The 70,445-nt window shown below is 48.3% G+C and overlaps 2 protein-coding genes across 10 annotated transcripts; both read right to left on the bottom strand.

The window, feature by feature from the left end:
• Positions 1 to 13,833: 13,833 nt before the first annotated feature.
• Slc35b1 (solute carrier family 35, member B1) lies at positions 13,834 to 20,754 on the bottom strand. Of its 4 annotated transcripts, none has more exons than NM_016752.3 (9): positions 20,497 to 20,754; positions 19,706 to 19,809; positions 18,994 to 19,124; positions 18,369 to 18,399; positions 17,683 to 17,840; positions 16,404 to 16,530; positions 15,226 to 15,332; positions 14,932 to 15,085; positions 13,834 to 14,122 (listed from the first exon to the last, which is right to left on the bottom strand). In NM_016752.3, the coding sequence occupies exons 1-9, from the start codon at positions 20,598 to 20,600 to the stop codon at positions 14,070 to 14,072; spliced, it is 969 nt and encodes a 322-aa protein (NP_058032.3). In that variant the 5' UTR covers positions 20,601 to 20,754; the 3' UTR covers positions 13,834 to 14,069. The 4 variants fall into 4 exon arrangements, with proteins under 4 accessions (NP_058032.3, NP_001344726.1, XP_006532049.1 ...); NM_001357797.1 differs by having other exon boundaries at positions 18,994 to 19,099; XM_006531986.3 differs by having other exon boundaries at positions 18,981 to 19,124; positions 20,497 to 20,740.
• Positions 20,755 to 23,737: 2,983 nt separating this feature from the next.
• Fam117a (family with sequence similarity 117, member A) lies at positions 23,738 to 68,592 on the bottom strand. 6 transcript variants are annotated; one of them, XM_006532837.3, is made up of 10 exons: positions 65,537 to 68,319; positions 55,762 to 55,800; positions 54,439 to 54,617; positions 41,442 to 41,611; positions 34,077 to 34,172; positions 30,518 to 30,628; positions 29,847 to 29,981; positions 27,929 to 28,127; positions 26,641 to 26,791; positions 23,738 to 24,948 (listed from the first exon to the last, which is right to left on the bottom strand). In XM_006532837.3, the coding sequence occupies exons 5-10, from the start codon at positions 34,122 to 34,124 to the stop codon at positions 24,651 to 24,653; spliced, it is 942 nt and encodes a 313-aa protein (XP_006532900.1). In that variant the 5' UTR covers positions 34,125 to 34,172; positions 41,442 to 41,611; positions 54,439 to 54,617; positions 55,762 to 55,800; positions 65,537 to 68,319; the 3' UTR covers positions 23,738 to 24,650. The 6 variants fall into 6 exon arrangements, with proteins under 6 accessions (XP_006532900.1, XP_006532897.3, XP_006532896.1 ...); XM_006532834.3 differs by lacking the exon at positions 65,537 to 68,319 and adding an exon at positions 54,110 to 54,292 and having other exon boundaries at positions 54,950 to 55,795; XM_006532833.4 differs by lacking the exon at positions 65,537 to 68,319 and adding an exon at positions 51,055 to 51,155 and having other exon boundaries at positions 54,950 to 55,771.
• Between the last annotated feature and the right edge of the window lie 1,853 nt (positions 68,593 to 70,445).

Raw genomic sequence — 70,445 nt, 5'->3', positions numbered from 1 at the left:
AATTCCAGCACTCGGGAGGCAGAGGCAGGTGGATTTCTGAGTTCGAGGCCAGCCTGGTCTACCAAGTAAGTTCCAGGACAGCCAGGGCTATACAGAGAAACCCTGTCTCAAAAACCAATTGAGTAAGCCATGAAGACAAGCAAGCCTGCTGCTCCATGCTCCATGGGCTACACTTCAGTTCCTGCCTCCAGGTTCTGCTGGCCTTGAGTTCCTGCCCTGAGTACCTCCCATCATGAAGAGATGTAAGTTATAAGTTGAAATAAATAAACCCTTCCCTTCCCACGTTGCTTTTGGTTATGGTGGTGTTTTGTCTTGTCTTGTCTTGTCTTGTTTTGTTTTGTTTTGTTTTGTTTTATGAGACAGGGCTTTTCTATGTAGCCCTGGCTATCCTGGAACTTGCTCTGTGATCCAAGCTGGCCTCAAACTCATAGAGACCCACCTACCTGCCTCTGCCTCCCAAGTACTGAGATTAAAGGTATGAGCCATCACGGCCCAGCATCTTGGTGTTTTATCACAGCCAAAGAGACCTAAGACAAAAATCACTATCCGGATTGTGGGATATTTCTGTGACAGACCTGACCATGTTGTATGCAGGGGGATTGTGGAAGGTCTTTAATGAACTGCAAGCTAGAATATGAAATAAAACCTTTCCCTCCTGAGCTGCTTTCGGTCAGTGTTTTATTACAGAGCTAGAAAGCGAACTAGGACAGAGACCTAAGTGGAAAACTGATAAGCAAGGGGGTAATAGAGAAGACAAATAAGGAGGGCAAGTCTAGAGATAGAGGCCAGTGCGCTCACGCACGTGCGTGTGTACGTGTGTGTGTGTGTGTGTGTGTGTGTGTGTGTGTGTGTGTGTGCACGTGTACACACAGCCATGAATGAAGGGCACAGACCAAGTGGGAGGGCAGTATGAGATGGGGTTGAGGTATTGGACAGACCCAGGCCTTGGGAGACAAACCACAGGCATTGGGACAGGGTGGTCTGAAGCTAAAGGAAACTTTTTTTTTTAAGATTTATTTACTGCATGTATGTGAATACACTGTCACTGTCTTCAGACAGCACCAGATCTCCATTGCAGATGGTTGTGAGCGACCATGTGGTTGCTGGGAATTGAACTCAGGACTTCTGGAAGAGCAGTCAGTGCTCTTAACCACGGAGGCATCTCTCCAGCCCCTAAAGGGGACTTTCAAAAGAGAAGTTAGAGATTGTTACTGGAGAGAGAGGAAGGCCATCTTGAAGACCCCTATTCCTGCCTCCCCTCTGGCTCCGACTACTCCTTCTGACACAGCGGACTCTTTTCCATCGCTATCTCTGAACGCTGGCTCCCCTTGGATCTGTTCACTTCCTCTTGTCACCGGTGTCCTTACCTGCCTGGAGCCGGTTCATTCTCTCTTGACTCCACTGCCACCCATCTGCTAAAGAATAGTCCCAGACTGCCTCGAGCCGGGCCTTTCTCTCCCACTGGAGAGGTACCCAAATACCTCCTTGGTGACCTACGGACACCTGACAACAGCAGATCTGGAACCTGCAGTGTGAGCCTAGGAACTGGGATGCAGGCTCAGCTCCCCCAGGCCACGTGCCTTGCATCACCCTTTACTCATCCCTCAGTCCCTCCCACTTCCTTCCATCCCTGCTGACACATCCCCAGTTATTCCAGGGATGGGGAAGGCCACCTCCCAGGCCTCCTAGTCTTTCATTCTCCCCTCTGCAGCCAGAGCAAACCCTCTAAAATACCAGTCTCATCTGATCACTTGTTTGCATAAAACCCTTCAACGGCGCCACTCTACCCTCAGGGAAATAAAGTGCAGACTCTTTCATAAAGAAGAAAGACTCTTTGCCTGCCAGATGACCTGTGCCCTCGTGACCTGTGCCTTTGTCTCCAGGCTCCTCCTTCCCTTAGTAATGGGGTTTTCCAGCCATACACGGACCTGCTTCCATTGCTGGGGTAGAACAAGTTCTACCTTTCTGTACACATTACCCTCCCAGGACACCTTTCTGGGCCCTCACTCACCCACTGCTGCCCATCTTAATGTTCTTCTGATGGGCCAGCAAGACGGGTCAGTGGGTAGAAGTGCTTGCTGCCAAGCCTGATGGCCGGGGTTCAACTCCTGGGTCCCACGTGATGGAAGGAACAAACCAACAACCCAACCCACAAGTGATTTTCTGACCTCTATATGCATGCTGTGGCATGCTCCCTTACACACACACACACACACACACACACAGGGAGAGAGAGAGAGAGAGAGAGAGAGAGAGAGAGAGAGAGATTAATATAATAAAAACATTTAATTTAATTTTCTGGTGATTGTTGAGGCCCTTTACCCAGTGTGCCTTCAAGACACTGTCTGTCTGGTGTTCATATTCCTTCTTTCTGCCACTTCTTTCTGCCTCTGTCTCCTGCTCTGCACTCTCGTTTTGCGTTCCAGTTGTGTGGTTCCTCCCTCATGTTACTGCCAAACTGTTACTCCTAAAGGTGGGGGTTTCCTTTTTTTTTTTTTCTCCCTCCCTCCCTCCCTCCCTCTCCTCTCTTCTGTGACTCTGCAATGCAGCAGCATTCCTAGCACATAGCAGGTCCTCGGATAAATGGCATGTGGGCTGAATATACAAATGTAGGAGTGACATCACATCAACATTCGTTTCAAGAGCGTGACTCCTGGTCTTTGGGGCCCAGACGCTCCCATTAGCTTCCTCTTCCTGCATCCATTGTTTAGCCGGTTCTGGGAACAGGACCATTCTACCCAAAGGCTCCTTGACTCAGACCCTCTGCTGGAAGCCAAGCTTCCCTTAAAAGGCCACCTTATCGGAAAGTGCCCGTGATGGCATTTATGAGACCTATTTTTATCTGTGCTGGAAAGCCTCAAAGCTAATTCCCAAGCCAAGGACATTAAACTCAGGAACGTGGATGAGCAAGGATTCCTTTGAGTCAGAGCTCTGTTGGTTTTTTTTTTTTTTTTTTTTTTTTTTTTTTTTTGGAAGAGCCTCGAGTCCTCCCGTCACCAGCCCTTGTTTTTTGAGGCCCGCCTGACTCTAAAAAGCATTTGATCTTACTCTCCTTAAAACTAGATCCGGTGGCCCTTAATGACCCCGCCTGTGGTGTCACCTTCCCTGAGATTCTCTCTGCTCTGCTGGAGTCTCAGGGCCAGGGCCAAACACAGAGTAGCTCGCCTAACAGCCACAGGGTTGGTTTTTTTCCCCTCAAATTGGTTTCCACAGCCCCACCTCCAAATGGAAATTAATCATTGGATGTTAGAAGGAGGCAGGATGGCCAGAGGGAAGGGCTCCCAAGCAGCCTGGCCAGAGGGATAATTGGACAGAAGGTGCAGAAACAAGGAGAGGAACCCAGCAGGGCAGTCGAGGGCCTGTGCCAAGGAAAGGATTTGGTATGGCCACTGCAGAGCTGGAGAAGGAGCACACAGGAGGAGTGGGAGAGGGGGAGCTATTGGGAAAGGGGTTGGAAGCACCAGGCAAGGAGGGGAAGAGGGGGCAGCAGAGATGGAAGGGGGTCGAGGGACAGGAAAGAGAGGATGCAGGGAACCCCCTTCAATCCAAGTGGTGTGGAATGGCGGAAAGCAGGTTAGACTCACGTGGTAACCCCAGAGAGATGGTCAGTCCTGTCCCGAGTTGTGACTAGTACACAACTTAGTGGTACATGCCTGTAATCTTAGCATTTAGAAGGCTGAGGCAGGAGGATTGGGAATTTCAGATCAGATTAAACTATATAGTGAGACTCTGTCTACTGTCCTGAAAGAAGGGGGCAGAGGCAGCACGAGGGGTGGAAGAGAGGAGAGGAAGATTGTGGATGTAGGTTAATTAGCAGAGTACTGTCCGGCATACACAAGACCCTGGCTTTCATCCCCAGCACCCAAGAAATCGGGCATGCTAGCACCCACCTGCGATTCCAGGATTCAGAAGGCAAAGGCAGGAGGATCAGAAGTTCAAGGCCATCCTTGGATTCATGGCAATATTGGGGCCAGCCTGGGCTATACGAGACTCTGACTCAAGAAAGACAAGAGGGAGAAAAGTAAGGAGAAAGAAGGGAAGGAAAAATGAAGGGGGAGGAAGACAGAAACACTAACAAAAGTCTGGGCAATATTACAGTGACTGTTTTTACTCTGTGATTCAAGACCAAGACTTCATAAAGGAGTGTCTTGGTATACTCTTATAATCTTGCCACATGAGGGGCTGAGACAGGAGGATTATGAGTTTGAGTCCAGCTTGGATTACATAACAAAATAACACATCCAATAAATATATAGGGCGCTGTAGAGATGGCTTAGTGATTACCAGCACTTACAGTGTTTGCAGAGGACCCAGGTCCGGTTCCTTACACCCACATGGTTGCTCACAACCACCCATAACTCCAGTTTCATGCGCTCCAGTGTTTCTTCTGACCTCCTCAGGTACTACATGCATGTAGTAACACATACAAACACTCAGGCACAAACTCTTACACATAAATAAATGGTCAAATAAACAGATAAAAGTTAGGGAGATGATTTAGTAGCTAAAGTGTTTGTCTTGCAAGCATGAGGACCTGAGTTCGATCCCCAACACCCACATAAAAAAAAGCCAGGCCTGATGGTATGCAATTGTAAACTCACTGCTGGGGCGGCAGGCACAGGCAGATTCCTCAGGCTCGTGGGCCAGTCAGCCCATTTGGTGAGTCATTAGTGAATGAGGCACCCTGTCACCAAGAAAATGTATATGGAGCCTGAGAGATGGTACCCAAGGTTGCCCTCCGGTCTTTAACACACACACATATGTCTACCCCCCCGCCCCCCCTACAAACAAACAAATAAAACCAGATCCTGCTTTTGCCACCATCTGTCTCTGGGAGTTTAGAAAAGATATACATTGTTAAAAGATGCTGCAAACTGGAAGACCAGACCTCTTTGATCTCCTTTCTCCTCTCCAGCAAAAGCATCCCTGGTTCAAGATCTTTGTATCATTATCCCGTTCTCCTCCCCCCATCCTCTTCCTCTTCCCTGGACCACAGTTCTCCGAGCACCCCTGCCTAATTTGCCACTCTGAAACAAGGATCAGACCAAGAGTTTAGAGCCTGGGCAAGTCAGAGCAACCTGCCAGAGGGATTGCTTCCTGGAAAGTCTTGCTTGCTAGCTACAATGTTTCCCTCCTGCTATGCGCTGGATGGCTGAGTCTGGCAGCAGGTAGTTTTTACCTTTCTAAGTTCCTCTCATCAGAGAGAACAGCATGGGGCAGATGCTTCCAAAGTCCAGCCTAGAGAGTGACTCCAGTCAGCTGCGACTGCCCCAGTCCCCTCTGCTTTACCCCATTCAGAAAGACTCCAGAGGCATTTCAGGGCCAAGATGGAGAGTCTCTACTTCTTGAATGATCCAGTTACATCGAAGATAAAATAGACTTTGGAAGCCTCAGATATCTAGTTTTTCAAAGATATGCCCTTATTCGCTGGGGCAATGAGAATGCATATGGATTGCTCTGTGTGGGCAGGAGGCAGCGTCCTCTCTAGATGAAAAGCACGGCCTTCCAGAAAAGCAGCAGATGATGGCAGGGTCAAGTGACTGCTCTGCTTCTGGGGGCCACAAGGAAGAGTGTGAGCCACCCCCGCCTTCTCTGTCACTTGGAAGTTTTGATCACTCATACATCTTACATCTTCACCACCACCCCGCGCCCCCTTCTCCCCCAACGCAGGGGAAGGGATCATTTTGATGATCTCATTTTTGGACAAGTGAGGAGAAGAAGCTTTTAAGCTCTGACCCGCTCGACTGCTTGCTATGCAGTGGGCACTCCGGTGTGTAGGCAGTGGGTGGCAGCAGCTGCCAGACACCTTCCCCTGAGGATGTATCAGTTGGTACCAAAAGCCTACATAGACTCTTTCTCATCTCTATGCAGGCGGCTGCAGGTCCTGGAGGAAAGCCAGGACGTCCACCGTGAGCCCCTGCCTTCTTCCCCAGCCCCCATCCTCCCAGAATAAGAAGGGCTTAGCCGGAGAGCCCGCTGGAGAATGGAACTGATGGTTCTTAGACATATTTTCCAGCTGTCACACCTGCTAACATGAGAACTCACACGTGTATGCACACACGCACACTCAGCAATAAATTCAGTGTCAGGCTATTGTGTCCCATCTGTTCCATGCCCAAAGCAAAGGCAGTAAGAACTTCTATCAGCAAACTGTTACTCCTTGTCTCCTGCCTTTTTACCCCCTCCCTTCTTGCTTCCTTTCTCTTTCATAAGCATCCTTCCTTCTTACTCTTTCACAAGCGTTTGTTGAACACTTACAGTGAGCTGGTCAGTCTTGCAGTTAAAACCCATAGAAGCTCTACATTGATAGTAGGCTCTGATGGAACTGCTATAGGAAAGGTGATGCCCGACTGGCAGCCTAGGGCATACCTGACCAAAAGGCATGTCTACTTTAAGCCAGCAAAGAATCAAACAAAAACCTGGGAAAGTTCTTGAAAACAGGGACCATTTCTATTCTCTTCTTCTCCTTGTCCACCTCCTCCTCCACCCCTCTCTTTCCTTTCCTTTCTTTAAGGTAGGGCCTCATGTAGTTTCATGCTGACCTTGAACTCACGATATAACTGAGAATGAGCTCGAATTTAGGGTCTTCTTCTATCTTCCAAGTGCTGGGATTACTGGCATGTACCCCCACGCCTGGTGTTTGGAAATGCTGGGGTTCGAACCCAGGGCTTCACCCATGTTAGGCAAGCAGCTTATCAACTGAACTACATCCACTGCCTTCCATCTTCTCTTGAAATGGCAAACGTCATTGAATGGAGGAGGTGAAGAGCTACCGAATCCTCTAGGTGGTACCCGCATTTCAGTCTGTCACAGACAATTTCATCCCGACCCCCCAGCACCCCCAAAACTGATTTAAACCTGTTACTTCATCTCATGTGTATTCTCCGCAGTGACTGGGCAGGTGTGTCAGGATTCAGGACCCTTAACATGAAAGCCATCAGAAAATCTGAGAGGGAACAGTTTGAGGAAGACAGATCCATCAACCCTTGAACGGAGTCCAAATATTTTGTTATATATTTACTTGTCTCATCCCTCCTCCCGTGGGAATCATAGGGGAAGGGTTCCAGGCAGCCTTCTGCTCCACATAGCACATTTCCACGGTCTGTCTCAGTACATACCACTGCAGTGTGCTGAGTGAGCAGAGTGGCTAAACGAACCAAATGGAAAAAGGGATTGGAACGCTGGGCACAAAGGCATGACAGTAAATATCATACAGGGGAAGCTACAAATAGTCCCTGGTGAATGGGAGAGCTGGGAGTGTGAGGTGGGTGGGATGGAGCAGGCTGGAAGTAGCAGGAGTTGACGGAGGCAAAATAGACACCAATGGGATCCTGAAGGGCTTTTTAAGCTGCGTCGAGAAGGTAACTCTGGAACCTTGGAAGTGATTTCAGAGCCAAGTGACAGGATCAGGTTCTTAATCCACAGAAATAGCTCTGGCAGGGTGTTGGGGTGAGACGTGAGCTCCAGGAGGAGGACTGAAGCAACAAATAGAGCCTTCAATTCGATGTCCCCACCTTTCCTTTCCTGAAGCCCCCAGCAACTCCTCTGAAGAATCTCATCTAGGAGAGTGGTGCCCCCTGCTGATAAGGTCTGGTACTGCACTTCCCCAGGCCACCAGGGAAACAACAAATCTGGCCCGGAACAAAACATACCTTGAGCACAGAACTGAGATTTGAATGAAAATGAGAATGCCTCCTTGGGAGGAGAGGGGCCCATAAGAACATTTTGGATAATGTCCAATGCCAGATAAAATATAGAATGCTAGCTAAATTGGAATACAGAGACATATACCAAAAATGTGTTGTTTATCTGAGACTCAACGTGAGATAAGCAGCCTGTATTTTTATTCATTAAACCTGGCAGCCCTGGAGAGTATATGGAGAGTCCAGGAGGAAAGTGGGAATCCAACCGGATGGGCTGCTGTGATTGGTATCCATGCCCTCAACCTCATTGTCCATCTATACAGCCTCTGGAAACAATTACCATATCACACAGTGCTGCCTAGTTAGTTATACTGCTCTGCTTGGGAAACCACTGTGTGTGTGTGTGTGTGTGTGTGTGTGTGTGTGTGTGTGTGTGTGTGTGTGTCTGTGTGTCTGTGTGTGTCTGTGTGTGTGTGTGTGTGTCTGTGTCTGTCTGTGTCTGTGTGTCTGTGTCTGTGTGTGTGTGTTTTGAGACAAAGTCTCTCTCTATATAGCCTGGGCTGGCCTCGAACTCACAAAGATCTGCCTGCTTCGGCCTCCCGAGTGCTGGGATTAAAGGCGTGCAGCACCGTGCCTGGCTAGGAAGTCCCTTTGAATTAACAGGTTATGTGATTATGATGGATCTTGTGTATGGAGCCCCCAGTGAATCTGAAGGGAGCATGGACCCTTTCCCATAACTTGCTCGCTCTCGCTCTCTCGCTCTCTCGCTCTCTCTACCTCTACCTCTATCTCTATCTCCCACATCGAGTTCCCAGCCTTCAATTACAGAATGCCTGCAGGCCTGTGGTCACATTGTGGCAATTCTAGGATTCTAGGTAGAAAGCAAGACATCTAGTCAGACATAAGTTACAACGTGGCACCTTTGCTAGCTCTGAATGTCCAGATGCCGCAATCAAAACTGAGAGTGGGCCGAAGCACACATGTCCTTTGCGTTGGCGTATGGCTTGAAGCATTTCCCTTTTTTACCTTTCCCAGAAATCACAGGGAGTCTGCCCATTTTTGGATGAAAAAGGCGAGCTTCAGGGGCAGCAGAAGCAGTGACCTGCACTTGAGAGCTTGTGTCTCTGTGGACAGGAGCCAACTGAACTGCTATCAGCTTCTCATGCCTCTGAGGCTCCTGGTGGCCCTTCACACCAACAGAACCACTCAAGGTTTCAAGTTCCTCTGGGTCCCCTCCCCACCTTCCCTGCCAGTGGCAGACTTTGGCACATGCTATAGGCCTGAGGATCATGCCTGTCAGATGGCTTAAACAAGGCAGTGGCTTCTCTCCAGAATATTCTGGATGACACAAGGGAGCCCTGTGACTGAAGCCAGTCCAAACATATTGGAGGGAGGTCTCAGGAAGAACCAGAGGAGGTTCCTTGCAGCCCTTCTTGAAAAGCTCCCGCAGCCCCCACAGCCTACCCTCCAGCTGGCCGCCTAGAGGGGCTGAGGCCAGGGGAGGTGATTCAAGGCCCCCAGATTGCTCTGAGTTATGGACACTTTCATCTCAGGTCGCTTTCTTGTTTTCTTTTCTTTTCTTAAATTTTTTTTCAGCCCACTTGACCTTGAGTCCCTGCTGGGTTGAGTGCCCTGTGGAACATGGCCCCTAAATTGTAAGGGATTTTGGTTTTCCAGCTCTTTGACTTGAACTGAGGGCTTCACCAATGCTAGCTAGGTAAGTGCTCTGTCACTGAGCTCCACTCCGGCCTTTTCTAACGTTTGCTCTGAGACAGGGTCTTGGGAAGTTGCCTAGGCTGGCCTTGGACTTGCAATCTTCTTACCTCTGTCCCACTCAGTAGCTAGGATTACCAGGAGTGAGCCACTGTACTAGCTCAAACTGGGAATTACACCACATGAAGACTCCTAGTAAGATACCCTGCAATATCTAATCAGAGACTATGTTTATTTATACAGTACTGGGGATTGAACCTGAGGCTCTGCCACTGAGCTATATCCCCAGTGTCCCTGCTACCCTTTGTCCTTGTCCTGTGAGACAGGATCTCATGTAGCCAAGGTTGACCTCAAACCTGCTGTTTAGTTAAGATGACCTTGAATTTCTGGTCCTCCTACCTTCATCTCCTACAGAATGCTGGGGATACAGGCATGTTCTGCCATGTCTGGTTTTGTTCTATGCTGGCAATCTCATGGACTTCATGCACGCTCAGGTGAGAAATCTCCTGAGCGAAACTACATCCCCAGCGTCATTCATGAGTTCAGTAAAAATTTTGAGAGTCTCATGTAGCCCAGGCTAATCTTGAACTCTGCTAGCCCAGGCTAATCTTGAACTCTGCTAGCCCAGGCTAATCTTGAACTCTTTGAGGAGCCAAGGATAATCTTGAATTCCTGATCCTCTTGTCTCCAACTCTCAAATGCTAGGATTCCAGGCAAGGTAACTATGCCCTGTACTCTCTCCTTCCCCATTTTTTTTTTTTTTTTTTTTTTGAGCCAGGCTCTCATTAACTTGCCCAGGAGAATCTTGATTTTGCAACCCACCATAGCCTCACTAGTAGCTGAAATTAGAGGCATATGCCACCAGACCTCTCTACAGAGGATAACATTTTGTCCAATGGCTTCTACAACTGAAAACTGGATTTATCATCAAAATCCTGGGATGATTATATTCTCTTGGGAAGGGATTGGCTAGGCTTTCCCTAAAATGTTCTCTTCTAAACTGTAATGGTGTTGGGTGTGGTATTACACACGGTGTAATCATAGCCCTTGAGAGGTAAAGACAGGAGTCTGTGTGTGTTTCTTAATTATATGATGTGTCTGTGCTGGGGTGTGTGCATGTGAGTATGGGTGCCCTCAGAAGCCAGAGGTAGTGGATCCTCTGAAGCTGGAGTCACAGGTGGCTATGAAGCACCACCAGGAGTATTGAGAACCCAAAGTCAATCTTCTACAAGAGAAGCCAAGTACCCTTAACCCCTAAGCCACCTCTCCATCACCTAGACAGGAAGAGTTCGTGTTTAGTCCCAACTACGTATTGACTTTTGAGTTTTAAGTCACCCTGGGCCAGATGAGATCTGGTCTCAAAAAATAAAACAAAACAAAGTAACCCATATATATATATATATCCAATTGTAGTTATATATATTATATATCCTACATATCCTATTATAGTATTATATATTATATATATAGTATTATATATTACCATAAATATTTTTTATATAGTATTTGTTGTCAGTTCCCAAATGTTTTGGAAGTTATACTTGGAATTACCAGAAAATCTGCACAGCTGCAGTCCACCAGCTTAGCCTGCTGAGGGTTAAAGCAGTCCCTGACCCAACATAACCTAACATAGGGAAACAAAACAGGCTATTTTTGCTGCACCCCACCCCCACCCTTCCCTGCCCCCCCCCCAGCCCCCCAGCTAAGCTGTGTTCAGTCTTCAGCTGAATTTATTTTCGGGATTGGTGAATTTCAGGCTTCCTACTTCAGATGTGGGAGGCTGCTTCTGGCCCCAGCTCTCCCCAGGAGTGTCTTAAGGATGAAATGGCACAGCCTAAAGAGCCCTGGCAAAGCAGGAGAGTTATAAACATGTGAGCTCACTGTTCCTGAAGACAGCTGCTCTGTTGTCAATGGGAAGGACTGAATGATCCCACAGAGACCCGGGGGGCAATTTCTCTGCCAGGGCATCTGGGGGAAATGACCAGTTCTGCTTGTAAACCATACAAACTGTTCCCTGACAAGTGGAACCAGCTATTGAAGGCAACGGGCCTCCCGAGGGGCTGCACATCCCTCCTTTGGCGGGCCGAGGTCCAGGAGACAACCACTGGAAGACACACCAGAAACCTACAGCTGATCACCTTACCTTTCAGCTCGCAGGTTCTCCTATCTCTAAAAAAACACAGACTTTTATTCAACGTTCCTTGCAAGTGTGTTACAGGGGAGCGAGGGTACGAAATCTGTTCCTTCTGCATGATCGACAGCAATACCTAATACCTGCCCTTCTACATCCTTTTAAAAGCAATATAATTTTTTTTATTTCTGTTCAATTCCAGAAGAGCAATCCCTAAGATTACACCCCAAATAGCACTTGTGGGTCACCATTCCTTGTTGTAGGCCAAAGTGGAAAATCAGTTTGTCAGGAGCCTGAGCACAGAGATCCAAACAGAGAAAGGGACCAAAACAGAGTTAAGTACAATGCAGCCCTGGTGAAAACACGGGGCTTAGGGATGTCTGCAGGCTGGGTTCCTCCTTCAGCACATAGCTGAGAATTAACTGCAGGAGGTCCTTTGATCTTTCGAAACCTGAGGCATCAGGTTGCCCAGGGTTAGCAGATCAACATCGCCTGTTTGAACTTGCCTGGTATTTCAGTATCTGGCCTGTTAGAGACAATAGGACTGATTCTGTCAATGCTGGCTTTCCGTTCCCATGCTCCAGCAGGTGAGCATGGCAGGCTGAACGAGCTGGCAGCATAGCTTTTAGGTCTCTTTGAGTAGAATGCTGCCCTGCTTGAAAACCACAGTCCTGCCACATGCTCTCACTGAAGTTAACTGAACACAGCAAACCAGGCAAGAGCTCGGGGCAGCTGAAAGGCACTTCTCCCGCTTGGCAGCAAGGCCAACGCTCATCCGCCCAGACTTTCATCTTCCTACACAATAGTCAAGCCTCACCTTGCCTGGACACCTTCCTGTTTTTTGAGATGTAGTGTTTTGTTTTCCAGCCTGTTATTGGACCGTGAGCCTCCCAGGGGCAAGCACCAGTCTAAGCTACCACTGAAGTGCCTGCATGTTCAAGGAAGGTGGCACCAAAAGGGTCAGATGAGCAGCCAGGAATGCCCAAGAACTGGACTCCCAAGCAGGCAGCTGGAAGGACAAGTTGAGTCCATGAGCCTTTTAATCTCAAGCTGCTGAAAGCAGTCTTGTCTCGGTGACCAGCGTAGGACACTTTCAAGACAGCTAAAGGGCATGGAGAAAGTGGTGGAAAGGGCAAGTTTGGTGGCCGGGAAACTGATTTTTCTTGTTAGAACAGTAGACACAGATGTTGGCCACCTGTGGGGGCCCTGGCCTTGCCAACAGGATCTAACCACCATCTGACCCACAGAAGAACACCCAGGAAGGCTCCGTGAGTGCCAACCACTTTCCGCATGATGAAAAAAAAAACGAAACAAAAACAAAAACCAACAGGGAGAGGGGTAGAGGAAAAAGTCAATTCCACTAAATGGATTTAAAACTCTCCCTAAAAGAAAGGAGTTCAAAAGAAGAGGAGCTTAGAGATGGGACTTTGTGATATCCAGCCCCTAGAAGCTTGAGAAGGGAAGGGTTTAGGAGGCTGTGCAGAGGGTGCAGTCGAGGCAGCACACAGGAAGGAGGCCAGGCTCCCATCTGGAGAGCCAAGGGGGGGTGGGGGCTACAACAGATGGAAAGAAAGTTGCAGCTGGTGGCAATGCACTTTCATGTGTAAAGTTTGGTCCTTGGAGGATTGTGATCCAGCTCTGAAGGCAGCAGTGGGCAGGTGGCTCTGCTCCATGCTCCTCCTTCTCCCCCCAACCCCCTTACCACCCAGAGCACTTGACAGCTGCTCTGAGCCAGGACTCAGCCACCCTGCCTTCCGCCAGCGTCCTTTTCAACAGGCAGAAGCTGGCATGGTGACACCTTGGCACGCTAGAACGGCAGAGAACTGAGATTCTTCTGCCGAAGGGGGTAGGGGAATAGAGGAATGAATCCAGGCTCCCCGGAGGGCCTGGTGGACAGGGGAGGGGGAGGGAGAAGTCGGGGAAAGCATGCTCAGGAGCCTTGGAAACATGTTCATGATTCACGCACAGGTTCTGGGTTAAGTTCTGGCTGAGGGGTGGCAGTGGGGAACAAGACAAAAGCCAGCAGATTCTAAGGCCCTGGGCCCACTTCAACCTCAAGGTGTTCCTTGAGAACACACCTTTCGGGTTTTTTTTTTTTTTTGGCAACTCATTTTGCCTCCGTGCTTTGAAGTGATTTTACATCCCCTGGCTCTCAGGGCCAGCCACCTGTCTCAGCATATTTAGAGCTCGCCTGTGGGAACAGAGGCTGCTGGCTCAATCCTGCCAACTCCCAGAGCTCCCCCTGCTCACACACACTTCTGTGCACTCCAGGGGGGGGAGTCTCACCACCCAGTCTCACCCAGCCCAGCCCAGCCCAGCCCAGCGAGCAGCAGCAGGGTCTCGCACTTCCAGCTTGCCTTTCTTCTCTTTATTTGTGCAAAATCAGAAATTAGCAACACATCTTGTTAAACCCTAAGCACTTTGTTTAGAATATTCCATCTTGCTTCCTTTGATTTTTTTTTTTTTTTTTATAAAAAGATTGGAACCCAATCCCTTATCATGACCCGAGTCCATTTTCCCAAGATGCCACTGTTCGAGATAATAATTTAAGTGTTTCTGGAGTAGAGGAAGCCTCTTTCTTCCTAGTGGGAGGTCTTCTTTGTTCCTTTCCCAAACTTGGCATCAAGACCGAGACCTATGGAAAGGAGAAAAGCTACTTAAATTCCACAGGAGGACGTGAAGCCTGCCAATGGCCTAAGGAAGTCAGCTTAGCTTCCCTAAGGTGTGGCTTTAGATGCAGCCAACTTTGTTTTGTTTTTGTTTGTTTTGAGACAAGGTCTCGCTACATAGATTTAGCTTCCTGGAACTCACTCTGTAAATAGAGACCTTTCTGTCTGCTTCTGCTTCCCAAGTTTTGGGATTAAAGGTGGGCATCACTGTGCCCAGTTTTGGGCATAACACACTTTGGATGACTAGTTGTATATAGCTTCCTCAAAGACAAGAGAATGCCAACAAATGACAAGTCACCAAGACACTGGGAACACACACAGACACACACACATATACATAGACACACATATACAGACACATAGACACATACAAACACACACACACACAGACACATATACATACATACACACACACACACACACACACACACACACACACACACCAACACCAAAAGAAAAATCAGAATCAAAATTCGCCAGCTGTTTATAGCTTGCCTATAAACACAGACAGACAGACAGACACACAGACACAGACACACAGACACAGACACACACACGTTAGCAGGGGAGTAAATACCATACTTTGTCCCACTCAGGATCCTGAATGCCCATGACATTAAAGGGCATCACTAAGATGGAATGCACAGGAGGGAGGCCGCATCACAAAGAATGCTTCCTTTTCTCCTTTAGGAAAGTTTCCTCTAAAATAACAAGGTAAGTCTCTGCTGCTTTCCCTCTGTGGCCCCTACAGGCATTTGCTCTGGGTAGAACTCACCCAGGAAAACCAGCACGGTGCCCACCCACTGCATGGAGCTGATGGGGTTGGCAAAGAGGATCACAGAAGCCAAGATGGTGAAGAACTTCCGGGTTGTGGTGATGATGGAGCAGGTCAGGGGACCGAAGTACACGACTGTCATGAAGATAAAGCTCTAAAAAGAGAAGCAGAGTGAGACTGAGCACAGCCCTGAGGTCGCCACCCATACCAGGGCTAACTGCTCCCCTCTGCTCCCAGCCATTCTTTCTGAACCACATAGGAGGGAAGCCAAGCTGCCTCCTCCAAGGACCTCACCTGACCCAAGGCACTGGTCAGGCCAAAGAGCAGGATGTTATAGATGATGGTCGGGTACCTCTCGGCGAAGCTCAAGAACTCCCAGAGCTCCCCAGTAAACAGGATCCCTAAAAAGAGAAGAGGTGACCTGCGTGTCTTATGCTTACCCGCACACTGCACGCAGCCCTGCTTAAACACCCTGAGGGCAGCTGGGGGGAGGAACCATGTGTGGAGTTTATTCTGGCCTGGTATGCATCTTTCTCAAACTTTTATCTAGTTACAGAAACCAACTTGATTTTCCAAGAAAGGCTTCGAAGTTAATGGTTTTCTTCTGCCAAAGTGACTGATGGTGGGTATATTTGGCTTGGGTCTATAATCTCAGAGTCTGGGAAGCTGAGACTGTACGGATTGTGAGTTTTAGGTTAGCCTGAACTAGAGTGAGAAAATGCCTCAGAAAAACGAAAGTAAAATCGAAAGCCAGTGGGCTGGAGAGATGGCTCAGTGGTTAAGAGCACTGGCTGCTTTTCCAGAGGCTCTGAGTTCAAATCCCAGCAACCACATGGTGGCTCACAACCATCTGTCATGGGATCCAATGCCCTCTTCTTCTGTGTCTGAAGACAGTGTACATAAAAGAAATAAATCTTTAAAAACAAAACCAAACCAGCAATTTAAATAGTGATCAAACGCAGGCATCCTTAGATGTTGCAGACAGTGACCCACAGGTCTGCAGCTCAAGGAAGCTCCGGGAATCGGTCACCTCTAGCACCAACAGTCTTCTCCGTTATCCCAGTGTGTTACATGAAAAATACTTTCTACGTGTGCTCAGACGTCTCCAAAGCAAAGGCCGTCATCTGTAACCTCCATTCAGTGCCCTCGTAAGTCGGCGAGCACTATACTCATGTCTTGTCTACCTCATGAGAAAGACTGTTCCTAATTATCTCTGTGTGTTTCACCGTGTGCTTCTCGACTGCTGGAACATGTCTACCCCTACAGTGTTAGTAATAGGGAGAGGAGAGATACTGCCAGCACTGGTCTTTCCAGGAAGGTCTCTCAGGCATTAGACAGTAGGACATTTTGGAATTAAGTGGGGCTCTTGGCCTGCAAGGAAGTTAACAACTGGAAGCCAAGCTAGGGATAACTGGATGAGAGGAGTCTGCCCTCTGGTGATCTGTGCACAGAACAGCACAATGGCTCCTTACCAGCACCAAGCAAGAACGTGGACCAAAGGTTGATGTTCAACATCATGTGGTTGGAACCTGTTTGGTAATGAGCCCGCATATGGTCCTGGGAAACACCTGTCAGTCCATCCAGGGTCAGAGACATGAGCTGGGAAAGGAAGAAGAGCAGCCGGCAGTGAGCTGGCCAGCAGGGTGCCTCCACAGCCCTGGACAGAGTCCTCAGAATTACCCTGCCTACGGTCAGGTGCAGGGGTAGAAAGACTGTGCCAGCCGGGCGTGGTGGTGCACGCCTTTAATCCCAGCACCCAGGAGGCAGAGGCAGGCAGATTTCTGAGTTCGAGGCCAGCCTGGTCTACAGAGTGAGTTCCAGGACAGCCAGGACTAAACAGAGAAACCCTGTCACGAAAAACAAAAAAATAAAACAAAAAAAAGACTGTGCCAGCCTCTTTCGTGGCAGGCACCAGACTGGTCACAATGGGGCTGTCATCAGAGTAGAGCAGGAAGCCCACCAGTTCTCAGTGTCAAAGCCTACAAGCTGGTGCACAGGGACTGAACCAGGGAGTTGGGCAAGGGCTGCTTCATCCGCAGGCTAGCTTTCTGGCTCAGTAAGGACTGTGTTCCAGCACGGTAGTAGTAGCGCACGCCTTTAATCCCAGCACTCGGGAAGCAGAGACAGGCGGATCTTTAAAATTTGAGGCCAGCCAGGCCTATACACAGAAATTCTGTCTCAAAAGGTGGTTGGGGGGGGAGGGGGATGGCGAGAACTATACTCCAGAGCCTAGGTTCTGTGATCAGACTGCCTGGCCTGGAACCCTGCCACTTAAGTGATCAAGTGAGTGATCAAGTGAGTTAGCCTCCCCTCAGTTTCTTCACTTATAAAATGGAGGTAACACTGTGTTAGAATACTGTTGTAAATCAGCGACGATGTGAAGCACTTGGGACAGGGCCTAACACTAAATGACAACTGTCGTTCATTCAAGTCTGGCTTCTGTGTTGCCTGGAAACCCAGGGACGCACACTGCATCCTTTCCTCCTCAGCTCTCGGGTATCTCTGAGCTCACACAGGGATCTAGACACAGACCTCAGAGAGCTCTTCTCCAGGAGAGCTTCCTTAGCTATGGCTAAATATTTCAGGCTCCTTGTTGTGGCCATAGCAGAGCCAGGGACCTTTCAACAAAGACCAGCAACAGGAAGGAGTCAAGGGACAACACGCCCTCCCTTGGCTTTCTGCCTGCCTTGTTAAGGGCTGTCCTTGGTAGAATCTGCTAGAAAAGGCTGCCTTCAAAATAGGACTGCATACCAGAAGAAGCTCTCCAAAGCCAACAGTGTGCTCTTCTATTCCAACCACCTTCTTGGGCTTATACATGAAAAGAGCCACGCCAGCCACAATTAGCAATACACACAGGTACTTGGCCAGCGGGTACTTCTTCTTCAAGAGCGTCACTCCCAGGAGCATAACTACAGAGAGACAAGCAAACAAGACAGTGAAACTCAAGTCCCACTGGTCTCAGTGACCCCAGCACCCTCTTCCTGAGAGCCATGTCAAGACTGAGGGAGAAACGTCTGAGAAAGAAGCCCTACCGAGGGTGAGGTGGGAGGGGTGTCAGGCTGGCACCCAGATAAAGATGGTTGAGCAACAGGGTGTGAGTAGTGCACAGGTGGGGAAGGGAGGGGACAAAAGTCAAAGGTCCAGGAAGGACCTGGGAAGGGCGGAGGACAAGGGAGGGGACACCAGACACTGAAAGGAAGAGGTAGCTGGCCCGCACGGGATTCTGGGTGTGTGATGATAATGAAAACACGGGGGACACTACAGTAACTGAGGACACAAGGCAGGCAAGGTCAGCCTCTCGCTCCCACTTGGCCTGTGCACACCACAGGAAGCAACACCGGCGACAGGAAAGACACTAGGGAGACCTCCGACGGGATGGTGCCACCCAGAGTCACTTGGGGAGAAAGAGGAAGCCCGAGTTCACCATCTCGGCTTACCTGGGATTGGCTTGCAGGATTTACCGAGAACCTGAAATAAAAGTGAGCAAATAACTTCTGAGCATCTGTGGGGTCCCAGGAAGGATGTCGCTGCTACATTCAGAGGCGACAACATTGGCCCTCAACCCCACAGCTTGGTCTCAGGAGGCAGCCCTATCATGGCCAAACCCAACCTGTACCCAACTCTAGGTCCTAAACTCTTTCTCAAGCATACTCTGCTTTGAGTGTTTCTTTCTTTTTTCCTATTATTTATTTATATTTTGAACATAGTTTCAAGGTTTGTTTTGTTTTGAACATAGTTTCAAGTAGCCCAGGCTGGCTTTGAACTGGATACACTGCTACAGCAGAACATGATCATGAGCCTCTGATTCTGACCCTCCAGCCTCTACCTCCCAAGTACAAGGACTGCAGGCAGGCATGTGACACCATGCCTCGCTCATGCAGTGTTGGGGATGGAACCCAGGTCTTCACGCATGCTAAGCCAGCTCTACTAACTGAGCTCACTCCCTAGCCTTCTAGGATTGTTTCCTTTAAGTCACAGACCTGAGGGGAAGAGGAGGGAAGATCCCCTTAGTCCTGTCCACACAATTTCTGAGCCAACTCTCATCTCACCCTGAGGTTTCACCTGAGTTGGATAGTTGACAAACTGCAGGGCTGAGTTGCTGGAGACCATGGCACCCACATAGGAGACAGAACAGGCAGCATAGAGCCAGGTCCGAGTGCGATCCACCCTGGCAGTGTCAAAAAACTGGATCACTGGGAGAAGACAAAAAATAAAACAAAAACAAACAAAACATACAAGAGAAACCCGGTGGGGCAAGGATGGACCACTAAGCAAAAAGTTGAGGCCATAGGAAAGGAACTTGCCTGTCAAGTAAGACCGCTATTTCTATCCTCTTAAGCTGGGAAATCTCTGAAAATTATTCATCGTCCCAGTTCCCCTTAAGCCTAACACAACCACATGCTGAGTGGAGGGAGAGATTCACTGAGTTCAAGAAAGGATGGCTTAACTCTACTGACAGGAACAAAGACATGTTTGAAGCTGACACACAAAGCGAAGTCAAAGGGATAAAGGGGAAAATGTTCTAAGGGCTTTCAATGGGGATTTGGAATATAGACGGCCCAGTCGTCTCCAACTAAAAAGTTGGTATAATTTAGAGGCCTAATATTTTAATCTCATTTCACAGCCATTGGTTTTACAGTCTGTAGAGAAGCTGTTTAAATACTCAAGGGTGTGGAGGTAGGGAAAACTTTGATTTTTAAAGATGAATCCACGTCTATGCCCAGAATATGGGAGGAAGGAGAGTGAGCCCAACAAATTACTATGAGGTACTCACAGATCTTGGCAAACATAGCATTGATCACACACTGGATGAAAACCAAAGTTAAGGCAAAGGTGAATGTCTCCTGTTTGGGTCCTTCTCCATACTTCCCTCTTGTGCTAAGACGAAACACATAAAAAAGCAATTAGTGTGTGCTACTCGGTGGCATCAAGTATGTTCAGATCCACTGAGAGCTTTGGAAGTATCATGCTTTTGTGGGTGTAGTTAGAGTTAGGAAGGATTACTGAGCTCATTTACCCAAAGGAGACGATTTGATTTAAGCCTAAAAACTAAGTCTAAACAGTAGACGCCAACCTACTGCTACCATAGCCTAAGGAAAAAATATCCGTAAAGGACACAGGTAGGAGAAAAAAAAAAAGTCAAGACAGCTGAACAAAAGTATCCCCCGTAGGAGAAAAAAAAAAAAAAAAGGCAAGACCCAGAGCAAGAAGATTAACGGTCTGCAAACACCTCGGGGCTTTCTAAAAATAAAATAAAATAAGACCTGGCTCAGGTCACGGAGCACTCTTGGAATCAACAAAAGTAAAAATATCTAAAGGGAAAAAAAAAATCGCGTTCTAAAACTCCAGAGGCCGGCCCTGAAATTTTAGAATTACAAGGATGCTCAGCTAGCAATGTATAATAGCAGGGTGCAAAAAAAGGTCAGAGGGCCGAGCCGGAGAAGAGAAAACCCTGTACCAGACACAGGAAGCCTGAAGACTAGACCGTAAAATGGATGGTGGAGACTGAATTCCGGCCCTGGCTGGGGGATGCTAGGAGTCCTGCCCCCTCAAGGGTCTGCTCACATCTTCTCCTGCAGGATCCCATAGTAGAAATAGCAGACAAAGACACCCAAGAAGCAGAGCGGCAGGCGCAGCCGATCAGGCACCAGGGATCTACTAGCGGCCATGAGACGCACGGACGAGTCGGCCGAAGATCCGTTCAGAGCAGGTAGCGGTACCGGCGGCGAAGGCGAAAGCTCCAGGCGGACATCGCCGGCCGGCGGCAGGGACCTCATAGGAGCTGCGTGCGACCGCCGGCTCGTAGGCCGGAGCAGCTACCTCCAGATATGCCAGCTCAGAGCTTCCGAGAGGGAAATGCCTCCTGCCCCGGCAGGAGCGTTCTAGGAAAGAAGGAAGGCTTTAAGATCTTGGCTCCATTCCTGGTGGCCAGGAAAGCCAGCCATATCGAGGTTATTGTCTCCTCTTTTAGGTTTTTCCGATCAGGCAACGCCGAGGACATCTACAAGCTGGAGCTCGGTGGGGAGGCCTAGGCGATTACGCGGCGTATAGTGATGACGTATAAGTATGTGGATGTTATCAATTGGCTCCGCAGAGCGAAAATAGACAGATGGGCGGAGAAAGAGGCGGTGAGGCCAGAAGAGAATTAAAGGCTTTTTTTTTTTTTTGCAGTTGGCTGTCAGGCCTCGGCTGGGTCCTAACGCCAAGAACGCTTCATAGAGCCGTAGCGCCCTCTAGCCGCTGCCCAACGTTAGCGACTCCAACCCTGTCTACCCTGTGTTCAAGACCTGGCTAAGAAGTCCAGGTCCTCTTCTTTGGGCAGGGAGCCACCGGGCAGGCTCTGTGATAGGTCAGGGCTCTTATCACTTAGAGGCAGCACATCACGTGTTGCTTAAATTCCGAGCTACAGTTTTCTCGCTCTGCAAACGAGGGGTAATTAGTAATAACCACCCTGTCACTCATTGAACGGTGTGAGGATTAAATGAGCTAAGGTTTACCAAAGTGTTTTATAAACTGTTAAGTGTGCTGTGCAAGTTTGGAGTATTAGTCATCATATTTTCTCAACTCTAATCGTATTTCCTCACCTCTTCGAGGTGAAAAATTCAATTTATTGAAATGCCTTTTAAAAAACAACAAAAGACATAATCACATGTAGCGCAGGCTGTCCTCGAATCTGCTATGTAGAATAATGTTGAATTTACAATCCTTTTCTCTTTACCTCCCTTCCGAGTGTTTTTTTTTTTTTTTTTTTTTTTTTGGTTTTTCGAGACAGGTTTCTCTGTGTAGCCCTGGCTGTCCTGGAACTCACTCTGTAGACCTGGCTGACCTCGAACTCAGAAATCTGCCTGCCTCAGCCTCCCAAGTGCTGGGATTAAAGGAGTGCGCCACCACTGCCTGGCTCCCTTCCAACTTCTTAAGTAAATTTTCTTCAAGACCTTCCAACTCTCCAATGAAGCAACACACACACACACACACACACACCACACCACACCACACCACACCACACCTCTTCCTATTTTTGGTCTCATCCATGGACTTCTCCCTGATTTAACAGTTGGGTCTTCACCTGCTTTGCTAGAATTGCAAAAGCAAGACTTAACACCAGGTCACCAAGTCCCCTACCTAATAACAGTCCCAATTGTCAAGCAGTTGTGGGTCTTGGGTTGCTTTCCTCTAAGCAGGCTTGCTCCTTTGGCACGTCCTCAGGCAAAGGAAGGAAAGGCAGGCAGCACCACACCCATCACTGGGGACCTGACTCACTAAGGCTTTGGGGACAAGCCAGACATCTTTCAAGGCTAGGAGGACTAAGAGAAAATAGGGTCTGTCCCTTTCCTGGTGTCTCCTTCTGGGAGTCACTATACGTTTACTTTCTTGGCCTTTGGTTTATTCTAGTGAATCAGCAGACAGACACTTCCAGGGAACCAAACAGTGAGTCTGGATTCCACTTCTGCCTTTTATTTTCCAACTGGGACCTCAAACAATTCACTTGACCTGGGTTGAGTTTCCCCATGTGTTTTTTATTTTTTTCCAAGACAGGATTTCACTGGCTGTCCTGGAACTCTCTGTAGACAGGCTGGCCTTGAACTCAAGAGCTCCACCTGCCTCTGCCTCCTAAGTGCTGGAATTAAAGATGTGTGCGGTTGCCGCCGCCACCACCTGGCTGAGTCTCCTCAGGTGAGATCAATGGTGATAACCAGCAGGGGGGTTCTTTGGTTAGGAAGCACCAGCTGTGAAGTGGGTCAGGGTGCCAATCCTTACTCCCTGACTTGGTACAGTCTTTTTAGAAAAAGCTGTTTGGATATTCCTTCACTCACAGAATGGTTCTTCTCTCACCCCAACGGTTGTCATATTTTCTTTTTTTTTTTTTTTTTTTTTTTTAAAAGATTTTATTTATTTATATGTAAGTACACTGTAGCTGTCTTCAGACATTCCAGAAGAGGGAGTCAGATCTCGGATGGTTGTGAGCCACCATGTGGTTGCTGGGATTTGAACTGCGGACCTTCGGAAGAGCAGTTGGGTGCTCTTACCCACTGAGCCATCTCACCAGCCCGGTTGTCATATTTTCAATGACATTCTCTTACATCTTCTCATTTGGTTTGCTGGTGATAGTACTTGGGATAGCCTGACCTGCGCTCGGGGGATGGGGGGTGGGCGTTCCTGAAGTCTTCTGAGACAGATATGATTGCACCACTGTATTCCCCCCAGTAGAATGGAAATGCCTTTTGCTGAAATGCTTCATAAGTTCCACGCACTAACAGAATGTTGGGATGGTGATTCCCACTTTGCTCAAACATCTAAGAGCTCTTACATCTGAGAGGCTATGAAAGGACAAGGATGGTTTCTGTGTCCAAGGCTGCACACTCTTGCCTTGGGTACTCACTGGCACACAGATAGGCATGGTAGCTACTGCCTTAATGCTGCTCCAGCTACAAGCCATTTCCTAGTCTCATTTTCCCTGCAAGTACAAGGAGTCCCTGAAATGCCAGACTGTCTCCCTTCAGTTGTATTCACATTCTCTCTCAAGTCCACTGACGCTCAGGAGCTTTTGGGGGACTCTTATTAGAATGGGCCGCTTCCCTAGTGACTTCCATGTCCACTTGCAGGACACATCACATTCTCCATTCTACACAAGATGTCATGTTAATGTGTCTTTGTGAAAAGTCTCTAGCAAGGCCCATCCATACAGCAACTAGACCATTGTATGTTAAATGGAAGTTCCTTCTCTTGAAGACAGGATACAGTGATGGATACAATACCTTCCACTCTACTTCACTCCTCCCATCCCAGGTATTCAGAAAACCCAAACTGCTGGAATACATATTTATTTGGTCTATTAAAATCAAGATCTGCAAAAAATAAACAAACAAAAACCACAATAACCTCTAAACACAAGATATGAAACCTTGAACATTAACATTCTTCAATTTTGTGTAAGCTCTGCAATACGGAAAATATACAAACTTCAAATAGCTGCAAAAATAGTGTCTTTGGGAGAAAATAGAGTTTCTACATCGATACAAGAAAAATAGGCATTTTTCTAATTCAACCCAACCTTGGGGTGGGTAGAGGGCATGGAGCTGCTCATGCCCCCTGGGGCAGGTGGCGAGTACGGGGCTGCTGCATGCCCCCTGAAGGAATGCCAGACCCCTCTTCCCACTATTCACTTTGGGTTGGGATTCCCCTAAGACAATCTTTAGTCAGGGTAAAACTGAGATGAAAATGCCACTTGGGAAATCTCATGGTCCCCTGCCAACAGCTGATTGGTCAAGTGTTCTGGCCCTGAGGGCCACTCTGGTCAACTCCTCTAGGAGGGAGGCATCTGGTCTGCCTTTCTGTGTCTCTAGAGTGGAGCTGTCAGGAAGCCTGTGGCACCTCCCCTCTCTTAGCCACAGCCAACTGTTCCATGACAAGAGCCTCTTATAAGTCATCTGGACTCACACCCTGGGCTAGAAGATTCAAGACCTTCTGGCAGGTGAGGGAAACCGCAGGTACACAAGTGTAAGTTGTGAGCTGCCTGCTGCTGGTGGAGGAGGTAAGTCTCCTCCCTGTGGAGGGCTGATGTCCACCAAAGGACCTGGGGCTTTGACACAATAAAGGAAAGTGCTCAAAGGCCAAGAGGGAAGGAAGGGCTCCTCCATCCCCCAGCTTGGGAAGCTAACAAAGAGCTTGCCACCAAGGCACTAGTCTCCATGGTAAAGTGTGGTAGGGGCCTGGGGGACTCAGACTACCAAGGAGCTCTGGAAAAGCACAGACTCTTCCGATGGTGGGCTGCGCTGCCATGGCTCAGATGGCAGCGAGGAGGCCTTGGAAGCTTCTGGACCCTTCCGAGGTGCCCTGGGGCTGGCAGTGGGAAGAGGGGAGCCAGGGCTGGAGGGGCAGTTACGGAAGATGAAGCCCATACTGGGGAAGAGGGGCTTGATCAAGCTGACAGGGCAGAAGGCGGAGCCAGTCGGGTTGAAATGGACTTTGTTCTTGTCAGGACAGGAAGTCAAGAAGGCCAAGTCAGGACCTGGGGACCTGAGGAATGGAGAGAGACACAGACACATAAGTGCAAGAAAAATAGCCAGCGAAGCAAGGAGGACTGCCTGAGCAGGGTGCCTGGGGAGCTGGAAGGGTGACTGCCTCAGCAGGGCTTCTGGGGAGCTGGGTTCCTGCTCAAAATGACAGTAACCTGGTCAAAACCTGGAAAGCTCTGCCACTTTTGAGGCCCCTCGGGTCTCATTGCTGCTGTGGTGGGTTTTGCCTGAAGCATGGTTCTCAGCCTTAACCCTATTCACATCCAAAGTTGAATGATTTCCTGCTGCAGGGATCATGGTAGAGAACACTTCCCTACAAGTCACAGGACATTTAACAGCATCCCTGGACTGTACCAACTAGCTATCAGCACGATCATGTCCCTTTCTCCCTAGTTATGACAACTAAAAATGTCTCTTGGGCTAGGGACATCAGGAGCTTCCTACCCATCAGGAGCTTCCCAGGAGGAAAGTTGCTGACGTGAAGAAAGCCCAGGACTTCTTAGGAAATAACTGATCAACACCACCTTCCTTAAAGGTCTAACACAGAGTGGGAAGCTAGCAGAGATGACTGGGAGGGAGACTGCTCTAGCTTCATGAGCCTGTGACAGAATGAGGACCAGTCACAGCCTCACTTCTACCTGCCTCTATGGGAGAGGGAGGAAAGCTACAAGCCTGCATAATTTGCAGAACAAAACCTTTTTCCTCCACAGTGCCTCAGAGGACCAGAAGTCAGGAGAACACCAGGCAGCAGTGGGAATGGTAACGAAGACCTGCTGACAGTGGGTTTGTTTTTCCAAAACGCCCACTCCCATGGGTTGTCTTCTCCCTCAGCTGAGATACAAATGGTGCCCTCAATGCCCAAACCCAGACCTAGCCAAATCTTTACTCCCACACCATGACTAAACTTCCTGGCTGCTATCAAAACCACAACTTCCAGTGTGAATCTGCCTAAACGAATATAAAGCTGCAGGAGAAAATAGAGCAAGCTCTCTCAGGCCTACAAAGGGGACTGGGGTGGACTCAGGAAAGGCCATGGTCAAACCCCACACGGATGGTAAAGAGATCAGTGTCTGGCTCCTGAACCGTCCAATATGACTTGAGAATATTCCAAAGTTCTTTCTTGCAAGAATTAGAAATTTCTCCCTGGAAGTTTACAACACTGGAACTGAACAGCCAGTGGGTAAAGAAATACTGGTATGTTCATTTTCTCTCTCGCTCATTCATATTCATTCTCTGTCTCTCTGTCTCTGCCTCTGCACCTCCCCCCTCCCCTCCCCATCATGGTTTAGCAAGTCCTCACACTCTCCCCTCTACCCCCCATCATGGTCTAGCAAGTCCTCACACTTTCCCCAGGGATGGTTAAAAAAAAAAATAGAAGGAACAAAAAGGCTTAAGTTTCAGATCTCTTTCCCTTCCAGCTCCCGCTGCGCTTGTGGCTGGCGTGTGGGCAGAAAGCAGGTTTCTATGGAGATAATGATAAGCAAAGAGTTAAGTGCTCAGAGTAGGCAATGTCAACAAGTTTGATCATGGAAAATCTGCGAGACCGATCGTCTGATGTTGACAACCTCTAGACTCTCTAGACTGGAGAGACTGGAGACTGAAGAAGGACCTGAACAGTGGGACAACACGGGCTCCCCTTCCATAGTGTCCCTCCCTCCCTCCCTCCCATGCTTCATCCATGGGATGCACTCACGTGGCCTCCTCAAACACACGCACTCTCTCACAGCCTTCTGGGGGCTCCCGTTTGAAGACGTAGCTGTGATTGGGCCGAGGGGAAGCAGCAAAGGCAAGGACTGGAGACGGACTGCCATCTTCTAGGAAGGCTGGGTTGCCTGGAGAGGAGGCTAGAGAGAGAGCAGGGCTGAGTCAGTGGAGACCAAGGAAAACCTCTACTCTCCTTAGCTCAAGCCTTCTGTACCACGGGGCTGGGTAGCGCTGCTATTTGGGCTGCTGTGTTTCATGCTACACCACTGGAGATGGGGGCTGTAGCTCAGCTGTAGAGCACTTGTTAAACAGTATGAGGCCATGGGTCCTATTCCAGTAGCACCACAAGAGGGGACAAAACTTGCTGAATTGATGGAGAAGATTCCTTGTAATCCTGTATTCCCAGGAGCAAAGAGAATGCCTGGACCTCTGACATAAAGGAAATACCTGCTGTCCTCTGCCTTCTCCTGGGGCCAGTGCCCTGGCCAAGGAGCACCATAGCTTCATCCCTTCTTTATTTTGGAAAGCTAGCCCCTCCTTGCAGAGAGGACTCCTGTATTAACTCCAAGAAGCAACCTTGACTCTGCCCCACTCAGAGGATAACATTTCTCTCACTTTCCATCCTGTGACTGCACTTTGCCTAGGCTGCAAATATTGACTTTATCTGTGTTTCTCTTATACTTCTTCCTTCCCATTCTGTGCTGTCTATTTCCTGTGTGTATTGTTAAATGATGCCCTTGACCAGCCTAGCTCATGAGGTTACTATGAACAAGTCAGGTGGTGCGGGCAACCGTTTTTTTCTAACACTGGGTGTTAATAGGATTCCTGCCTTATTCTAAGTAGAAAGCCAAGTCCTACATGGTAGAAACTAGGGATTTAGAACCAAAAATTTGTGGAATCAGTCTGGGTCAAACATGCAGGACCCTGAATAAGAGACTATATTCTCTTATCTAATTTGTAACTGCCTTGAAGGTCTTCCTGGATATGAGTCAAGGGAACCCTTGAACACAGATGGGCTAGCTTTCTACCTTGGCAGCCTGAACCTTAGCCAAATAACAGGGATGGGAAAGGTTGCTCTTTTGGGTAAGAGAATTTATAATATAAACATGGAGTCAGAGTGCTGTAAGGACCATTATTATCACAGGTATAGTGTGCAGAACTGACTCACACAGAGCTGGTTGGTTCAGAATGCTAGGCCTGAATGCTTCACAGCAAAGATCAGTGGAGTCCCTGCTGTAGCCCAGAGCCAGCTCTAGTGCTCCGGTTCCATGACTTACCTTTGTTACCGTGGATGGATGCTAGTTCCTCGGTGGCACCCTGGTGCTCCTCACGGCTGGCCTGGCTGGGAGGCTGGGGGGATGCCAGTGGCACGGAGGGAGAGCTGGTCAGGTTGCCTGGCTCCAAAAGGAGGGAATGGTCACAGCTGCTATTCTGTGGAGGAGCTGGGGCACGGTGCCCATCAGGGACCTCAAGTATCTGACGAGGAAAGAGAAGAGACTCAGTCCAGGGTCTTCTCAGGCCTGTGACATTGCAGTGACCCTCAGGGGTCTCCCTGTACCTTTTCTCTTAGCCTCGAGGACAGAAGAATGTCACTTCCTTAAGCCTGACAACTTACAGTCTAGGAGAAACTGTTTCTCCCAGAGTACTTTTGTTCTTTTTCCTCGAGACTTGTTAATCCTCTCTACAGTCACGTTCATTTGTGTGATGTGATCAGTGCCCCTCTATGTACACAGGCTCTTGGACACAAAGGTGACTGATACATAGGGTGACATAATAGGGCCAAGGTACCAGAACATCACACATGCTATAAGCCACTGCAGGACAAACGTGCAGATGGTTTTCATACATTAAATACCTCACATCCTTCTTTTTAAATATTTGATGATATTTTGTCTCCCAATGAACTAGTGTGTGCATGTGTTCAGGGGCATAAGGAATCACCCATACATCCATTGAAAAATCAGCCAGCAGCCAGCTGTGGTAGAACATGTCTTTAATGCCAGCACCCAGATCTCTGAGTTGATCTCAGTGCTCTTGAACCCACAGAGACCTTCCTGCCAAGACAGACTAGTCTACATATGGAGTTCCAGGACAGCCAGACATAGTGAGACCCTGTCTCAAAACAACCAACCAAACAAACACATAAAAATAAACAAACAAGCCAGGTGGTGGTATCGCATGCCTTTAATCCCAGCACTTGGGAGGCAGAGGCAGGCGGATTTCTGAGTTCAAGGCCAGCCTGGTCTACAGAGTGAGTTCCAGGACAGCCAGGGCTATACAGAGAAACCCTGTCTCCAAACAAACAAACAAACAAACACTAGCCTGTAGGGAAATAACAAGCTGAAGCTTGTGAGCATCAAAATTATGTTCATACAGCTCAACTGACATTCCCCAACTGAACTGTGCCAATATAAAGATGTCCCGAGATGGCAAAGGAGGCGGCTGGTGATTCTGCCTGGGCATGGGGTGGAGGAAGACTGCATATGGCAACTGTACATGAAGGACTGATGGGTGCCTGTGAGTAGTGAGACACGGGGAGGGACGTAGTGACTGAAAGTAAGGCAGTGTGAGCTGGGCACGTGTGGGTAAGGGTAGGGGCCCTCTCTGTGCTCATCTGTGATGGCTAATCTAACTTTATGGACATTAACATCCCAGCAGCAACAGTCTCTGAGCATGTCTGTGAGGCACTCCCTGAATCAGGTTAGCTGAGCTGGGCAGAGCCACTGTAAAAGACACAGCCCCATCCCCAGCAGGGGTCCCACACTGAGTAAAGAGTAAAACCCAAACTGAGGCCAACACTCGCTGCTTTCTGTGTCATGGCCACAGATGCCCCTTGACCTTCTGCCTCACGCTGTTACCATGACTGCCTACCACAATGGGTCACACCTGGGACTGGGAGGCAGCCTGTGCTCCCTTCCCTGAGCTGCTTTTGTTGGGTATTTGTCACAGCAAAGACAAAGAGTTAACATGCCTGTCCCTACCACACGGCCTTCCCTAGTGACACCCACCTATCCCTGCTGCCCCCGTGCTTAAGTTCACTTGAGACAAATGCGCTCCATTTGTGTACTTCTGGAAGGTGGTGTTTACATGTTGTTGCTTGCAGAGCCACAGCCTGAGAGTCCCCAAAGAGCGGCACTGCCGTCTGCCCTCGTGCAGGAGCAGCCGGCCAGTACCGTCGGGGCAGCCACCACTCACCCTCAGCAGCTCCTCTTCACCCTGCTCCTTCACAAACACCTCTTCCAGCTCCTGGTTGAGCCCTTCTAGGCTTCTGTGCAGACAAGGGCTGAGTCGCAGGACGGGGGGTCCTGGGGGGTGGCTGGGAAGGGATGCCTACAGAGAGGCAAATGAAGCCATCAGATGATGTCCCTCCGCACTCAGCCCCAACAGTTATCAGCTATGACTGGAGGGAACGATCATGTCCATAAAGCGTTTTTCTTCACTCAGAGTTAGGATGCTTGAAAGCTGGTGTACTGGATGAGTCAGACTCCAAACAGAGAACATACAGCATCATGGTTATGGACTATAAGGGACACCCTTCCGCTAAGTGCATGAGGCAGGCATGGTGGCATAGAGTTTAATCCCAACTGGATATTGCCAACAAACTGATTCAGAGGGGATTTCTCCAGGAGTTGGAGCTTAGACACCTGGAAGATGCTGCTAGTGTCACTGCCTTTATTGAGACAGAGGAGAAAGACACTAAGCACAGTGAGGCCTTCCAAGGCCATGCAGCAGAGCCCAACTTTGGACTAAAACTTCTGACAGGCATCTATGCAGCTCTGTACTGCACAGCCAGACAGAACTCTATCGCCACAGAAGCCTGCCATGAGGGAGGACAGGGGAGCTGGAGGTCAGGGGAGACAGCATACCCTCCCTGCTCCCAGCGCAGCATGGTCCCCTTGGACAGGGCAGCTCCGCTCCTTCTCCTTCCCACTGCGGCTCAGTTTTGTCCTCTGCAGCTGCTGCTTCAACTTGGTGATCTAGCAGAAGAGATGGGGGAGAAAGGACATGAGGCAAAGCTGGAGTATCCTGGTTCCTTCCCTAGGTGAGGCCCCCGTCCCTGAGGATACCTAAAAGGGACATGGACACCAAAGGTGCTAACCCATGACAGCCAGAGGTTCCACTAAGCTAGATACCCTGCTGCTAGACCTGATTTTTTAAATTGCTATTCCTCCCCTAGAGATCAGCAGTTCTCAACCTGTGGGTCACGACCTCTTTGAGGGTAACATATCAGACATTTGCATTACCATTCCTAACAGCAGCAAAATTACAGTTATGAAGTAGCGACAAAAATTGTTTTATAGCTGGAGTCACCACAACATGAGGAACCGTATCAAAGGGTCGCAGAGTTAGGATGCTTGAAAGCTGGTGTCCTGGATGAGTCAGACTCCAAACAGAGAACATACAGCATCATGGTTATGGACTGTAAGGGACACCCTTCCCCTAAGTGCATGAGGCAGGCATGGTGGCATACAGTTTAATCCCAGCACTTGGGAGGCAGAGGCAGACAGACCTCTATAAGTTGCAGGCCAGCCTGGTCTACATTAACAAGCTCCAGGTCAGTTGGGGGTACTTGGGGGGAAAAAAAAAGGCAATGTCTCAAAAAAGGTGGGGGGCAATGTGTAGCCTTTTCTTTTCATTTCAAAGATTTTATTTATTTATTATATGTAAGTACACTGTAGCTGTCTTCAGACACCCCAGAAGAGGGCATCAGATCATCAGATCTCATTACGGATGGTTGTGAGCCACCATGTGGTTGCTGGGAACTGAACTCAGGACCTTCAGAAGAGCAGTCAGTGCTCTCAACCACTGAGCCATCTCTTCAGCCTCTTTTCTTTTTTTTAAGGATTATTTTCAGGAGGCTGGAGAGATGGCTTAGTGATTAAGAGCACTTGCAACTTACTGCTCTTGCTATGGATCTGAGTTCGAGTCTCAGCACCCACACTGTCGCTTACAACCATCTGTAACTCAGATTCCAGGGGATCTAATGCTCTCTTCTGAATTCTGTGAGCACTAACCATGCATACAGTAATAGACACACATGTAGGCAAAATATTCATACATTTAAAATAAAGCTAAAAATTTAAAAAAATTTTTTCAAGCCTCATTTTTAATTGTGTGTGTGTGTGTGTGTGTGTGTGTGTGTGTGTGTGTGTGTGTGTGTGTGCATGTGTGCAGGTATGTGCAGGTGAGCATAGAAACCAAGGCACCGGGTCCTCTGGAGCTGGAGTTACATATATGTGGCTGTGAGCTGTCTGACATAGGTGCTGGGAACTGAACTCTAGTCCTTTCCCAGGACAATGAATGATCTTAACTGCTGAGCCATCTCTCTAACTTGGCTGGATTTTTCTTTTTTCTTATCTTGAGGCAGGTCTCCTTCTGTGTATCGCAGGCTGCCCTGAACACAGCAGTCTTCCTGCCTTAGCCTCCTGAGGGTTGGAATTATAGGCATTCGCCTCCATACCTGACTGAACATGGCATTTCCGAGCATCAATAACCTTTCGTTTCTCGAATCATTTCCTCAAGTATCCCAGAGACCTTGCGACCAGGGAGTGTGGACATGCAATCCTCCCACTCGTTTAAAAGTAAATTATACCAAGAAAAGAGGGAGACGCCCAGGCCCTGTAACAATATAGGGTACCACAGGCATTTCTGTAGTGGTGGAGGATCAAGCCTACTATAATCCAGACGCAGGAGGCTGAGTCACAAGTCTTAGTTTGAGGCCAGACTAAGCTATACAGCAATATCCTGCCCTGTCCCCCACCAACAATCCCTAAACCAAACAAATAAACGGACAACCACTTTTGAAATATGATTCCCATCACACTTGTAATTCTGGGCCTTTATACCCTGAGCAGGATGCAGAATTTTATGAATGCGAAGGAGCCTAATGAAATTCAGAAAGTAGATTTGCTGCTCACTGCCATAAAAGTTGTGATGACAGTCAAGAAGAAGCATATTTTATTTATTTGTTTATTTGTTTGTTTTATTGGTTTTGGTTTTTTGAGACAGGGTTTCTCTGTGTAGCCTTGGCTGTCCTAGAACTCACTCCATAGATCCAGCTGGCCACAGACCTGCCTGCCTCTGCCTCTCAAGTGCTGGGACGAAAGGTGTGCACCACCACTGCCTGGCTAAGAAACTACTTTTTTAAATTATTGTTTTCAATGCATTTAGTGTATGTGTATGAGTGTCTTGCCTACATGCACGTGTGCCTGGTGTCTGTGGAGGTCAAAGAGGGCACTGAGTCCCCTAGAACTGGAGTTTCTGATGGTTATGTGCCACCATATAGGTGCTGGGGACAGAACCTCAGAAGCAGCAATGAGCATTCTTAACTTCTGAGCCACCTCTCCAGCCACCTCTCCAGCCCCTTTGCAATCACACTGCTGGGGACTGAACCCAGGGCCTCAGCCAAGCTAAGGAGGGCACTAGCCCTGGGCTGCATCTCCCAGCCCAAGGATGTGCCTGCCTTTAGACTTGCTGCTGGGGATCGATCCGACCATGAAGAAAGACTAGGACTTTCCACCCTTCCTAGGCAGAATGTGTTTACTCTGCCATTTAAGGTTTTGAGAATGTTTTACATTTTCACTTGGCTTGAAGCTTACAGTCCAGTGGTTGTGCGTTTTCTCTGCGCTCTGAGCGTGACCACCGAGGGCAGAAACAACTTCCCTCTGTGAATGGGTCAGGGGTGAGTCCTGCTAAGTTGACCTTTCCTTTGGAGCTGCCACAGGACTTGTCAGAAGGAGCTGGTTCAGAAGCCCTGGAATTCCAGCCTGTGGCTTTCTCTCCTCGGTGTCAGGGCCTCCAGCCCTCCCCAGGGGCAGAGGGAGGAGGACCAAGAAAAAGTATTGGGAACCCAGGATTGTTTTTCTCTTTGAAAAGGAAACTTGGTGGATGGTTAAGTAGCAAATGAGGCTGGGGGCTCCTGATTGCCAGGGCCTTGCTCCCTGTCTTCCTTCAGTCTCTGACTCACTTACCAGAGTCCAGCCTCAAAGGAACTAAGCAAACGACTCTCCCAACCTGCAGGCTGGACTCCCCCGCAGCCACTGGCTGGAGTTTCTCTAGCAAGAGGGTCTGAGGCCACACACCCAAGCTACTAGAAGCCGGGGAGCCAGTTGAAGAGCCACCCCCTCAGAAGGAGGCTAGCAGGAAGAAGAGAGGATGGAGGTGTAGCTATCCTCAGGATAAAACTGTCATATAAGCCGGGCGTGGTGGCGCACGCCTTTAATCCCAGCACTCGGGAGGCAGAGGCAGGCGGATTTCTGAGTTCGAGGCCAGCCTGGTCTACAAAGTGAGTTCCAGGACAGCCAGGGCTATACAGAGAAACCCTGTCTCGAAAAACCAAAAAAAAAAAAAAAAAAAAAAAAAAAAAAAAAAAAAAAACTGTCATATAGTACCAGGAGATGGACGGTGTAGGGAGAAGGCATTTACCTCTTTTCGGTGGTCTGTGCTGCCCCACGATGCTGACCGCTTGTGCATGCAGAAGCTGGCCCGCTCACCTTCTGGTTCTTGCCAGGACAGGGGTGTCTGTAGAAAGACATACAGTAAGTAAGATAGACAGCTCCACTGGCAGGAAACAGCTGGTCAGTTTCCTGAATAGAGGTGGTGGCCTGTACAGCCTCCTCACATCTGTTCATCAACCTCATGGACACACCCAGCCCACTTTATCCTTTCGGGCAAGAGAAGCATGTGTGTGGCCTCATCCCGATCTTTACTCTCCAGGAAACTGTCCCCAAGGCCCAACAGTGCTGCCTCCTCTCTCTTTTATTATTTATTTATTTATTTATTTTGGTTTTTCGAGACAGGGTTTCTCTGTATAGCTCTGGCTGTCCTGGAACTCACTTTGTAGACCAGGCTGGCCTCGAACTCAGAAATCTGCCTGCCTCTGCCTCCCAAGTGCTGGGATTAAAGGCATGCACCACCACGCCCGGCTCTTTTATTTTTTTTATTGAATGTTTGGTACTGGGGATGGAACCCAGGGCCTTGAAAATGCTAGGCAAGTGTTCTATGACTGAGCTACATCAGCCCTTCCTTATCCCTTTTTCAAACCTATGTTATAGTCAGTCTGGATACACTCCCATGGTGAGGCCAAGTGCTGTCCCTCTCCCAGGAAGTTTCAAAGAGTCCTGTATCTTTTATTCTCTCCCCATGAATCCAGGTAAGGCCAGGTGCCTGGGAACCCGGGGAAAACAAGTGATCATACAGGATCCCAAAGAGGAAACAGGAGAAAGGTCTCCATGGGTGCCTCAGGATGAAGCAGGTGGCAACTGTTTAATGCCATGATGCAAGCTTGTGTCATCACATAGGCAGAGTGTCAGGGATGCCAAAGTCCTCCAGCACAGGCAGGGGAAGACCGTTTCAGAATTCTGAATCCAGCACTGATTCTTGGTCTGTTCATGCCTCGTGCCTCCTCCCCGTGGTCCTTCTTTGTTCCTTGTGGGGAAGAACATTCCATGTGCTCCCTTCCCTCTGCTGCACGAAGACAGGGGACCCAAGATGGTAGTGGAGGAGCCTCCACTAAAAGAGGAAGTTACTGGCTCCAAGCATGAAGCTCAAGAGGCGCAGAGCCTTCCCCATCACCAACATCCTATTTCCATTCCAAGGGAGTGGCGAAGGGGAGTGCTCTAGTGGGACCAGCTCCTCTCTGACTACTATGCACAAGCTGCCAAAAACACAGGGCCTGGGAACCGGCTCCTCTAAGAGATCTGCTGACCTCCCCCGAGAGGCTGCTGTACACAGAGAGAGGGGGAGGATCAGGGGAAAACAAGACTCCTCACCACCCAACAGCTGCTAAGAGGAGCTCGCAGGGCAAGTCTGAGCCAGGATTGTGAGAACAGACTGCCTGGTGCGACAGCTGCACGTGGAGAAGCCGCTGCAGACTGAGCTTCTGGCCCTTCCTGTCTGCAGCTGCCCGCAAGCAGGACCTTTCCCAGGCCGTGGACCACAGCCAGGGTGAGACCACTGGCAGCCCCAGGGAGTGCATCCTCAGGTCCATTCCCAGCCTTCTTCCTTTATGAAAAGAGCAGCCAGGAATGCAGCCATGTACCCCAAAGCCCTCAGGTGACACTGGCTCTCACAGTCTCTAGAAACCAAGTAGCTGATCTCCTTCCAAATGCCTGGCTCTCTAACTCAGTCTATCAGACCTCAGAAGAGCTACACCAGCTGACAGGGAGAACATAGCCTATCTCCCCATCAGCTACTAGGACTCTGCAGTAACACGCATGTCCTCCTCTGCTCATGTGCCTAGACCAAGCTTGCAGATCACCAGTGCTGCCAGTAGAGTTGAGTCCTACACATCTCTGTCACCTCTGGAAAAGGAGCAAAGACCACAGAGGAGAGATGGCAAAACCTAAGAGGATGATGTTCCCTCCTCACCACTGAAGATACCGGGCTCACAAGTGGGTGGTGAAAGACAAGAAGGATGCTGGGTCAGGTTGCAACTGGCTACTAACACCTCTACATGTGTCTCAGCTACCTCCTCCTAGGAGCTGTGAAGGAGTACAGGGAGATGTAGACTGGTACAGGAGTGGAAGAAAGATGAGGAAACCATAGGAGTTGGTATCATCTCCTTTCCTAATCCATTTCCGACCTCTCCTGAGCAACATCTTCCTACAAACTACTGCGTACTCTCTGTACATGTGATGCTGACGCCATCACTTTATCTCAGCATCCACCACCTGCCCATGGAAATCATCACCCCATCCCTCAACCCAGACAAACTCATCTCTCTCCCTTCTACGATGGGCGAGCCTTACTGCCAATCCCTGCCTTGCCAGAGTGTTCTTGTGAGAGAGAGGCTGAAGGAGCCGGTGCATACAGAGGATAAAGCCATGTGACCACTAAAGCAGAGGCTAGAGCAAGGTGCTATGAGCTAAGAGAAGCCAACCACTACTGAAAGCTGTTTACAGGCTGGTGTGAGTACTGTCAAGCCGGGCAGGTACAAAGGTCCAGCTTTCTGCCTTTCTAGCTGCAGTGGATATGTCAAGTGGGGGAAATGTACCCCAGATTGCTCAGGATCCTCCTTTCTGAGCCTCACTACAAAGGCCTTGGTCATGGTCTCCTTGGGGAACAGTAAAGTCACAGCTAAGATCTACTTCAAGGAGGTCACCAGGATAGAGTCAGGCCAAGCTGTGGGGCAGCAGTGTAAATAGTCATGCTAGACGCCCCTTCGTGTGGAGGAGAGTCTGGGCATAGGGGACCAAAAGTCCATGCTTGTCAGGGGACTCATGCACTAGAATGGACTTTCTCCACACCCTGGCTAAGGGAGCGAGGGAGGGTGGGGTAAGATTACTAACCATGAGTGAGCGGCAGGTCTGCAGCTGCTGTACAAAACCGTGCATGCATGGGTAGAGGACGATTGTCTTGCCAGGGATTATAAGATTCCAGGGCAGCATGTGGAGGGATAGATGGGCATGGAAGAGGAAGACAGCTTCCCACAGAGCCAACAGAGCAGCCAAAGCAAGGAGGATGGGCCCTCCACACTGGGATGGCTTTCTTGGTCTCCAACCCAGCTAAGTTTCTACCTGGAGGTCATGACCAGGAGGGGAAGAGTCCAGGCCCTCAGTGTCTCCAGTAACCTTGGCTCCTGGGCATGCTCCATGCGCAGAGCCGGGCTGGGGCCTGGGAACATACCCACACTGTACCTGTCAGAAGTAAAGAGCAGCCCAGGACCTGACTGGGGATATATATATATATATATATATATATATATATATATATATGTCAGAGGGCAGGTGCTGAGCTCAGTTCAGAAGGAAGCCAGTCCATTAGGACTTTGACCAAACAAAAAGGCTCGGAGGCCAGCACCACTGGCCAGCACCAGAACTATGGCTGCAGGTGGCCAAAGCTGCCATTTCTACCTTAGCAGTGACTGGATAACCCTCAGATTTTCCATCATGGCCACATTTAAGTATTTGTTGTATTGTCAAACCATGCACTGACCCACTGGTCTTGGACACTAGTTTGGAAAACAGGCTCTGTGCCCAAGCCCTTATGCCCACAAAAACAAAAACAAACAAAAAACAAAACAATTTTTTAAAGGTCTGTGACGGTCACACTGGGTCATGTGCCATCAGGGAACACTGAGGCAGCAGCTCAGGGAAAGGCAGGACCCCTGCCCCTGATGCAGGAAAGACAGAAAGGAAGTCCTCTCCAGCCAGGAGGCTGCTCAGCCTCCGGCCTTTGGGATGCTCCCTGATGACGTCTGGTAAGAACTTAAGACTAAAGAAAAGTCAGAGGTAAATGGGAGCAGGAGTGGGGATCACAGAGGTTTCCCCACAATTAAGCAGAAATGGGGATGGAAAGAAGCGAGTGTGAGTGGAGCCAGGCAGGGGAGGTACCCGAGGTCCCTTCTGTGGGAAGGATGCCACCAGCTGGGGAACTTTGCTCAAACAGTCATCCCGGCTGTGGGAAGCCCACTTCCTCCCTCCAGAAGAGTACAAGGCTCATATACTTTGCCCAGTAAGAAGGGATAGAGGTAACCACAGCCACTGGCATGTGCTGCCATCACGAGCCCTGGCCAGGGCACAGCCACTAGGAGAGGCCAACTTAAAGCACTTGGTGGCCAGCTCTGGGTTCCCAGATGGCCTGGAGGAAGGGTGGGCCACAGAAGAGAAAACACACTCAAATAAACTGAGACAATTCTGAAAAACTTCTCTCAGACACAGGACTTCCTGCAGAAGATGGAGATGCCACAGGAAGTGGTGCTGGGGGGAGTGACTCCCTAGCTCTCGCTGGCCCTGTCTCAGGAAGCCACTGCTGGAAACACCTGTTCACACCTTTCACATTGGCCCTCTTGGCTCAAAGCAAGCCAGCTGGAAGTCTAGCTCAGAAGTACAGCATCTGGCTAGCATGTGCAGGCCCTGGGTTCCATCCCCAACATTGAAAAAGATACAAGCATCGAAGCCGTGGCCCCTCCCCAGGTGTCCCGGTTACACCCCTTCCTCCTTTCCAGAATAGCTGTTTTTGTTCCTCTTCCCTCATATGTGAGGAGCCTTGCTCCTACTCAGTCTACGGTTGTCTGAACATTGACTTGTACTTGACTGAAAACATGGAACATGGCCAGGAAGGGGATCCTGGGATCATAGCATTGCCATAGACCCAAGTGCTGAGCACTCTTCAATCTCTTCTGCCCTATGCACTAACAGGCCTGGAGCACACAGCACGCCCAGCTCTCTAAAGGCAGGTGCTCTGGGTCTGAGGCCTAGCTCTGACACTGGCTTGGAAGGAGCAAAGCCCTCTAGGGGAGGTTCTGGGAAAGAGCTGCTTAGCCTCAGCTGTAACTGAAAAGCACATTCCTGGGAGTGTCAGCAATGGCATAGCCTCTAACACAGGGAGGTTAGGCACCCAGGAGAACAGTAACAAGTACCTGCCATTAGGCTGGATGAAGCAGACCACGGAATGTTTCACTGCTATGGCTAGAGAGAAAGGGTGCGAGTGAGGGGCAGGGTAGGAATAGCTGGCTTGCTCAAAGCGACTGGGAAAGGTCTGGCATCCATCCACTCCTAACAGCTGAAAGGCTTTTAATGAACTCAGGATGTAGCTCAGTGGCAGAGCACAAGCACTTGCCTTGCCTGCCTGAAGCCCTAAGCTCTATCTATCTCCAGCATTACAACCCAACAAGCAAACCAACCAGACAGACAGACAGACAGACGGACGGACACACACACACACATACACACACACACAGAGGCATGCTTTCAAAGACCTTAATAGATCTAGATTCCCCACTCCCCTTTCCCTTCTCCACATTTCCTGAAAATTTCATCCATCCTCCTGGGTGATCTCTCGCTGTTCAGAAGGGATGCACAAGGCCTTCTGGGGAGATGGCAGTTGAGCCTAAAGCTTTCACAGTGTAATGCCAGTGCTAAATGTGGCAGCTTGTACCAGGCACAGGAGCCTCAAGCAGTAATTTGAGTGGAACCCAAGCCTAGGAGCAGAAACTTCCCTGAAGAGCAGGCCTGGGAGATGGGCAGAGCACATACTTGGGGTTGGATGCTTACACCGATCAGAATCCTCCCACCTCTTGCCTGCAGCCACAATATTGACAGGTTGCTAAGAGTTCCTCGAGCGAGGGCTGGAGCCCATCCCGGGAAAGAGGAAAGCTCGAGGGCTGGGCCTTGCCAGACCCATGGAGGCACATCGCTGACCTCTGTCTCGCTGTGGCAAGGAGCCCAGACTTGTTATATAAAAGATCTGGCCTGCAGCTGGAAGCCGAAGCAAAAACACGCAGCTCAGAACCCAGGCCACTCCAACTTGGCCAGAGAATGTCTGAGGCCAGCCCTGCCTGGGGTGACAGAGAGAAAGCTCCATGAGAAATAGGACAGCCACTGGACAGAGGCTGGCAAACAGGAAATGACCGAGGTAGGGATACGCTGCCTGATGTCTAGCAAAGCAAGATGCTCATGCATCCACCTACTTGAAGCAACATCAAGGTCCACCCCTGCAGGAAGCCCTCCGTGATTTACTACATTATCTGGCCTGAGCCATAGAGAAAGGAGTGTGTACTGCCAGGCTCACGAGGGATGAAGCATGCCCCTGTCTCCTTATCTAAGGATAAAGGGAGACCAGTGCAGGCTCCCGGAGAGCGCCTGCTCCCCTTCACCTCCTTCCTGCACTTCTACAGAGGACTGGCCATTGATATCACCTTACTGCTTTAACCTTGTTTCAATTCTTTTTGATACAACAAGGGGCATTTCTGGAAGACTCTTGCTCCTCTAGACTTTGCCAGACATCAGCCCCATGACATCCCTTGGTTGTCTGTTCTCGGGCCTTCAGGCAACTGGAAACCAGGCTCAAAGAAACCAAATCTTGTAACCATTGGAAAGGAGAGGGTGTTCAAATGTTCATTAGACACATTTGAAAGTGGATCTCATAAAAAGAAAGGAGCTGGTGGGATGAGCTGAGGAGGCAGAGCGAGCTGCATGGAGCATGGGGGTCCATACGACCCGGCTGTCATGCAACATGGATGGGGGCAGACTGGATACACTCTACACAGCAAAGGAAGAGCTGCCTCACCCCTTCTTGTCCTGTTACCCAGAATGAAGGGCTGGGCCAAGCTAGGTGTTCTTCCCTGCAAGTTGAAGAGGACTCAGCTTAAGCTGCCCCCAAAGGGAGCCTGGCTCTTACCAAACTTAAATGCTAAGAAGACTGAAATCCTAGGTCAGACTAAGAAACTTCTTTGGGTAATTTCCAGATGAGATTGACTTTTTTGCTCAAGTTAACAAATCTTATCCAAAAGATGGACACATGGGCTGGATGGTCTGTGGAGATCCCTTCCAAGGGCAGGACTGTTCATGAAAACACAGGAGAGAAAGCTGGGCTGTGCAGGACTCGGATGCCCTGGAGCAGCTCTGGCCTGGCTGCTGGCAAGGTGTAGCTCTTCACGAGAATGCCCTACACCTACTGATCCAATGGGGTCGACCCTGGCTCAGCGCCTCTTTGGCCACTTCCTCGAATGCCTGGGGAATGCAAACTGGACCAAATGTTGGCCTTAGTTTAACTTCAGGAGGGCAAATCTCATTTTAAAAGTCCCAAACTTAAAAGCCAGCTGCAGATTCTCCACATGTAAACCCTGAAATCCAAACTGTAAGCCCCAGCTTGACGTCTCTTTTCCACCAGGTGGAATGCAAACTCATTTTCACCTATGTTTACAAAAGAAAACAAAGATGGAAAAACCCTGGTAAACAGTAGAAGAAGAAAAGCTTTTATGTACACCCAAAACCCAGGTCAAGTCACTTTTGTGACAGAAGTCACCAGTGGCCTCAGCCAGCCCTCCCACCCCCCTGATCCCATTACCTGGGTGGCCTTGTCATTGGTACAGCAGGTGAAGGCCCCATCGGCATCTCGTGGCCACTGGCCCAGAAGGTAGGAACTGAGGATGGTGTCCAGGGAGAACGTACGCCGGACCTGGGGTGGCTGAGGCCTACACACCGACTTTTCTGGGGCCACCGAACATGGAACGCTGGCTGAAAGAGAGCACAGCCCGCAAGGCCTTGCCATCAGCATGGAGGAAGGAGTCATGGCAACCAGCCTCCTCTCTTCCAGGATACCTCATCTGCCTGCCATGTCTTCCCACCTTCCTGAAAGAATTCACAACAGCAAAGGCCCATCCTGTCTGACCAGCAACCCTGACTTCACGTCCTCACTGGATCCCTTCTGACCACTTCACAGTGGACACAGAGGTCCCTTACGATGTCCTTTGTTCCTGCTCTAGGGTACTCTGAGCCCAGCACTCCCAGGTGTCCACTCCGAGAGACTCCCTGGAGGAACTGTTTCCTAGCCTCGGAGGGAACTCCATGTTCATAAAACACAAGCCTTCTTCCCTTTTTACATTTTCTGCCCTCCTTCCCTCCTCCTGCATCCATTTTGAATCTTCTTTGCTGCACAAATGGCTCAATTAATTAAAAAACATTCTTTTCTTCTTTTTATGGTGTTAAAGACTGGACCCAGATCCTTACATAGGCCAAACAAGGACTGTATTCCACAGCGCTATGTTTTTGAGATAGGATCTTGCCATATTGCCCAGGATGGCCTTGAATGGGCTGTGTAGCCCAGGCCCATCCTGAATTCAATCCTCTGCCTGTCTCCCAAACTGGGATTTCGGGTGTGTACCACCAGGCCCAGCATGAAGGGTCCTTACTACTTCCTCCAGCCCAGGCAGCTCCAGGAGAGCTAGGGCACTGGCCCAGAAAGAGCCTCAAAGCTCTAAGCCAAGGCGTGCAGCAGAAGACAGCAGCCAAGTCTGCGGGCCTTTCCCAACCCCTTCTCTGACTTTTATCTGAATGGCAAAAAACAAAACACAAGAAGGGGCAATTATAAATGCATTCATTTTATTTTATGTTGGCTTAAGATTTCTGGGAGAAATTAAAAGTTGAAACTCTTTTTAAAACATAAGAGTTCTGGGATCATCTGGAAGTCTCAGGGGTCTGAGTTGACTCTGTTTTCTATGTCCCTGTTCAAACACTCCACTATCTGAGGATCTATAAAGACTCTCCTTTAAACAGACAAACTGCCTTCACATCTGTAGTAATCCCTTGTGATTTATGTGTATATTCAGCATAGCAGAAGGAACTGGGAACTGTAGGTATAAATAGACTTGAAGAGGTTTACATTAAAAAGACACAGAAAGATTGGCAGTTCCCCAAAAAATTAAACATAAAATTCCCTTCGGGTCCAGAAATTCCAATTCTAGGTAAAGACTCCCCTCAAAAAAAAAAAAAAAAAAAAAAGAAAAGAAAAAAAGAAAAACACCTCTGAAAGCAGAGATTTGAAAAGTTATTTATATATGTATGATCACAGTAGCATCAATTATAATAGCCATAAATTGAAGGCAACCTGGTGGCACAGGGTGAAATAGTCCAGATACAGACAGACAGCAAATGTCATAGGAGTCCACCTTCATGAGACATCTGGAATAGCCAAATCCATAGGGCCAAGGACGACTAAGGTGACCATGAGCACAGAAGGAAGGGGATGGGGGGTTCTGTTAATCGATGGTTACCTCTGGGATGGTAAAACATTCCAGAAATGATAGTCTGATGGCTACACTATAAATGTACTTATGCCATGGAATTGTAAACTTAAGATGCTTAAAATGGTAATTTTGCTGTTGTTTTGCTTTTGTTGTTTGTTTCTTTTTTGTTTGTTTGTTTTTGATTTTTTGAGACAGGGTTTCTCTGTGTAGCCCTGTCTGTTCTAGAACTCACTCCGTAGACCAGGCTAGCCTCAAATTCAGAAATCTGCCTCCCAAGTGCTAGGATTAAAAGCATGAGCCACCACTGCTCGGTGGGTTGTTTTATTTTTTAAGACAGGGCTTCTCTGTGTAGCCCTGGCTGTCCTGGAAGTCACAGAAATCTACCTGCCTCTGCCTCTCAAGTGCTGAGACTAAAGGTGTGCACTACTGTTACCTGGCAGTGAATTTTACATTATTTATGTTAACCAGCTTTTTAAAAAAAAGATACCAATAATGTGAAATTCTTCAAATTAATTTAGATACTTACATATGTTTTGACAGGCTCCTAATCAATATAAATTATAAAATATATTTTGCATTGTTTTATATATTACAAAATCCCAATTCAAAGTATCAATGATCTACATATTTGCCATTTTAAAGAATTTATGATATCAAACAGTGATTTGTTTAACCATTCCTACTTTGCTGGACATTTGGATTGCTCTCTAATATGCTGTTAGTATATATAGATGTCTTCAGACACACCAGAAGAGGGTATTGGATCCCACTGCAGATGGTTGTGAGCCACCATGTGGTTGCTGGGAATTGAACTCAGGACCTCTGGAAGAGCAGTCAGTGCTCTTACCCACTGAGCCATCTCTCCAGCCTGCTCTCTTAGTTTTTAATGTAACCTTTGTCATACTGTAAATCATTTCCTTCAGCCAGCAAATAAGTACTCACTTAGAAGAGACTAAAAATGACTTTCAATGAAAAAAGTTATAAGTATGAATTGTCAAAAAAATTCAAGAAATATATAAACAAAAGAAACACACACACAGAGATGGGTCATCACCACCTCCTCACCCAGAGACAATCACTGTTAATCATGAAACACTGGTGGGTGCGGTGGCTCACACCTTTAGTCTCCGCACTCAGGAGGTGGGTCTCTATGTTTGAGGCCAGCCTTACACAGTGAGTTCTAGGCAAGCCAGGGTTGCACAGAGAGACCCTGTCTGGGGAAAAAAAGAAGTTTCATCATGCAATCTTACTTTCTGAATGTGGACATGCATACATTTTAAATGTTTTAAATGGGCTAGGGTAAGAAACAAAACAAAACAAAACAAACAAAAAGGCTGGGCACAAACTCAGAAGGCAGAGGCAGGCAGAACTCTCAGTTGGAGGCCAGCCTAGTCTACAGAGAGTTCCAGACAGTCAGAGCTACACAGAGAAACCCTGTCGATGATGGTGATGGTGATGGTGACGATAACAATAATAAAACGGAAGCACATCATAATGTTGTTTGGCTGTGTCCCTACCTTCTTTCTAATCAGTATATGCTGACTACAACATACATTTACCAGGAAATTGTTTTTGTTTTTGAGACAGTGTCTCACTATCACATCCAGGCAGACCTTGGATTTTTTTGTTTGTTTGTTTGTTTTGTTTCAAGACATGATTTCTCTGTGTACCCCTGAATTTGTAGACTGGGCTAGCCTCAACTCAGATCCATCTGCCTGCCGAGAGCATTACCACCACCCGTGTTTTTGGCTTTCAGCTGGTCTCTTATATAGCCCAATCAGGCCTTAAACTTGCACTCCTCCTCTGCCTCCCAAGGGTTAGGGTTATAGGTAAGCACCACCATGCCTGGCAATACATTATTTTAAATGTTTATAAAATCTCTACTCTAAAATTTTCCAAAGGCCCTTTCAAAGTCGGAAGTCAGGAGCTAGCAAGATGACCCAGAAAGAAAAGGCGCCTGATGCCAGGCCTAAAGGCCCACGTTTGATACCCCGATCACACTGGTGGAAAGAAAGACCAACTCCTGAAAGTTGTTCAGATTGTCCTCTGACCTCCATTCTCATGCCTTGGCTATGCTTGTGTACAACACACACACATGCACACGCACACGCACACACACATGCACATGTACACATGCGTAAAAGCCCGGAGTCACAGGCCATGCTCTGGCCTACTTACCTGTCCTGTGCACTTCATTCCTCTACACTGCAGATCCGACACCCTGTGCCGTTTCCCACCACTTCCGGGGCCTTTCCCTCTCCCTGCTGCTGATGTCTTTGCCATCCCCCAGGCCAGCCTAACTGCCTCCACCTCCTCCCCAGCCTGTGGATGCTGGGAAGGCCCTTGGAGGAGTGTTTCGGGATGGTCTGGGCTCTCCTTGTACTTACTGCCTCTCTCTAGGGTTACAGCACTTGTGACTCCCAGAGAATGAACAGTCTGTGAGGCCGGGCTCTGATTTAGCTTTGTAGTCCCCAATGGCTACAGCACAGAGAGCCCAGGTTGGCAAGAACCCAAGCACTTGGATAAAACTGAAAACCCTATAGTAGAAAGGCAAAGCTTCTGTAATTAGCCCGCTGCACCTCTGGGCATCCACAGCAGCCGCTCACCTTCAGAAAGACCCCATAGCCACGTCTCTGCTATGTCTGAGGTTCTGGGGGCCACCTCCTCCTTCACTTCCTTGTGACCCTGTTACTGCAGTGGTTTACAGACAGGCCCACTGGTTTAAGCTTCAAGTTTACCTCCTCCACAAGCAATTCAATCAGGCATTATTCTGAGTTGGGCTTAAGGTAGAAAGGTGGTAATTCAAATATTTCTGGAGGCTTCTGGTCTACTATGGAAACCGGCTCAGACACTGAAATCCTGTCCTCTAGGCCTCCTTTAAGGCGGTCCCTGAGAACCCAATTAGAAGGCCTGGCCTCTAGAAAGCACCTTTGCAGTATTACATGACAGATAATCAAAGAGGCAGGTAAGAAAATGACTAGCATGTAGGCTTGGATGTCACAATCCTCGCAGCTGCGTCTTCCTAGTTTGGAAGGACAGAGACTGCCTCCAGGGCTGAGGAACAGTGATGGGGGAGAAAGGTCAGTCAGAGTCACTTGCCCCGTCCTCTCAGCAGGAAGACCCTGTGGAGATTCTGAAACATCTCAGGCTTAGAGAATACTTTTCAGTCTTGCCCCATTGCTACAAATTACTTTGGTCTGCAGTCGCCCTTTCCTCTCCTGTCGGCCCTGGAAAGGGATAGAGAGACTGAGGAATGTCAATCAGAGAGGCAGTGTCTGATGACACTCCACACCTCAAGAAGGTGTCTGTGTCCTATACCTAAACCAAGCCCCTTTCCACCTGCCCTGAGGCTGCTGGGTACCTGGAGGGGACTGCCCTGTCAGCTCCTCTTCGGGATGTGTGTGGATATATAGGGATCTATATCTCCATCTATGTCTGCGTGCGTGCATGTGTGCGTGCTTGTGTGGTAGGGGCAGGCCTGAGTTTGGGGTCTGCTGTAAAGTGTATTTGTTTTCATTTGTTTCTTGCCAGGCCTTTGAAGCCTGTAACAGAGGAATCTATCACCTAGCAACAACTGCCCCCACACTGATTTTATGTCAGTTCTCACCACCCTCAGAACCACCCTAGTCAGCAAACTATTTAGCTGGGGTCCGATTTCCACAACAGGGAACTGAATGGTATTTCACTCACAGTACTGACAGACAGGTTCCAGGAAATACGCAAAATCCTGGAATCGGTAAGAGACCCAACCACTATTCCCCTTGATACCTCATTCTACTCAGCTGCCTCGGATCAAAACTGATCACAAAAGCTGTGTGACCTGTTCCTCCATATATACATAAACATAACAGAAATGGGAAAAAAGGAAAAAAAAATTAAAGGAAAAAAAGCTAGAAACGGAGGGAAGGAGAGAATGGAATGAGGAAGGGCTGCGCTGCCTCCCTTGCTGGCAGACAGACCTGCAAAGACCTTGCTCAGCCCACCTGCAGGTCCCACCTGCTTCCCCACCCCTGCAGATGAGGTCACAGCTGGGCTCCAGCCTTATCTCCACAGCGGCCACATCCCAGTGCTGGCTCAGCTCCTAGCTAGCCACAAGGTAGAATTACCTCCTGTCTCAGAGCCCTTAGCAAGGCTCCATGGCCCCTCCCAAATCCCCAAATTCTTGGCATGTCCCAACCCCTCTGAGGAGACTAAAATGCCATGTTTCTCTCCTGCCTAGAAAATAAAGGAGAGGGCACTTCTAAAAAGATTAGGTTTTCGACTAGGGAAAAAACAAAAACAAAAACAAACTAACCTACTGCATCCCCCAAAATGGTTTGGCAAGCACCTGTTGTTTTAGGCACCAAAACTGAGTGGGAGCTGCTAACCCAAGGCATCAATTTCCCCTAAGGACAAACCAAAGCCAAAACCAGATAGCGATGCTATCCTGTGCCATCCTTAAAGAGGCTGCAGACTAGCAGGCACAGTGCTGATACCTAGGAGGGGCTATCCAAACAGCATAGGTCTGACAGTCCTATCCTCACTGCAGTGTGACTGCAGCCAACACTACCATCTTCACGGATCTGCCTTCCCTCTGCCAGCAGGGCCCAATCTGGTCCACCTTGCCTCCTAGGGATTCTGAAGAGAAAAGAAATGCAAATATGCTTTTATTCCCGAGGAAGATACAGGGAAGGAGGTGGAGAAAGAGACGACTACTGAGAAGTCTGTTGCAAGAAGGTTCTACAGGTGTATCACAGGCCTGGGGATTGAACCTAGGGCCTCACACACACCAGGCAAGCACTCTACTCCTGAGCTATGGCCCCAGCCCTCTCTTTACTTTTTATTTTGGGACAGGGTCTCCCTACCTTGCCCAGGGTATTCTTGAATTCAATCTTTAGTCTAGGGAAGCCTTGCCTTTCCATTTCTTCTGCCCTAGCCTCCTCAGTAGTTGTGATTACAGGCCTGTCCACCAGGCCTGGCAAGGTACTTGAATTTACTGTATATTCACTGTCCTTTACTAGGGACAGCCTACTGCTCTCCTGGATACTGTCTGTCTGAGAGAAGTGTGCGGAAAGGAGTAGGCAAGGGATACGTGCCTGTAGTCCCAGCACATGGAAGGCAGAGGCATTAGGAACAGGAGTTCCAGGCCAGCCTTGGCTACAGGGTGATCCCTTGTCTCAAACAAACAAAAGTCAATAAAGCTTCTTAGAGACTTGGGCATTGGCAGCTGTTGATGAGCAAGGGCTTAAGCTCCGCGGCTCACAAGCATCCCCTAGCAGACCCACAAGTGAGGGGGAAGTGGGTGCTTATGGGCATACCGGAAAGATGTGGGGAATGGGCGCTGTCCTGCACTCGTGTGATTACAGCTAAAGGATAGGAAGTGTTGAGAAGTCAAAACGGTTGCTTGTGGCTGAAAGATGAACTGGTTTTATTTCTGGAAAGCGCCCCTCTCAGATTTGGGAACCTGGGAGAGAAACAGAACAATCGGCTCCTGTATCAGAGAAGACAAGCCAGTATCATGACAGGCAATGACAAAGCAGCCAGCACTGGGGCATGGGCTGGGTGTCTGCAGGAGGGTGGGGTGTCCTGTTTACAGCACCATGGGGTATTATCGGCCCATCGCATGCAGCAGCCTCCACAGCTCAGCCACCTGGCGAGGCACCCTGGCACCAGGCCAGACCATTTCACCACACAGCTGAGCAGTGGCGGATGCTTTGGTTCTTGGGCAACAGCAAATGGAGAAAACAAAACAAAACAGCACCTACTAGATAAGAAGCCTTAGGTGCTATCTTCCAGAGCCACTTGGCCCTGTCTCCCAACTGCTACACTTGTTATGGCTCCAGGGAGAGGGGCTAAGAGAGGAGAGGCCCAGCAGTCAGGTGGTGTCAACGGAGCCAACTGCACACACGGCAGATAACGCCTTTGGTAAGTAGGTATGAGTGCCCACTGAGCATCAACGCGCTGATAGTCTCTGCTGATGGGAGAGGAGTAAGACAAGAAGCTACTGGCAGGGGAGTAGAGGGGAGAGCTGATGCCACTGCTCCATCAATGCCAGCTATCTGACACCAGGCACACTGGCAGGGGATACCCACACCCACCCCCAGCAAAGGTGCTTTCAGAAGGGCCACCAGTTCGTCTCTGCCTCCCCCTAAGACCTCTCCTTTGAAATCAACTCAAGCCTAACCCTGGCATAGGAACTCGAAGGAGAGGTGAGAGTCCTCAGGATGAAGACTATAGATAATGTAGGGCGTGAGACATCTCTGGTTCTTCTCAGCTTGGCCAGGGGAGAGAGCAATCAGCTCAGACCCAAGCCTTCGGGTTGGGCACCTGGAGGGACAAGTTCATCGTTTCGCTGTCTTGCAGGCCAGGTAGGAGGGAGGAACCTGGGATGGGAAGATGCTCTTAATCCCACCGACAGCATGTGCCTAGCCTTCCTAGTACATCTCCAAAATGGAGACATAATTTTACACCCAGCAAAAAACTCAACAACTAGCTGGTTCAACAAACAAGGCATGAGTCACTTTCTCATGCCATCAGACTTTGAAGCCTTCTCCCATCCCCTCTTTTAAAGAGAAAATAGCCCTCATGACAAATATGCTATAGGAAATAAGAACATCCAGCTGAGGGAACACAAAGCCAAAAGCTATGCATGCTCACCGCGAAGCAGCACAGCGCTACAAGGATCCTGGTTTCTCTCCATGCTCATAGGCACGCGTCTGTTTCCTTTTGTTCAGTAACCAATGAGCTTCACACAGGGATGAGATGCAGGCAAAGCCAGGGCAGTGTGGAGGGACCCTGAGGGACCCTGGGGGCTCCTACCCTGCCTTGTCCACTTGGGGTGTCCACCTGGAGAACAAAATACAACATTTTCCCCCAAGAACTGATTCGCAGGACGGAGGGGAAGTTCCTGCAAACAGCCTCACAGGGATTGTCTTTCTATTTTTGGACGTGTGCTGGGATTGAACAGTGTAGATGGCCTCATGAGCTCCCTGTGGTTTGGGGCCACTTCACTGCTTAACTCGGGACATGTGGGTTTTGGAAGAGAAGCTGTGGTGAAACCGAAACCCCCAATATGACTATCCGGGGGTTACAGACCTCCATGGAGAGCCCACAGAGACCCCATCTATATGTCTATTGGGGGGGTTACGGACCTTCATGGAGGGCCCACGGAGTCCCCATCTATCCCAGCTGTTACTTTGGAAATGGAGTGAGAGGGCTTTCTCTGTTCTGTTGTCTAGCACTGAAACTCAAGGAAGCACTCTATCGATGAGCTATAACCCCAGTCCTGACTAACATTTCTTTCAACACTAAGCCACAGCTAACTTAAACCTTCACAGGGAGAAGAAACTCAAAAGAACTAGACTGGAAGGGGCGGGGGGAAGTTCCATCATGCTATCCCTTCCAAAGAGACTTTACCCAGAAAAGAGCAACGGGATTTGTGTACACTCTAAGAACTGCTCAGCCAAACCCTCCATCAATCACTTGACTCCATATTTAAACGTACAACTCAAGAGAACCAGGGAAACCATTTCTGGCTTCATGTCTGACTTCCCTAAATGTAGATCACGTCCGCAGGCAGCTGGAAGAATGGGTCAAGAGAGAAGCCTTTTTAGAGATGTCACTGTGGGAAAAGAATATAAAGAATCCACTAACTGTATCTTCCAGGAGGCAAAGGGTAGCCCTGCAGTGTGTGCACAGGCATCAAAAAAAAGCGGGCTGTGGGCCTCTGACATTTGTTCAGCTCTCAAGAAACTACAGTTAGAAGAAAAGGAAGTAGGGTGAACTTTTCACCCTTTAACTTGATTCTCTGAAGAGGAGTTTCTGTAGGATCGGAGCATTCAAGACAAAACAAGTCGCCAGCAGTTACTGATGGAAGCTGCTTTCCTTGAGGATCTAATGGAGCCGCTGTAAGAGGAGCCCACACAGTAGCCTAACCTCCCATAAAACAATCCTCACCTCGTGACTGTTTGAAAGTAACAGGTGCCTTAGGGACATACAAACTCAAAGGACGAACAGACATCTTTTTCCTTGCTTCCGTTCTCATGGTAATCTGATTTCTATTCAACAGAGAAGAAATCATGGCATCCAGTCAGCTCTTAAGTTAGCTTGTAAGGTAAGTGGGGAGAAGGAGAACCAGATTAGGGCGGTTCATCTAGAATGAGTTTTGCAAGAGGACAACTGTGAAACTGTTGTACCGTGGTTTCTGTTCTGATTCTGTGCACCCCACGTGCTCACGCATCCATTCCGATGTGCGGCAGAATCTCTGAGACTTTTATCACCTCATGCTGAAGGTGAACTCATCTCTCCAAGATTAGAGTGCAAAGTGAAACCTTTCATTCCCCGAATAGAAGATTTTTCAAGGACATTTCCCACACTTGTATTTTAGTAAGACTCAACTGTTCCATGGCTTCCTGGCTGCCGTGGCTCAGGAAACAATGAGAACCGAAAGGTCCCTTCCCTTGCTAGGAACTAGACGATCCTACTTGGGACTCAGGAACGTTGCTTTTAGTCTCTGGGCATGTTGGATTGATTGGTCAAGGAAAGATGAAAATAATTTAGAAGTAAGACAAGTTCTAGTGAGGAAGGTTAAACCAAGTAAAAGGGAAATAAGATTACAGATCACTGCCAGGGCCAGGAAGTGGGAGTGGGTGGGTTGGGGAGCAGGGCGGGGGAAGGGTATAGGGGGCTTTGGGGATAGCATTTGAAATGTAAATGAAGAAAATATCTAATTAAAAATGCCTTAAAAATAAAAAAAATTACAGATTACTATCAATCAAGTAATTTCCTCAATCAAAATAAATTCTACTTTATGAATAAACCATTAGTAATTTTAACTCTATCCCGTCTGCTTTCTTCCTGACTTTCAGCAAACTTCTAGGCAACATATGCTTAAGCAACCGGTATGCAATTCAATATCAGCCAAGTTACACAAAATGCTTATGAATGTTGACAAAATATGACAGCCCTGTTCTGTCACCTTCCCCGCCCAAAGGAAACCGTTTGTGTCATTCCTCCTGTTGACTTTGTCACGTCAACATTCTTGTCAAGTCACATTAATTCAGAACTGTCTTTATCAAACTATCAATGGAATATCTCAATCATGAAGAATCAACAGATGCCGAGACTTCCTGGGCCAACGGTTACGGGGAAGGGGTATTTATAGTTACGCAACGCCAAACTATCACCACACAAACCACTTAAGAGGAGAAGACTGTGCCTTCAGTGAGGGATCTGGTGGTGACCACCTAAAGTGACCAAATTTAGCATGAGGAGGATGGAGGCCCAGCTCAGTGACACCGTGTTTGTGTATGAAGCCCTTCTGCTCAATCCCTGTCCATCTTCAGAGACAGCATTATCGCTTAGGAACAACCTGCTACGACAAACTTGCTAAAGTGACCTGTACAAAGACACACCTTTACCCATGGGAGGCTTATTTTTGTTTTGAGATGGCATCTCACTATGTTGCCCTGGCTAGTCTTGAACTTACAGATACACCTGCCCTTGTCTTCTGAGGAAACAGGAATAGAGCTAACAGGGTCTAGAAGAGAGCTCCAAAATGACTTTTTGTGTGTGTGTGTGTTTTTTTCGAGACAGAGTCTTTTTGTGTAGCCTAGCTGTCCTGAAACTCACTCAGTAGAGCAGGCTGGCCTCGAACTCAGAGATGTGCATTTCTCTGTACTGCCACCACCTGGCCTAAAATGACTTTTGAAAAATGTATTATGGGGAAAGAGTTGTGAGAGATCAAATGCATTATTTATATGTATGAACTTCTCAAAAAAAAAAAAAAAGGACATTACATTAGACAAAGAAATGTTATTTAAAACAAACATGGGCTGGCGAGATGGCTCGGTGGGTAAAGCACAGCCTGAATGTCATCCCTAGAACTCATTGCATGGGTGGAAGGAGAGAATGGGCCCCAAAATGACCTCTGACCTTCACATGGGCACTAGGTGGCATGCACACATACCACAAAAACATAGGATGGAGACACCACAACAGCAATGAAATAGAGGGATGTGCTGGGAGACAGCTCAGTGGGCAAAGTGTTTACTGAGCAAGCGCGAGACTCTTCCATGGATCCCAGCATCCATGTAAAAGCTAAGTGCAGTAGCAAACATGTGCCTGTAACCCAGCACCCAGAGGGGAGGGAAAGACACATCAGGTGCTTGCTGGCCACCTAGATTACACCAAACAGCAAGCTCCAAGTTCACTAACAGACCCTGTTAAAGAAGACGAGGAGGAGGAGGAAGAAGATGAAGAGGAGGAGGAAGAAGGAGAGGAAGAGGAGGAGGACCACAATGACAATGGGGAACCATTAAAGATACCTGACATTGGTCTCTAGCATCCACAAGTATACACACATGTACGTACGTAAATCATCTCTACACACACACACACTTGGAGTACTGGATTGAGAAGCTTTTTAAGTAAGAATTAAGTAAGATCCTTTATGCTGAGGATATGGGAAGAGCATTGGCCCAGTATGTTTAAGGTCTGAGTTCCAAGCCCTATACCAAGGTTACAAAGCAAGCCACCAAATGGGAGGTGTGAAAACTGATGGGATATTAAATGACACACAGGCACAGTTAATTTCCTTAGGCATGATAATATTGTGAAGGAAACTGTCTTTATTGTCAGGAGAAGCTGCTGAAGTGAAGGGGGGAAGCGTCACGATAGTTTCAAATAATTAACTGAAAAGACTGCACATGGATGCACACATGTAGAGGTCTGTCTAGTTACACATATATTAATGAACACAGGACAGCATTCAGATAACTTGGCCTATATATATATCTAGTACTAGTTATACAGGCTAGCCAGGGCTACAAAGTGTGACTCTGACTTTTTTTTTTTTCTTTTTGAGGGTTTCTCTGTGTAGCCCTGGCTGCGCTGGAACTCACTCTATAGACCACGCTGGCCTCAATTCAGGGATCCACCTACCTCTGCCCCCCAAGTGCTGGGATTAAAAAGCTAGAGAGTCTATCTTAACAATGGGAGGAACTGTACTCACTCATCAGCACTGAATGAGAGATTTTAAAGTAGTCTGTCCCTGAAAACAGCACCAGGAATAGATCATTACAGGTTCTTGACTCAATATTTGCCCTTGAGGGCAGAAGGTTCCAACTCCTAGAGGGTAAAGAGAATGCTGCTGACCAACGCAGCTCAGGTGCAATCTCAGAACTCATGTTATCATCTGGGGCATAAGGAAGAGAAAGAGAAAACAGTACAAAGTCAAAGGTAAACAAGCCCTCCAAGCAGCTAAGACAGCTGTGTTGTAGGCTCCCAGGTGTCCCTGCCCACCTCCTCCCAAGCAGGAAATATAAATAGTGCTCAATTTACCTGTGGCTGGCCACAGCAGAAGGCCTGGTCACATGACTGGGTGAGCTGCGGTAACCACCAAGCTTACTCAGGAGCAGAGGGCACATAGGGTGCTGGCTTGGTACACTTCGCTAGCTTGGACTCTGTCAGGATCCACTGCACTTAACCTTGGTTTTTGATTCCTTCTGCTCTGGGCTGGGCTAGGGACAAGGGCTCAGTTAGGTTCCTCAGAACTAGGACCATCAGTCACCCACTCTGCGCTGCTTCATTCATGAAAACCTGTGGGAAGGGTTTCCTGGGGTGCAGCTCAGTAGCAGAGCCTTTACCCAGCATGTCTGAGGCCCTGGGTTCAATCCCCAACGTTGCCAAAAAAACAAAAACAAAAACCTGTGTGAACTCTTGTTCCACTTGCAGAAAGCCTGGGTCATCCTCACTTAAGCTCTATTTCATGCCCCCCCCCCCCCGCCTCCCCGCCCAGCAACACAGCAGTGAGCCCCAAAAGCCTTCTACATCCCACCCAGTGAATCCATACCTGGGCCCTGACCTTCTGGAACTGAACTGGAAATCAGTGGCAAATTACTATGCTGTGGCCTGGCTGTGGAAAAACCCCAGAGTGTGCTGGGCAACACTCCAGGGCAGCCCCTGCTCTGAAGTCCTGCTCTTGCCAGTTGTTCAGATTTCCTAAGAGAAGCACAAAGGTTATACGGTGCCTCCAGGGTAAGCCAGCCTGAGAAGCAAGGCTAGGTGGCCCCCAGCGTTGAGAGCCTTGACAACTGCCGGGAAGAGAAGAAAGCTGCCAAAGGCCTCCTAACAGAAGGCTGTTCCCTGGTTACCTCTCTAGAAGCAGCTTCGTGAGGCAGAGGGTGTGGCGACACACATTACTCGGGAGGTAGGTGACAGACCAGACCTCCTCCCTCAAGCTGCTTCATGGTAATGTTACCTTCTAGAAGTAAGGAAAAGGCTTATCTTACTGATGCAAAAGGATAATTGGATCCAGGAGACAGTATGGGATATTAATCAGCCATATGTCCTATCCCAGCATCTGAGACCCAGAAGGCAAGCTCAGTTTAGTCCTTTGGAAGCAGACAGCACTGTTATTGGCATGGTGGCTCCCACACAGACATCTAGGCTTCAGACAGACCCCTAGGAATTGGGATCAGTCTCTTTTCACCCTCCTCCTCCTTGCTCTGACTGACTGTCACCACCCATCAGTTACCTTGAGTCAGGACACAGCCAGGACAGTGGAAGACACAGGCAGATACACAAAGAGGATCATGGAAGGAGTCTATACGACTTGATCATTTCCTAAGGACGAGCAATCTGAGTCCAAGCAGGGACACTTACACAGCAAATGGCTCACGGCTCTACTTCACATTCAGCTGGCTGGGCCATGAAAAAAAAAAAAATCCCTTAAGGACAGCTTAATTACAGCCAGGTTAATCACGTCTACAGCAGCCACTGCAAGCGCCTGAGATAAAAGATGCTTGCTCACCACAACTGAAGGTTTTTCAGAAAACTGCCTTTTCAAAACAAGACTTATTTTTAATTATGTGTGTACTTATGTGTCTGTGTGTGGGCTTCGTATGTGTATACAGGTGCTTATAAAGGCCAGAAAGGGCTGGATCCCCTGAAACTGGAGCCCTGGGTGGTTGAGAGCTACTCAACTCCTGGTAACTGAATTTGGATCCTCTGTAAGGCCATCAAGTGTTCTTAACCCCTGAGCCGTCTCACCAGTCACAGAAAACTTTTAACAAAGAGGGGGCTTTGTTAAATAGTAAAGCCCAGTGTGGTGATATATAACCCGCAGTCCTAGCAGTCAGAGGACAGAGGTGGGAGGACTGCAAACTCTACAATCGCCTGGGCTATAGTAAGAATCTGGCTCAACAGTCTAAGTAGACGAGGGTTCATTCATTCCCTGCAGCATAAGCAAAAATGACTGGATGCCTTTAAGGAGCACAGCCAGATGGCTGAGGTAGTGTGGTGTGTAAGAGGGAAGGGTGGGAATACAGCCGGGTCAGTCCGTTCCTCTGACTTTGCTTAGTAATCCCAGACCCAGCCTCCTCAGGCCTGGGGTTAAGGGAAAGATGGACGAAAGGGCACTTCCCTGAGTGTTAAGTTCTAACTCCTGCTCCACTTGGTGCAATGTCCTGCACTAAACCACACAAACTCCCCTGAGGCCTACCATATTCACAAGGCAGAGGGTACAACTGCCTAGTATATGGGCCCAGAAGAGCCATAGCCTGGACTAGGCCTATAGCCTGGCATCTCTCCCGAGTAAATATGCAATAGTCTTACTGTATGGCTATGGCACCGATGAGCCTTCCAGTTCCGTGTATTTTAAGAATTGAAGCCGGACAGTGGTGGTGCATACCTTGAATTCCATCCAGCACTTGGGAGGCAGAGGCAGGAGGATTTCTGAGTTCCAGGCCAACCTGGTCTACAGAGTGAGTTCTAGGACAGCCAGGGCTACACAGAGAAACCCTGTCTTTAAAAACAAACAAACAAACAAAAAAAAAACAAAAAACAAAAAAAAAACAAAAAAAAGAATGAAGAGCTAAGCGCAGAGCAGAGGAACACAGTAGTAGTGTTCCATCTCCAAGAGAGGAGGCATTCAGAGCATGCTCGATGTGGGATCGTGCTCAGAGTGACAGCATGTTGGGGTAACCCTGCACACTCGAATGCTGGGTCAAGATGAAGCAAGGGCCGCACTTGCAAACACAGAAACTGGCACCCAGTCAGTTTCCAGGGTATGATACCAATTTTGTCCACCTGGAGAAGGGTAAGCTGCAAGCTCCTGAAACACAAGAGGCAAAACCTGGGCTCCACCCCAGCATGTTATGTAAACTCATAACTTCTTGCATACCAACTGTTCCATCTGTTAAATGGGGAGAATAAGAGACATGACAAGCATGTAGGAGCAACCTGGTAGTCACATTGGTCTAGTAATTATTACTTAGATGTTTTTATTTGGAAATGATTTGAAACTGATTGTTCAAGAATGAGCACACAGGACACATACATGACCATTACCCAAATTTGCCTACAAGCACACACACCATTTGCTGTCCTGACGGCTGGTGGTGCAGGCATGTTGAACACTCACAGACTTACTTTCTTTCTTCCTTTCTTTTTTTTTTTTTTCAAGACAGGGTTTCTCTGTGTACCCTTGGCTGTCCTGGAACTCACTCTGCAGACCAGGCTGGCCTCGAACTCAGAAATCCGCCTGCCTCTGCCTCCCAAGTGCTGGGATTAAAGGTGTGTGCCACCACTGTCCAGCTACCTTCGTACTTTCCTACATTCATACTTGACACCCACATGTTCACTCATTCTCTCTCTCTCTCTCTCTCTCTCTCTCAGTGTGGGGGGACACCTTGAAAGGAAAAGGCAACTGTGACAAAATGGGAGGTTAGGGACAAACAGAAAGCAGAAGGAAGTCTTTCTAACTGGCGGGCTTATGGGCTCTGCTCCTTCCCCTGCACACGACAAACATCCAAATGTTCTGTTTGACCTGGCTAGTGACCACACAGCTCAGACAAGTCACATAAAGTGATGCAAAGTCAGTTTCTGTCTGTGCTCTGGGATGTGTGCATTTGTGTGCAAGTGTATATACACGTGGAGACCAAAATCTTCATCAATGGCTTTCCCACTGAATTTGAAGTTGTTTGGTTTGGTTTTGGGAGACAGAGTCTTACTCTGCAGCCTTGACTGGACTGCAACTCCGAGATTTGCCTTTCTCTGCCTCTTGAGTTCTGGGATTAAAACCGTGTTCTGTCACACTGAAATTAATTTTTTTTCAATTATTCTTTTTCTCTGAGTGTGTACAATATGTGTGGGAATACAGGGACGTGCATGCCACAGTGTGCATGGGAAGTCAGAGGACAACCTTCAGGAGTCAGTTCTCTCCTTCAACAATGGGATCCGGGCCTGAAGTCAGGTCAAGCTTGCGAAGCAAGTGTTTTACCCACTGAACCATCCTACCAGCTCTATCACACTTCTGAGACATGGTCTCTCACTAAACCTGGAGTTCACAAATTCAGCTAGGCTGGCCAGCCTATGATAGTGGGGACAGCGGGGATGTCCCTATCCCCACTGCCCGCTGTGCTGGGGTAACAGGGTAAGTGCACCCTGCTTCCACACGGGTGCTGGGAAGCTGAATCAGCTCACGCTTGCGTAGCTAGCTCGGAGGCGCCAACTGAGCCATCTCTCCGAGCCCTTCCTCATTTGTTGTTTTTTCCTTAAAGACACAAAACATACAAAACAAACAACAAAACATTATATAAATGGGAACTTTATTATATAGAAATGTTTTTTTATAATATTTGTTAAATAAGATTTTGCCTTACAAGGTTGGAAAGTTACTGGAAAAGAAACCTGTGTACATACAAGCAAACAAACATTAGGACATGACATAAACCTATAGAGAGGAAAGTGATCTTGTAGAGGGATTAGTTAACTCCAAGAAGAACATCAGGCAAGGCTCCCTAGATGGAGCTTTTGCCCAGAGTCCAAGTCTCTGCTGTCTCCCCTACTGGGTGCTATTAAATACCACAAGGACCCCACTCCTGCTTAGCCAAAAGCAAGAAGAGGGCTGTGCTTTGGCAGGTCACGTGTCCCAGGCTTCCTTCCCATTAGAAATGTGAGAGTGGTGGTACCAGGCGTTACCCTACCTGGAGGGCTAAGTTGTTTTGGTGGCACAATGTCACTTGTGCCCACTCCCTGCCATAGGAATGCACCCAGGTGCATTTTTATGGTTTCACTCAGTCACATATAGGAAAGATACCCTCTTACAATCCACATAGGCAGATCTTCCCCATACCATTCCAAACTCAGTACTCATAAACCATGATTCCAGAGGCAGCACCATCAGTCTGTCCCCAGTTCCCTGCCTGTCCCTGGTGAGCTACTGATTCCAGATGGCAACTGGACACCTCAGAACAGCCAGAAACACTGAAGAGCCACCACCATACCACACGTGCAGGGCTTCCCACTGTCCACCATCTTCCCACTATCCACCAATCTACAGCTCACAGGACAAGTCCAAGGTGTGGAAAATCCATGGTGTGATCACCTTGGGATGGTGAAGGAACAGGCTTATCTCTGCAGCCCACTTCCAGTTCTCTTTTAATCAGTTTATCAGGTACACTTTCAGCCTGGAATACAGATACACATCAGAAGGGAAAGCAGAGCTGGAGATATGCTAGGCAGTGGGGGTGCTACGCTACAGCAAGTTCACAATAGACTTCCACGTGTGGGAAGAGGCCTTTGCTTAACCAAGCAAAAGGGCTTTGTCAATCAGATGGTTGTGGACAAGTTGTTTCCCTGGGCCTCGGTTTCCCTGTCTGCAAGAACAAGGAAATGCCATCCTTCCCAGCAGGGCACGCTGAAGGTGGGTGTACCAATTATCTCAGATTCTCTGAGCAATGCAGGTGAATCTGGGGCCATTCAGATTTGAAATTCTCAGCCTCTTACTACACAAACAGCTATTGATTACTTTTCTGTTGTGAATGCAGAATGATTCATGTGACGGTTCCACTGGAGAAGTGCCCAGCACTTCCCTCAGGTTAAGAGGTGCTTGTCCCCAAGGATGCGGCTCCCACGGCCCTCTTCTCCCCTCTCCATCCAGACTATGCTGTATGTACTATAAAAAGCCCACTGGCTACATCCCCTCTATCATCTTCACTATCCACACCCACCTCCCCACCTCCCCGGTCCTGTGTGATGTCTGATGTGCATGAGTTAGGCAGATAACCCCCATCCCAGGACAGTAGGACAGGCTTCTGCCAACCTACAGATGCGGGGCAGGGAACGCATCTGTTACCAACAGTGGTTCTCCAAAACCATGTGGTTGATCAGACAGGCTCAGGAAACTCACGGTGGAGGGAGTGTAAAGGAGAGGCAAGGGGGCAAGGGGAGGAGCAGAAGAAAGAGGAGGGAGGAGGGAAGAAGGGAAAAGAAGCTGCCTCCCCTCCTCATCACATGTTAGCTCTGCTCAAGGTCACACCCAGCTGAGCAGGTTTATTAAACCATTTTATCTAAGTCACTAGACCCACGGTTAGAAACAGGGAAACAGACTGAAGAACTGTCCAAGTGTCTAGGGTTAGGACAGTGATCATGAACACCTCTCCCCTGCATATCCCCGTAGGGGAAGAGAAGGAACAGAAATACCTGGGATGGTGCCTGGCATGGGGGAGGGGGCTTTCAATCTGATCACAACTGGGAAAGCCACCCTAGGGTACACTATAACTCTAATGCCTGGCCTAAAAAACCACTAATTTTGCAATTCCTGCTTCTCCTTGTTGCAGTATAACACTACCAAAAAAATTGGCACCGGTCTATCTGGTGTAAAAGGACACTGGGCACTTGTCTCAGTCTCCTTGATCATCAACCACACCTATTTCTAGGCCAAAAGCCAGATAGCTCAGACTTTAAACAAAACTTTTAACAAAATCCTACACAGTCTTTCTTTCCACAGATCAACCTGGTGACTGTCCATGTTTGCCCCCGTGTTGGGAAGAGAACCTACAGGCCTAGCAATGACTTACATGGAAATGCAACATCTTTGTCACCAGCTGGGCTTGAGGCCCAAAAACCAGGCTGAAAAGAAGCCCAATGATTTAAGGAGAGAGGAACCCTGACACTTTGGAGAGTGGGCAGGTTGTTCTGCAAGTAGCTGGAGGGGTATTCTAGAGGGGGAACCATTTATGGGGACCAGGAGGGGAAAGGCCATTACAAGTAAGCCTGGGGGAGGTGTGGCTCCCTTCGGCACTCCACTGCCTTTCCAGCAACTCAGTCCAACAAGTATTTATTGAGCATGACACTCCCCACTTCGCCCCTGCCCTCCCTCAGCAAAAGCACTCAAATCTGTTCAAGCTGTGGGGTTTGTTCCCCTGCACTTGAAATACTAGGTACCTACTTAAAAAGGCATGCACACAATTTCCAGGATGGGGCAGAAGGCACTACAGAGATTTGAGAACACTGCTGACCAGATGAGACTATATAACATTGGCACTTTGTGTGTGTGTTTGCAGTGATGGGGATAGAACCCAAAGTTTTGCACATGCTAGGCATATGCTTTACCATAATACATCCCAGGGACCAAAAACAAGGTCACTTTTAAAAGAAAAAGGAGAGAAGACAATAGAAACCTAATTTAATTTGAAAGAAAGAGAAACTGACTATTCAAAACCCTACAATTCTATAATTAGCCTAGCACACACTAAGTAGCCTCTCATTTTGCACCTTCTCCAGCTTGCATTTAGAATGCTTGTAGATATGCTACAGCTTATGTCTTACAGCTGTGTGTCAAATTCCACGTATGGCCTTAACACTTCAATGTTCTCCTAAAGGTTGTTATTTCAGACCACAGGACAAGGGACTCAGGTAGCAGAGCTGCTGGTACACTAAACTGTTCCCTAACAAGATGGTTTCCTGGAAAAAGTTGCCTGCCATTAGCAGACAGGGAGCTATGGCAGGGAGGAGGGCCCTAAATTTACAGCACTACCCTGCCAAATATTGTCCACCATTTAAGATGACACATTCTTGCAGCCTCTAATAGAATGCACCCCAATTCTTAACCATGGCCCAACTGCATGAGAGCAATCAAATCCTTTAGAAGAATCTTCCCAGGCTTCCACACGCCCCTTTTAATAGGGAGCTGGAAGCACAAACTGCTAATGTGCAGGCGGGTGAAGCCTAAGGCACTCCATCCTCCCCCAGTATCAGCTGTCTAGGGCTCGTGAGCAACCCACAGACCTGTGTGCCTGAACAGGGCAGGGTAAGTGTCTGTACATGGCCAAGACTTCAGTTCCAGGTTCCCCAGGGCTGGGCTTGCAGTTTTCCTATTATGAAATACTCTGATAGCGTTCTTTTAAGTTCATTTAAGCTGCTCTTGATTGGCTGTGGTACTCCCACACAGGAAAGACAAGTGAAGCTTACTCAGCCTGAGGATAACCATTTAAATGACTCTCAAGCTAAGCATGCAGCTTTGTTGTGACTCTAGGGAGAGAGCAAAGTGCCAGAAAACTCGGATGTCCAGTGGGCACTGTGAGCTGGAAGGCTTCGTGTTCACAGCCAGCTGTGCCCAGGAATGACAATCCATCCTGAGCTCCACAGGGCAGGAGGAACTGGAGCACAGACAATTTATCAACTTCAGATAGCATCCTCAACTCTTCCCTCCCTGAGACCAGGGTTTGTTTTTGACCTAACTATGTGAATAGATTTGGCTAGTGTTTGGTTAATTCATACTCTGCAAACCAAATAATGGAACCTCTGTGAGGCTGCAACTCAGGCAGAGGAGAAAGCTGGGAGCAGTTCCTACTCGGCTTCCTTTGGCTTCGACTCCCTCTTCTAAGACAGGGAAGAACAACTTCTGTATCAGAAGGGCACAAATTCTGTACCAGGAGGGCAGGAATTACTAATTCATCAAGAGATTGTCCACACTCTTTAAAGGAACTTGCTGTTGGGCATCTCTGGTGGTTAACTGTGATTGCCACCTTGATGGGGCCTAGAATGATAGAAGGAACAAGCCTCTGGGTATGTCTCCAAGGGACTGTCTCTATTAAGTTAATTGAAGATGGAAGAGCTACCCTAAATATAGGTGGCAGCATTCCTAGGACTGCCTAGAAAGAGAGCTGAGCACCAGGGTCCTCTCTCTGCCTCCTGAGTGCAGATGTACTACAGGCAGCACTCTCCTGCTCCCTGCTTCCCTGTCCTGTAGGACTATACCCTTGAACTACGAACCAAAATAAACTCTTCCTTCCTTTTCAGCCAGGTATTTTGTCTCAGCAACAAGACAAGTAACATATATAGTATCCACTTGTCCTATGAAGTAACACCAGGTTTACCTTTCCAGCCCTTAGAAGGGCTCCATGCTGCCCATAGAACAAGAGTAAGACCAGGTAAGACCAGGCAGAACCCTTGAGCTAGTGTCAAGTAGTGCTTGATACACGTGACAGTATTATATATAAAATACCCAAACCAGACCTGTCAGAAAATGTCACATTCTTGCGCGCGCTGGACTCGACCAGCAACGGCACATGTGGCTTCCCACATCACATCATCAAATCTCAATACTTTAGAAAAAAGACTCAGTGTGAGATTGGTAAGAACCTAGAGGCAGCTGTTTAATTCCCAACTACTACTATGATCGGGGAATAGGTGGACCCGGGGCTACCATATGACTCAGAACACACTGACTTCAGCAGCAAATGCAAGCAGAGTTCTTTTGGCTACTAAGCCCACCTAACTGCTTGGGCAACACTCAAATTCACATCATCACTATGAAAATTTTGTAACCCTGCCTCATGTTTCTTAGAGATCCATATCTGAACCAGAGAGAACAATATCCTCTTACCGCCACACCCCACAATGTTCTCATCCCCTTTCTACCAACATCTTTGCTCTGCGTTATGTAAGGACTTCTCATACTATCTAATACTGTGCTATCCTGAAGAACACACAGACCTACACTGTTTTGGGTACCCAAAAGATTGGCACTTGTCACTGCTAATGACATCCTAGAAACTGGAGACCCCCCCCTCCCAACTTCAAGAAAATCATCATTACTGATAAAATATTTAAGGGTCAGATGCTTCAAAAAATGCACTTTATGGCCACGCCTGGGCCTGGAAAAGCTATGGAAGACAGCAGCTAGCAGTATCAGGCTAGGGAGAGCCCCAGAGTTCAACGCTTCCCAAATAGAAGCCATCTCAATCACAGGTTACAGAAGGGAAATGGTGGCTCTTCAAGGATGTTAACTGTACCCCCAAGCTTTACTATATCAAGTGGCAGAAAAAGTCCTAACTCTATTTTAGTCTTCCAGCTGTTTGGGGCATCACAAGCCACGGGAATGAGCACCTCTCTCAGAACCTCTACTCTACAACCTCTCTGTATGGCTCCATACCCATCTAAACACCTAGCCCCCAAGGGCTAAGTTTTCAAAATAATGCAAGAAAAGGCATTTTATACTTAGCAATGGCATTACTAATAACAATGCTACCTTATATTCAGGAACTAGCTCCTCGGGAGAGCCACTCCCTATGTCCCTCTAGGGACTCTAGTATTTTAGGGCAGCCATGACTTCTATCAGCTCTCACTGATTTGTTGAGAAAACTAAAAGGTAATGAGAACAATTCAAAACAGGAGCTATGCCTCACGTGATTTCCATCTAATTTTTAAAATATGTTCTCTGTAGTCTGAGTTGTTAGGTTGAGGGTAGGGGGCCATAAGGAAAGAGGGGGAACAAATTTGCTTAACTGTTAAGCTTTTATGTAAATTCAAATGAGCTATGTCCCCTGAACACATGCCACCTGACAACCTCGGGGGTGGGGGAGCTGTCCTCACACGTGCTGATCGGCCACAAAGACTGGGAAGTGACTAGAAACAGATGGTTCCTTTTCCCCTAAAATATGAGTAGGGACACAGGATTGTTACCGGACCCTACCTCAGGGTGTTCTGAGGAAGTGTACATTACACATGCTTGAAACTGATTCTTACCCTGGAGTAAGAGTCAGGTGTATTGTTCAGGACAAGGAGGGATTAACTTTTATACAATGACTCAACTCTGCCACTGACAGCATGAAAACAGACATAGCCAATATCCAAAGAGTGTGGCTGTGTTCCAATAAAACTTTATTTACAAAAACAGGCTCAGGGCCAGACATAACCTACAGGCTATAATTACCAGCTCCTGGTTTAAGAAGGTTCTGGTGGAGTACGGTAAGTTCCCAGACAGCATCTGGTTTCCCAGGTTTGGAGAAATAATTAGCATAGTTTAATTAAGTGTTATCTTCATGGGGCAGGACATGTGGCTCTGTGGTAGTGTTTGTGTAGCATGCACAAAGTCCTGGGCTCAATCCTAAGCACCACAAAATAAACAACAAAACTGTTGTTTCCATTCTAGGGATATGGAGAAGGACACTCTCAGGATAGGTGAGACTGGAGCCCAGAAAAAAACCAATTCCTACTTCTCTTTTATCTATCATCATTGGTTCTGGAAGAGCACAAAGTTTAGCAGCCTCAAACTGGCTTCAGACACACACACACACACACACACAGGGAATTTAATTTAATTCAAGGGGCAATTGCAGTAAGAAGTATAGCGTGGGTTTCAATTACTCACCAGTGGCTCATGGTTTTCTTAGAGTTGGCCCTCATTTTTCTCTCAGCTGTCCCAGCTCCAGCTCATAAAAAAAAAAAAAAAAAAACGAAGCCATTCCTCGCTTTATGAAGACATCCCTTCTGGATGAACGGTCACAGAAGGTAAACCCGCTCTTTGCACCGTAACCCTTTAAACGAGGCCTAATCTATCTTGTCAAGAACACAGCAGGGTGTGTGGTGCAAGATAACTGCACGGGCAGAGTGTTACATCTTTTGGGATGGGAAACAGAAACAGTGACGGCACTTAATTGCTCCTGAAACCCAGTCCCCCGGCTCGCAGCCTTTTTAAACAGTTGTGTTCCTGAGCCTCATTTAGAGCGCTTGTTCTACAAGATGACAGAATCAAAACTCGAGAGGCCCTGAAATTCTGAAACCTGCAGCACTGGTTTCAGAGCAGTCTGGGTTTGCTCTTTGAAGCCTGAAAAGGCAGTGGGCTCTCCCCAACAGCACACTTACAGTAGCTCAGCAGAGACACACTTTTTCCAGCCCCTTTCCTGTGCCGGGCGCCCTTCTAAGCTTTTCATGAGCTCACTTAATTCTTATGACACAGATACTGTTGCCCACAGGAAAAGAAAGGGAGTCCAGAAGCTTCCTCAAGAGCATACACCAGCTCGCAAGTGGGAGAGCCTGTGTTTAAAACCCAAATTACAAACATCATTCTTTTCAGGGTCTGTGAGAGAAAAGAAAAAAAAAAAGTCCCTGTCACATGCCCTAATGGCCTAGGGGAAAACACTCCTGCACACTTCCCAAAGCACAGAAGGAATAGATAGAGTGAGGTCCCAAGTCAAAGCCCAGGTACGCCCCCCACCTCCCTTTAATGCTTAGCCACAAAGAAGACCAAGAGGTTCAAGCTACTATTTCAACTCTCCCCCTCCATTCCTACTGAAAACATAACAATAATCCCACCTCATAGGCAAATGTCTCTTTAATACGTCTGGGATATTAACAAGTGAAGAAACAATGGGCCAACCAAATACATAATGCAGGAACCCATTCAATCTCTCTAAGTCACCTGAAGTTACAGAGACCTCTGCTCTCCTGTTTTCATCAGTACCTTTAGAGACCCTGACCCTGCAAAAGGAGTTGGCCATGTAATGAAACCCAAGCTTGCTAGCCTATGTTCATCCCCTTTGCACAGCCCCCCCCCACACACACACACACACTGTTCTCCCTTCTAATGCTAGCTCTGTAGGGATCACAAAACAACTGCTCTTAAAATGATGGCTAAACAATTTCTAACTACTGCACGGGCAAGGCTTCTGTCAATTTCTCCCGAGAGTGATGAAGGTTCTGGTGCTTGCTGCTCTAGCTTCCCTGGGTTTCAAGGAAGCCCAAACAAAACCAACAGGTTTGTAGTCTTGTGGTTTGCTTTATAGTTGACGATAGGCACGAGTTTGTCTGGGCATTGCCTTCTTCTATACCACCAGATTCTACACATACTTTGACTACTTGGTCACCATCTTGCTACCAGATTTGATCAAGTTCTGCGTTCCAGAATGTGATACTAGCACATACAGTGAGGTCCAAATAGACTTGGCTTTCTACCTCAAAGACCCGATGAATCCCATTCCTATCTAGCAAGACTCCTGTAACAGAATACCTTCAGGAAGAGGATATGCAATGTCCAAGCTTAGTCATCTGCAGAAAGCACAAGAGACTGGTGTAGGGACTGTCACAGTAGGATGGCAGGGACCATAGCTTCTGTACATTTGGTACAAACTTAGACTTAGGAAGTGTGCAATGATCCTTTCACATCTGGTGTGAATCAAACGCAAACTTCACTTTTAACTTACTGCCAACCTCCTCATGCAAGTAGGTTCCCTTTCCGTTCCAAAGGGCCTGCAATTGTGGGTCCCATCACAGCCTTAAGTGTGAAAGCAAGGTTAAATTTGCTCCACCCTAGTTTCCCCACACCCACCACATCAAGCTGCTATTAAGAAACTGCTTCGGCGCTGTTCAGAAAGTGGGGTATTTAACACAGCATACTTGATTGTAAGCACTCCACTGCCACGTTGGCTGGGAATGCTCAGGGCAAAACACCTTCGGAGGAGGCAAGAAGTAGGATGCAAACTGCCCAACTCCTGTACATAAGCACACACGCACAGAATAACTGGAAAGAGACAGCCATGTTAAGCAAGTCAGAGATATGGGAACATTCAACTTCGGGGCTACCCCGAGAGGAATGTAGAAAATCGGTAACAGAGGTATGTTTGCACCGAAGTAAAAGCCGTTAAACTAACTTATTCCAACGGGCTGAGTTCAAATCATCTCCTGGAAGAAGCATAATGTGAAAGCGCACGTGAAGTGGTGAAGAAAGGAACTCGAGAGCCATAGAGAGAGACGCTGGGGCCAAACTCAAGCAGGAGAAGTAACACATGGCTCCACCCGGCTCTCTTCCATGCCCCTCCCCCTCACTGAGCAGGCGTCCAGCGCCCACCGGTTCTGGCTCCCAGTGAAGCCCTCGACTCCGGACGCCCACAACACTCCTTGCACGCACTCTAGCACTTCTCACACCGCCCGGGCGGACACTTCGGACCACTTTTCGGTTACGCCCCCCCAAAGCTAGCTTCCATCTGCCAGGTCCCTCCCCTCTGGTCCCCGGCCCATGCACCCGGCACCCCGTCCCGGAGTTGCACCGCAGGTTCGCAGCTGCTCGCCTTCGCTCCCTCCGCCCTCGCGAACTCTGAGCGCCCCTTTTTCTCTTCTCTCACCTCCCATCTACTTCTAGTACTCTCCAGCCCGTCGCCCCAGCACCCGCTCCGGACCCGGCTCACCTGCGCGGCCACCCCCGTCCCGGCGCTGGTGAGGCTGCTGCAGCTGGAAGGGGACCGTAGCCCTGAGTGGCTGCAGACCGACCCGGGGGGAGCCAGCGGGCGCCGGTGGAGAGCAGCCCCGCCGGAGACCCCCCGCCCCTCCGCGCCCCGGCCCCCAGGAACCTCCGCCTCGGCCGCCCGCTGCGGCCCCGGACATGGCCCACCCGGCTACCTGCCGCCTCACCCCCACGGCGAGCCCCACACTGCCCCCAACCCCCGCGGCCGCTACTTATCTGCCCTACGGGCGCGGACCGGCCCCCTCGGCCCAGAGTTCTAATTGGCCTACAGAGTCCCAGGACCTCCCCCTCAACCAATCCATGGCGGGGCTCTTCTGTTTCCGAGGATGATTGGTCCATGTGCTCAGCCATCAAGTCAAGACCCCCACCCTCCTGATTTTCTTCTTTTCTTTTTTTTTTTTTTTTTTAATGTCCTTAAGGCTGCCGATTGGACCTTCCAGTAGAGGGCTGGTTCTTCAGCACTGCCAATGAGAAGGTTCAAAGGGGAGGATCGTCACACCCAGTCCCAGGTAGTATGCAAATATATGCCATGTGATGTCAGGCTGTGCAGGGGGCGGGGCTGGATGTGGACTGGAATCAAACACTACTGAAATCTTTAAAGGTGGTAGTGTCAAACTCTAAGCAGTTTCAATGGGACTGAGAATGCCTAACTTCAAAAGCCATTACATTTAGTTTAACTAAAAAACATTAGTTTTCAATTCTCATGAGATTTCACTGCAGCTGACAAACTCCAAACTGAGATTCGATAAATTTATAGAAGGTTTGCCTATCATTTGCATGAGCTTTGCATTAAATTCGTACATTTAATGGCTACCTCGCCTCACATGACACTCATTTGTCTTCTACGTTTCCAAGTCCCTTCCTGAAGCTGGTCCAATCTCAATAAAAACAGCTGTTAGTCTGTAAATTAACTTGAGCCTTTAAAAGGGAGCTGGGAATTTCCCTTCAGAACCATCCATTGTAAGTGTACCTAGCAAAACAAAGTAAATGATAAATCTGATCAAGTTTGATAGTGACTCCACTAGGAAATCTTTGTCTTTCCAGCTCAGTTGCTCTCTGACCTACAAGTCAAAGACCAGATGGTCCCCAAAGAGAATACTGGCAAGCTGTGAAAATTATATGCTATGTATATGTGAACACATTTTCGGAAAAAAGAAAAAGCAGTATTTAAGATACTATTAAAACAATGCATCTCAAAAAAAAAAAATCCATTACTCTTGCTACTTTGTTCTATATATGGAAAAGAAACAGAGCCAATTAACGCTGGACTGTCTGTGAGAAGGGACCATCCAAGTAATTGGATAATTCCCTCTAGATTTATATTTAGTTATGAATTCTAATTTTGACCTTGCTACCGATTTGTCTTTCTATTTCAGTCTCTACCGAGTTTAGTATTTTTTTTAAAGGTATTCCCTTGAAGCCACACTTACTAATCAGAGGAAAGGGAGTAAACTGGGTGTGCGTGCTGCGAGAGTACCTTGGGATCCAATACTGAAAGCAGATAACGCTCAGAGTGGGAATGCAACAGTTGGCTGAATATTAAAATCAGACCAGAACACAGAACATGGAGGCAAAGGAACATACTGTGAAAAGATTTTTCTCTGCAAAGACACTACTTTCATGTTTGAACGATTTGCTTCAAGCTCTGACATATAGATTGTTTGTGATGGAAGAAAATAGTACTCTTTTTTTTCCATGAGGACGACAGTCTTACTAAATGCCTGATAGGGATGAATAAGACCTGGTGGTTGGAATTAAAACTCAGCCATTCTCAGGCTAGCTCAGCTTTAAAAAGTACATCTGATGGCTGGGGATGGAGGTCAGTGGGCCAATACCTGCCTGGAATGCTCAAAGCTTTAGGTTTGATTCCGGCTATGGAGGGAAATGAGGGAAGCAGATTGAATTCTCAATTTCAATTAGCTCAACATTCTCATACACTTCAGATCTCTGCCTTTATCAAGGCGTATTCCACCCCTGGGTCTCACAGCCTCACTGAGAAAACCAACAGCAATAGCCCTAATATTCAATGAATCCCTTCCTG

This window comes from Mus musculus, chromosome 11, assembly GCF_000001635.26.
Source record: "Mus musculus strain C57BL/6J chromosome 11, GRCm38.p6 C57BL/6J".
NCBI lineage: Eukaryota > Metazoa > Chordata > Mammalia > Rodentia > Muridae > Mus > Mus musculus.
The sequence above is the reverse complement of the archived record's forward strand: the minus strand, read 5'-3'. Positions and strand labels throughout refer to the sequence as shown.

Excerpts from the sequence above, each read along its gene's own strand:
- Slc35b1 (NM_016752.3), bottom strand. The coding sequence starts at position 20,600 with ATGGCCGCTAGTAGATCCCTGGTGCCTGATCGGCTGCGCCTGCCGCTC. Across the intron at positions 19,125-19,705 it reads TGCTATGTTTGCCAAGATCT|TGATCCAGTTTTTTGACACT; the intron begins GTGAGTACCTCA and ends GTCTTCTCCCAG. Across the intron at positions 17,841-18,368 it reads ATCCTGCAAGCCAATCCCAG|TTATGCTCCTGGGAGTGACG; the intron begins GTAAGCCGAGAT and ends GTCTCTCTGTAG.
- Fam117a (NM_172543.4), bottom strand. The coding sequence starts at position 68,544 with ATGTCCGGGGCCGCAGCGGGCGGCCGAGGCGGAGGTTCCTGGGGGCCG. Across the intron at positions 34,173-41,441 it reads CCAATGACAAGGCCACCCAG|ACACCCCTGTCCTGGCAAGA; the intron begins GTAATGGGATCA and ends GTCTTTCTACAG. Across the intron at positions 30,629-34,076 it reads GCACAGACCACCGAAAAGAG|ATCACCAAGTTGAAGCAGCA; the intron begins GTAAATGCCTTC and ends CTCTTCTGCTAG.